This window comes from Homalodisca vitripennis, chromosome 4 (genome assembly GCF_021130785.1).
Source record: "Homalodisca vitripennis isolate AUS2020 chromosome 4, UT_GWSS_2.1, whole genome shotgun sequence".
Lineage (NCBI taxonomy): Eukaryota > Metazoa > Arthropoda > Insecta > Hemiptera > Cicadellidae > Homalodisca > Homalodisca vitripennis.
In genome coordinates, this window is record NC_060210.1 from 164,578,802 (window position 1) to 164,650,890 (window position 72,089).

The 72,089-nt window shown below is 32.5% G+C and overlaps 2 protein-coding genes across 2 annotated transcripts in view; one reads left to right on the forward strand and one right to left on the reverse strand.

Moving 5' to 3' along the window:
• Nucleotides 1–5,356: 5,356 nt before the first annotated feature.
• LOC124360519 (COMM domain-containing protein 2) lies at nt 5,357–28,415 on the reverse strand. The gene is made up of 4 exons (XM_046814212.1): nt 28,172–28,415; nt 11,273–11,433; nt 7,605–7,778; nt 5,357–5,644 (listed from the first exon to the last, which is right to left on the reverse strand). Exons 1-4 carry the CDS (start codon nt 28,236–28,238, stop codon nt 5,447–5,449), a joined length of 600 nt encoding a protein of 199 aa, XP_046670168.1. The 5' UTR covers nt 28,239–28,415; the 3' UTR covers nt 5,357–5,446.
• Nucleotides 28,416–50,067: 21,652 nt separating this feature from the next.
• Nucleotides 50,068–72,089, forward strand: part of LOC124360520 (nucleolar complex protein 4 homolog) — a 28,516-nt gene continuing 6,494 nt past the window's right edge. The window contains exons 1-7 of the mRNA XM_046814214.1: nt 50,068–50,356; nt 53,064–53,166; nt 57,187–57,401; nt 60,302–60,539; nt 63,354–63,539; nt 64,354–64,414; nt 65,592–65,702. Of these exons, the coding sequence (XP_046670170.1) occupies nt 50,204–50,356; nt 53,064–53,166; nt 57,187–57,401; nt 60,302–60,539; nt 63,354–63,539; nt 64,354–64,414; nt 65,592–65,702 (1,067 nt within the window). The 5' untranslated portion in view covers nt 50,068–50,203. The remainder of the gene's footprint in view (nt 50,357–53,063; nt 53,167–57,186; nt 57,402–60,301; nt 60,540–63,353; nt 63,540–64,353; nt 64,415–65,591; nt 65,703–72,089) is intronic.

Genomic DNA, 72,089 nt, shown 5'->3' on the forward strand with positions numbered 1-72,089 from the left:
AAGAATAGATCATTGATAAGTTTATTAGTAATTAAGTTTTTATATATATATATATATATATATATATATATATATATATATATATATATATATATATTATTAAAAAGGAGATATTGTGCCTAAAAAGGCTTTTGAATTCAAAGCTGCTAACATTTGGAAATAGACATCTACAAAATTTTACCTAGTTCATGAAAATATATGCTGTACTTTATTTAGCTTTTATGTAAAAATAACACTTATACAATGATAAAATTATGCAAAATGTTCTCATAGACTAATATTTGTTCAGTTTCTAATACATGCTGTACAATTTAACTATTATAATTAATTTCTTTTTCAATACTAAATGTTAGGAAGTAAAAATAATAATGTATTAATTCCATAATAATAATAACCAACTATACAGAATTAGATCGTTATCATGGAAATGAAATGTAAACAAAGATGTGCGACACCCATTGCTCACTCCCCCATTTATGAAACCAACATAAACGTCAGATTCTAACATTGAATATAGTAACATTAATTGTGTTATTGGTGATAGTATTAAAACAATTGATTGTTGTTAATAGGCTTTTGGATAATGTGTAAAACGTTACTGGCCTAGATTATTTTATATATAAAAGAGCCTTGAGTTAGGATTATCTATCACCTCATTAAATATTATCTTTGATTTACAGAACATTCTGTATTAAAAAAAGAAGTCAATATCAGATTAATTTAAATAGTTTTCTTTTTATTTTGTTGAAATAAAAACACACTTTATAGTTGAATGATAAATATAGATTTTCACTATTCTAATTGAAGGCAGTGTTTTTTTATTACTTTTATTATTGAATTTATACAGTTATTTCTGAAACACCTCTGCAGGCGGTAATATATTTGTTAAAAAAAGTAAAACTAAGTTGATTATCTGAAGTTGAAAAATGATTGCCAAATAGTTAGTGAAAAGAAAACATCACAAGAGCATCAGCGTTAAGTTTGGAGTTAAGACCTTTTCAAAAATTCTGTGTTTGATAACGTTTAATTATATAATTTTAATTTTAATAAATGCTTGAAAGTTAATTTATTTTATATCAAAAATAAAAACTTGTAAGTTTTAAAGTTGTCGATTTTACTAAAATTCTAATTAATTTTGATAATATTATTAAGTTAAATTGTAATATTTTATGAGATTGTTATGGTGTAGTTATAATTCTATTTACACGTTAGATCTTTAGAATAAATTTGTTATGATTTTTAAAAATATAAAATTAATATCAATAAGGAAAAGTTTGTGTAGGATAGCAATTAAATATTAACGTTAACAACTAAGTAAATATTATTGCAAATACTGAATATAGCATATACATGTATTATAATGTACATAGTGTCAAATTCCTATTCGTATCTTAGTGCTCAACGAACTAGTTTTAGAACCAACATAATGTTCATAGGTTAGTCTTCCACATATCCTGAAACGTTACCAGTTGCACAAGATACAGAGTTTATATTTACAAAGTGTCCAAACCTAACGTAGCTAATTTCTTTGTAAATTAAAATGTCTATAAATAAAGTACGTTTGTTCTTTCTTTTTGCAAATGATGTGCAATTGATGAGCTAGCAATACAATTCACATTAATGCAATTAATTAAGTTAATGAAAGAACAGTTTTAAGGTAATGAGTGTTTTTAATGTATAAACATTGAGTACTCAATAAAAGTAAGAAAATTTGTAAAAGTAATACCAACTGAGGTCTACTTTTTTCATGTTAAATCAGTAAATTTATATTTACAACTATATTATACAAAAAATATATTCTTTGTCAGTGATTTAGCTAGGAAAACTTGTTTTATTTAACAGGAATCATTATTTAACAATAATAATCTGACTATTAAAATGTTTTCTAAGGCCAAAAGAAATAACAATAAAAACGAATCATACTGATGATCTACTTTACCCTTTTTAATTAAACTTGTAGATTTTCACAGTTAATCAAATAGCACAATTAATTATGATGAATGTGATGATATTTTATATTATACAATAATGGCCTACAATGTGTATTCCTACATATTATCTCCATTTAATGGTAGAATATCAGTGTTGTATGTATACAGTATTTTTCCAGATAAGCTCTATGTTGTAGAATGGTTCAGAAATGCAGGTGTATGATGTAATAAACCCTTACCATTCATCAGCAAGATTGTAATGTTTGAGCTGAATAATACAACACTTTGACAGACATATAATTTCAGACATTTTTTATAAAACTAAAAATGTACAGAAAGTTCCTTAACAAATTAACTGTAACTGAACTCAGTTGTATCATTATAGTGCTGCATAATGTCATTATGTTAAGTTCAACACCATATTAAATATGTAATGGAAAGGGATGTAGAAAAAGCTTAAAGCATGTCATGGTGTATCATTAATGACAAAGTTTTGTTGATGGATGGTTAGTTATTTATTTTGATACATCTATTTTCAGTAATTATGTTGTACTTTGAACTAACCTATGTGGTGTGTGTCATTGATTTGTGCAAAATGTATGTGTAATCCTTACATTAAATATTCAATAAGCATGTTCTATAGGCTTAAACTCAAGAAATTAATATTTTACTGTTATCTCTAGCTTTAAATAGAAAAATCTTATATTTTTACTTGATTTTAGTATATTATTAAGGAAGTTTATAAATATTTTCATATTACTTCGAGTGACGCTTCATAAACAAAAAGCTTGTGTTATACAGCACCAATTAGCAATTTTTCAATTAAACTAAAATCAAACTTCTTATATTTTATACAATGACAAAATTGTCATAATATTATATTAATGTAATATTCCATTGTTATAATATATGGAAATATAAATACCCTATTACAATGTTAACCCTTAAAACGTTGAAGAAAATATGGCCTCGGTTCAATTTGTATGCATTTAAAGATTTTAATAAAAATTCTGTTTATGTCAAAGTTAAATTTATTTTTTGTTTTTTGAAAGAAGATATAACACACACATTTTTATGAAAAAGCTCTATTGGTTTTACACGAAGACACACTATACGTGGAGGCACTGTATAGTTATATCCACATGCCGCATCTGACATCATAAAATGAAATGTCAATAAAAGAATAGCACTGGTTTTTCATTCATTTTTCATGCAACACACAATCCAATTTACTTTCCGATGGTCATATATGATGGTCATTTATGCATTCCTACACAATAAACTAAAATAAGAGAGTACGGATATTCCTATATGCTGGGTTTACCACAATTCTGATGGTACGGACATATCCGTATGCTGCGTTTTAAAGGTTAATATCACTTCCTTGCTGGTGATTTCTACAATCATACCTCAGATGATGTTTACCAAACAAAAGATCAGCATTATTATATGCAAATTTGACCTTGGTTGCATAATGTAACCACACCATCCCTTCATGTTTACCCTAAACAAGTATCTAACTCTGTGTTACTGTTCAGTCGATACAAATAAAATTCAATGACGTCTTTATTTGTTAAAAACTTGATAGCATTATTTTGTTCAACTCTGTATGTAACTTCTGTCTGGGACATGGCTGTGCTGAGGAAGCAAACTGTGTCATGGAAACAAAATTGTCCTGTAATTTAATCTCATTGGTGGACTTCATTATTTATTTCTGTACAATAAAAGATCAAACGTACAGAATTGCAGAAATCTATGTTTTGTTTACTGATTTCTAAAAAATATTTGCGTATTGCCCAAGCATATTGCTCTAAACAATACTTTTTTTAAAAGGTAATTTTATTAATACCTTTAAAGATTGTGCAACTCGTGTTTACTATTATACCATTGTAATTTTCATTCTGTTGATAAATTCTCATTTACTAAGTGCCCTAATTGAAAAGTTACACAAATTTACAAGTGATAAATAGAGTTGCCAGTCCTTTATTAACTTTATTGTTTATATTTGCACTTAAGTAAAAAAAATCATATTTTACTTGATATATCTACATTTAATAATTTTAAAATAACCTGGATAAAAGTATGTTACTTGTTCTTAAGTATAATTTTATATGTTTTATATTCGTAATGCAATTTTGATCCATTGTTATATCAATTTACGAACAATAATGAACAAAACAACCTTCTTCCTCAACATAAGGAATGTTTTCAAAATCCAAAACAACTGTTTGTGTTTTTAAGATATATATATATATATATATATATATATATATATATATATATATAATTTCAATAAACATTGAATTGCAAAAAGTACTTGCTCTGCCGGGAGTCGAACCCGGATCTCTCACTTGCCGGGTGAATGTGCTACCATTAACCCGGCAAGTGAGAGATCCGGGTTCGACTCCCGGCGGAGCAAGTACTTTTTGCGATTCAATGTTTATTGAAATTAAATAAGGCTATTGCCATTTATACAATTTAATGTATATATATATATATATATATATATATATATATATATATATATATATATATATATAAAACACTAAGCATAATAAATCATGACCAAAATAATAACATGCAGTATGAAACAGTATGTCAGTAGTTCTTGCACACCTATACTGATTAATTTAGACTAAGACACATACATTTTCAAAAAAGGTGTATGATGGTGTACTTAAATAATGTTAGTAATGGACTTTGTTTTATATTTATTTATAAACCTTATTCTTCAATACTTTATTTAATCAGTGAGAAGAGCTCAGTCTTATCAGTATTTAAGTTGAACTGTAGCCTATTCCATGTGAATTGTAATCAATAATACGAATATTTTGTAGTATAATGTGACCTATTATTAATGAATTATAATTGTTGGATAATTATTAAAATATGTTTGATTAATATTATGAAGTGTAATTTACTTATTTTACCCATTTCCAAATTTACTAGTCAAGTGCTAAGAACTATCCATAAATGATAATAAACCAGTGGATTTTCTCTTAATGTTTTTTTAATGAATTTCTATTTGGAACATTAACAAATGACAAATCTATTGAAAAGGTTAAAAAAATATTTGTGAGACATTATACTTATGTACTTTAAAGATAGAACAAAGTACCTCAGAAAGCAAAATTTTAACCTTTTCCTTCTAATGCACACACCCTGGCACTCAAGAGGATGAGGGATCAGGGATCTGATGACACAATATTAAGAGAAATTCTACTTAATTTATAGCAATAACTGTATAACAAACATCGTTAACTTAACAAGTAATCCCAATTTTCCATTTTATTTTAAGGTCATCATTTCATTTATATACTTAGAAAATTTTAATTATACAGGATGTCTATAAATTACTCTAATAAATGTTACCACATGATTGTCAGTTCATATTTTTAGTGGTTTTTGAAAAAAATACTACACACTTATAAATCTGTAATGAACTTGTTTATTTATTACATTACATATTTATAAAACTGACCATAGTATGTGTATAAATTTGAAGTATATACATATTATTTGAAACGTCTCTGTATCCTGCGGAAATGCTGACTGCTGGCTTCACGCAAGGCTGTTTCTAACACCTCTGTCATGTGGACCAGGTTGGCTGGGTCAGCCTGCAGCAGCACATGTTCGGTGCCAGCACTGTTCTCTAGACTCAGTTTCATCTGCACCTGGGGTGTCATCTGGTCAAGTAGAGCCCTTGATGCCACCTTAAAACGTTATTTTTAACATTACTTCAATCTTAAAATCCAATTTTCCTTACAATTCAGAAATTTGTTGTATGTACCTAAAAACCCTCAATAATACCTTTATACAATCTATTAAAATTCTCTGCAATATTGTACCATTTGTGTAGTATTTTACTAAACAAATATTATTTTACTTTTTTTTACAATCAATTTTCAAAACCGTTTCTTGAGAGAAAGAAACACAATGAAACATTGGCATGACAGAAGTGACAACAAGAAGTTTATTGGCAAACATTTATTAACTAACCTGTTAACATATAATGCTACAGGTGCTAACATTAAATTTAAGGTCTCCAAGGGATCTATTGTTTTTATAGAACATTAATTAAAATTGTTATTGTAAATTGTTATACACCTGTAATTTTGACCACTTTTATAAATTTAATGAGCTATAAATGGTACAAATTTAGACAAAATCAGTTATTGCTAAGTCAATTTTTTGGAGAGGTCTGAACAAGGATCTTACCAAACCAAATTTGAGGGAAAGTTGATACAGTATAAGGTTAATGGTACTGATAAAAAGTGTTATGGTCATAGACAAGATTTGACCTGCACTATCTCTAACTCGAATACCAAGTTCAGCGTCTTAGACCATTCAGCCATCAGCACTCCATTATGCCGTTTATGTTTTTTTAGTAGAAAGAAGAATTTACTTTCCTTAAAATTAATTTACAGAACACTTATTCGTTCTTTGTTTGAAGTTTATTTTTGACTATGGAAAGATTGTGAAGGAAACAGGATTTTCCGGACATTTGCCATCGTTCAGTGAAACAAAAAATCAGTAACACTACGTTTCGAGATCTGCAATCTGATCTCTTCTTCAGGTAAATAAATAACCTAACACATAATTACAATCTAGGTTAAAATAAACAAATCATATCAGAGCATTATGACACACCTAAGTCAGGAAGCACAACCACCATGTTGTGTGTCAACTTCACTAACTCTAAAACATGCACTTAATAAAAAACTAAACACAACACTAAATATTAAAACTGAACTATAGAATACAGGTCACAATACATGTCTACATTTGTAGACAAACCAACTACGACTGACCAGAGGCCAATAACAAATAGCAATCGTCACGACAGAAAGAAGATGGTGGCCTTAAAAAGGGGGACAGGAATAGGCCCTTTTTTCTTTATTATTGTGTTGTTCCCATTTTAATTTTTGGTCTTTATACAGCTGTACGTACCTTCCAGACTAATCTATATGATTTTACTGGGACATGTATAATTACAAATACAGTGATGGTGGATGCAAAATAACTCAAAGGCAAAATAAGTTTTCTCTTTAAGTAAAAACAGCCAAATAATTTTTGATTTATTCGTGAAAACTATTTTTAACTAAACTAATTTTTAATTAGATTTCTATGAAAAAAATCACAACAGATATTCTATGTATGGTTTCCATATCATGGTTTAATAACATTTTAAATAAGTGAAATTGGGACTATTTTGTTAAGCATTTAGTTTACAAATAATAATAATCTAATCAATATAACTAAAACCATTTAATTTTTTTATAAAACAAATTTTTACCAATAAATATAAAACAATCTAGAGATTTTAATAAAGGAAACACTATTTATATATGTAAATTAATTTTTATTCATGATCACATAGAGAACAAAAACAGTATAAAACAAACAATCTTAACGTTCATTTTGTCTTTAATGCAAACAATGCGTATTGTAGCCAAATACACACACCAAGTACAGAAGTTTGTTTTCAAATCCAGATCTCTCAATTATCAAGTACACATGCAACTATAGAAGTCCTCTTTATTTGTTCATCAATTACTTTATATTTGGTTGTTTTTGTTACATTTGTATTTGAATTATCGCAGTACAGATGCTAACAAATTCTTTATTCTAATAATTTATTCAGTATTTTTTGTGATTTAAAATCTTCTTTACCTGGGCTTCAAGTCGCCATTCCAGGTCCTTAAACTGAGGAAAATCAACGGTTTGCTCAGCTAGAATTTGTTTCAACTCTGTCTGACGACTGTCATAAAATGCTTGTAGTATGTCGTAGTGTTCTTCTGTGAAGCCAATGGTCAGAATAGTATCTCGCAAGTCCAACGCAGACAACTATAGGAGAAATATGTGGATAACTCAAAGACAACTTAACAATAATTATTTCACTATTCAGCTAATTAACTTTGTGTTAAATACTTACAAAGAAAATACTTTAAAATTACAATTATTATTTATTACTTTCCCAATTTTATCAACAGATTACAATGTCATAACAATTTTCCTGACAGTTTAATAGAGAGAGATGGTGCCTTTCCTAACTACCATCAACTATTTCTTGGCACCTTACTAATAGGATAAGAGAAAGGTGGCAATATCAATTAAATATACAACAAACAAGTCCAGATTTCTTAACTGGACAGACCCATGTCTTGAAACCCATGTCTTCTTAATGTGAAGACATGGGTTTCAAAGCTGTTAAGAATAATAAAGATCACTCAGAATAGACCAACAGTAATGATGTTATACAGAATTCAAAACATTTAATCTGAATTGCGTTAATGCTATGAAGTCCTTTAAATATCTCATTTGAAACAGACCTAATTTTTTAATGGTATCTTCTAAAGCTGAGAAAATCTACAACAGTCTAACTAAGAGGTCTGAAGTTCATTTCTGGAGATGATCACTAACATTTGCTCTATTGTTTTGTACTGTTTCCCATTAAAAACCCTCGTATAAAACTAATAAAAATACTACTGGCATTAATAATATTGTTAATAATATAATTATAAGATGACACCCCAACACATCAACAAATGAAGAAAACTTGAAAGAAATGGTTATGAACAAGCAACGTATTACGATCAGAGAGGCGCTGATGATGTTGGCATATAAATCAGCTCTTGCCATGAATTGTTTCAAATGTTTTGGGTATAAAACGTATGAGGCAAAACTGTTCCAAAATTGTTGAATTTAGAACATAAAAAGGGGCAAATGGAAGTTACTCAGGAGTCAAAAGAATACATGACTATGCAGAATTAGTGAAACCTGTTATAAAAGGTGATGAAACATGGTTTTACGGATGTGATGTTGAAACAAAGGCTTAATCATTCCAATGGAGGCAATTCGGATCACCAAGACCGAAAAAGGCTCGCCAAGTCAATTGTAAAGGTTATGTTTACCATGTTTTTAGATTTTAGGGGCATAGTGCATCATGAATTCTTGCCACTAAAGAGTACTACCTGAAAGTTCAATGTCGTTTGCTTGAAGCAATCCAAAAAAAACGCCCGGAATTTGTGGCAAAACAATTCATAGCTTTCACTCCATAACAATCTACCACATCATTGCTCACACTTCATTGCTCGTTAGTTAATTTATGCCAAAAACAGTACTGTACTGATGCCTCAGGCTCCATATTCTCCAGCAAAGGCTTTGTATGACTTTTTTATTTGAAAAAATAAAGAGAACCTTAAAGGGTTGTCATTTTACAAGCATAGAGGGCATTACAACTGCATCACTCATAGAGGCTAAAGGCTATTCTAGACCGCGTTTGAAAAGTGTTTCGGGGATTGGAAGAAGCGCTGGCACAAATGCATAATTATAATTATAATAAATTAAGACAGTCGGAGGACTGACCGATAGAAGTGACTACATCTAATAACAGGCTGTGAATATACATCTTGAAAAAGTATGTCTGCTAATTATTAAATGGTTAATATTGTTGTTGTAAATTGCTAACAGCTCTATTTTTTCATGTATTTTACAACATAAGCTGCACAGGAGTACTCTTCTGTGATGAATTGAAAATCAGAATTAGATTTCACAACATTGAGTACGAACGGATGGAACAAGTCTAATGGTACATGTTTAAATCATCTAGAAACCGTAAGTACTTGAATCCATTGTAAACTGATAAAGTAGGAATTTTTTTTTTTTTGATTGATTGAAAACCAGTTTGGCATTTATTGATTAGAGGTATATCCATATTTTTAAATAGTGTTCTGATAAACTGTATATTGTTAGTAGAATCGTCACTATTTTAAACTTTCAAAACAGTTTTAAACCATAGTCTATCCAAAAATTTAAAAAGGATGACCAAAATCATTGTCAATGAACTTTTAATGTGCAAAGTCTAAATGTGCAATGTTATGTGTATTATACATAGTATACCTCTGCTGAGAATGAGAATGTTGATTATTAGCATTGAATTTGTGAAGCAGTATTTGGTGTATCAGATTAAGAAATGAAATATTCTTGTTAATTGTTTTCCTGAAGAATTTTCACATTCATATTGACATTTCCTTGTTCAATTATTTATAAATTATCCATTTCTATTCTGCGTATTTGAATGTGAGTATGAAGATGAATCAAAACTGTTTGACGAAATATATGGTTTTATATTATGTGCACCAGTGTTTTTAGTTTGCACAAATGAACATCTAACCTATATGGAACTGCAATTTGTGAATTTTGAATTATGTTTTAATTTACACTTTATTTTGATTGGACAATGACAAATGATTTTTCATTATTTGTAGAAATATCAACATTGTTCAAACGATCTGCTCTTTTATTGTCTCTATATCTTTGCGAATGTTGTCTTGAAAGTCCTTTTGATTGTAATTTAGCCAATTCTTTTTACCTTGCTTGAAAATTACTTCATCGGTCGTATTTATTTGTGTTCTGCCTTTTGTAAGTTACAAATTCTACTTCGATGTTTCCAGAGCTTTTATTTCCAGTTTCTTCAATTTGTTTTTGTGGTTGAATCAGAATAATTGTCTTCATTTTCCTACATTACAATTAATTATTAGTGGAAAAACATAAAACATATTTACTACCTGTGTATCCCAATAATAATATATATACTCCGTCACAGCTGATTACAGACACCATTCTCATTGCCTAGTTGTAGACTGCTGGTAGTTTCAGTAAAACATGCTTTAAATGGCATGGAATGCGTTTTGTTTAATGTTTTGGTAAAGCTGACATTGTACTTTGGAAGCATGTGGAAAACATGCGTGACGTTCTGTGGCGTGGAACGAAAGCTATTTTTTTTTGCAAAACATACCCATAGTCCATCAAAAGAAGGACTTAAAAAATTCTTTTTAATGAAAATTCCCATTACTTTTTGAACATACCTGATATGTTGGTATACTAAGTAAATCAAATCTTAAGATTTCAGTACTATTTATTTTGGTGCATACTGTATTATCTTAGCTATCTTCAGTGAGGATGAGAAAGTAGCTTCTCCAATGTTGATGAATTTGACATGACGATTATGCAATAAAGATATTAAACTTCTAGTATTTTTCTTATATAATTTTATATGCAAAACATTCCGGAATCTTTTAGCCTCAAGTATTTAAAATCTGACATCTGGGGTAAAAGGTTTAGAGACTCCTGCTTTAGGGAATAAGTATGGACATTTTTATCAATATTGGATATTAAATACAAAATACGACACCTGATTGTTAGAAATACTAAAGACACAAAACTTCAAAAACTGGGTGGTATAGCCTGGTTGAATTTACATGAAATTACCCTTAGATGTTTTCAAAGTATATGACATGCCTACAATGTACTATACAAGAAACTTGAATGGCATGTACCTGATGTTTACTGCATTCAATTAGCAAATTTATCAGACCTTCAACAGCATTTTGAACAGTGTCAGCATCAATTTCCAGTTTTTGGGCAGCACTCAGGTAGATTTTCTGATTAGGACCCTTGGTTAAATAATCAAGAGCCAACTTACAAAAGTCTTGGACAACTGCAAGTAAAAAAATAAAACCTTAAAAAGAAACACACAACACTGCAAATTCCACCAACAAAAGACAAGAGATAATATAATTTTCAACACTTAATTTTAATCTACAGTACGTATTTTACTAATTATCTTCACTATATGTTTTTTTTTATATTATATCATTTCTTTTGATATACACTAAATTAATGGTGAAGGGAACACTTTCAAATATAATTCATAAAAATTAATTTTCAAATCATTAGACTACAGTAAAAAGCTATTATTGATTCTTAATAATAAGTTTCAGACTACCTGTAGTAACTGTTTCTTATTTACAAATAAGGTGTATATGCTACCACCTAGGTCAAGACCAACTACTTTTCACAATTTTTATTTGTATCACATTTTCAAATGTTGAAATATATATTTAATATAGATTTCACAGATAAACACTTGGACTGCAGCCAACACCTTCGGGCATACTGTCTCTTAACAGTATTCAAGATCACTCAGTGTAGAGCCACAGTGAATGTGTTAAGTTTCTAACAAAATTATTTATCTTTGCTACTGATAAACATTATTCAATGAACCATTCACTCCAAGATTATAATTTAAGGAAACGAGGGAGCACAGTGAGTATGACACTATAGCAAATGCAATTACAAAGCAATACACTATACACTAAATGTAAATTTTCATGACAGAAAATCGTTGAGAGAAACATCCTGTCCATTTTTCACTGATAAGAGACACAAGGTTTAGTACATATAAATTAATATAATTCCTAGACTGAATCAAGAAGTTTATTACTTTTTGAAATAAAAAATTATTCACCGTATTTTTTATCACACCTCTCATATAGCACATAATTACATTTTCTGCAGCAATATTAAATTTATATAACTTCCTCGTTAGTTTGATTCTCAAGCATTTTTTTAAGTCTGAGTCTCTTTATTTTTAAGAATGTCTTCTTTTTTCACAATAAAATAAGTTATGCCTTTAACATTTTCTTTGTAAAAGACGTACATTTGGTTTATATTTTTTAATTTGATCTGATATACATCTTTGTAAACTGTCCTAATCATCTTCCATTTAGTTCTACTCTCCCCACCTAGTTCCTTACAGGAGTTTTACCCGTGGTATGAGACAAAAAAATGTCCTTCAGCCTCTAGATTAAAATATGCTTTGTGGTACAAATATTTCAAAATATTTTCGGCAAGTAGTGTTTTATTTCATTTATTATGTGCTTGAAATTATGGATGGTCCTGTACTTCAAAAACGGACATGCTGATTTTCATGAAACTTTGCATACACATTCTAGATATAGTCTACTAATTTTGTTGCAGCTTTCTTTTTTAGGCCGCACCTATTTTTATGAATATATCGATTATACAGGCCAAATACTGAATCTGACAGTTATAAACATCACTGTACCTCAAAAAGTATGAACTGATTTTGATTCAACTTTGCATACAAATTTTAAACATTGTCTAGTATATTATGTTAGAAACCTCATTCCGTAGCCACGTCTATTTTCAGAGCTATATCTATTTAATAATCCAAAAACTCTGAAACTGTAACTTATGGGATGGTGTCTTACCTTAACAAGCCAATCTTCATGAAACCTTTCATTCAATGTAACTTTCATAAATTTTAATGAAACTTTCATTCATAGCTTTTTTGAACCGAAAGTTTTAAGAAGGAATGTAATAAACTACACTTACTTTCATTTGATGTAAAACATATTTTTAATTAACTGTAATGTACTGTAAAAATATTTCTAAATAAACATGTTTTACATTACACAATATGCCTACTAATAATATAATACAATATGATTAAGGTTTTAATCATAAAATTATAATGTACTATAAGTGCAGGATAAATAAAGTAGAATAGAATTATCCTCACCAGGACCAGTTTATTAATACAAGCATCAGTGGAATAACCAATACTAATGAAATTAAATAAAATTTTAGTATAGTGATTAATAAGCATTTTTAACTTATGTTTATGAAAATCTAGTGATAAATATTAAAGACAATTAATTCCATTTATATCTATCCTTTAATTAACACTAAATGCACTGTATTATACGTAAAAACATATTTTTAAAGTCTCATAAAATAGTCATAATAATAGCGTAATAATAAAATATATGTAACAATTAAATATTTGATACTCTATAAATAGCCTAACAATACGTCAATTGGAAAGATGTAGATATTTTTGACTAAGTGTTGGTAATTTTTCTGAAAACTAAAGGCATGGTTTAAATGGTTTTTGCAGTCTTAAAAGTTATTATTATGTTTATGATTTAATAATAAATACTTTGCAAAATATAAAATAACCAATATTTTGATAGTAAACAAATAAGAAAAAAAATGTAAAATGATTGTTTTGGGTCTGGTACACTTTTATAAGAAAACAAGGTGTGGCTAAATAACGAGACTGAGGTTAAAAAAATGTTATTTTAATTTTATACATAATCACTTAACATCACATTCAATATACACTTCTTCTCTATCCCTACAAGAATTCCTGCGAATTTTCCATTGTTGGAGGCAGTGCTGGAAGTCGTCTGTCAGCTCCTTCAGGATACATGCCGCTTTTTCTTTTACAGCTTCCACAGACTCAAATCTTGTCCCTTTCAATGCACATTTCACCTTAGGGAACAAGTAGAAATCACATGGTACAAGATCTGGTGAATAAGGTGGATGTTCTAGCACTACAATTCTGTACTTGGCAAGGAACCTTTTGACAGAATACATGGAATGAGATGGCGCATGTTTTGGTAGAAAACCCCATGATGTGTCCTTCCACATTTTGGGGCGTGTTTTCCTTACTTTTTGACTTTAGAAAGTACCTCAAGGTATACATTGATTAATTATTTGACCTTCAGGAACGCAGTGAAGGTACACAATCCCATGGATATAAAAAAATCATTGCTTTAAATTCTGACTTGCTCATTCAAGCTTTTTTGGCTCTCGGTGAAGTTGGGCTCTTCCAGTGCATGGATTGGCTTAAGTAAAATTCATTGCTCTACTATTGCACTAACCGTTTTTACTAGCAAAACAAAAAAAAAACAATAGCGAGAACGTAGGCTCTGACTAAACGGTGTTCACAGAAGCGAGACTAGCTGCGTACTAGAGATAAAGGTTTACACTAAACAGCTGTTGATTATTGGTGGTTGACGTATGCCACTTTGACCTGCAGCAGCGTCAGTCTCATTATTTAATAGCCACAGTTCATATACTGATCCCATCAACTGCCACCCAAACTAAACACTGTTAATTTAAGGAGTGCCTCCCGCCAGCTTTACCACATATCAGTGATTCTCATAAGTGTATAATAGATCGTAAGAATCCCCATCATCCAAACCCGCAACTCCATGTGCAAATAGCTCACTTTTGATTTCTCTCCAGTAGTGCACTAATGGATCTCAATCGCAACTTATAGGGGGCACTTATAGGGTTAAGTTTTATCAGTGCTGGTTTTAGCATTACTAGTGCCCTGGGCGAGATTTCTTCTGTAATAGGTGGTTATCCATCTTTTACAGATGCTAGCCACAAATATAATAATTCAAGATTATACGTAGTCAAATGAACTAAAATTGAACCACATAAAAAAATTTTAAACCAAAAATAATTTATCACTGTTATTTTTGGTTGTGGAACAATGGGGAGTATGCTGTTTTGGAATATATTATTAATACATCTTAAGAATTAAGAGATTTGTCATCAATTTTGAAACGTTTCTCTGATATTAAATTATAAAAATATTTTTCCAAAATTATCATCAAGCGTCAAGCATATTAATATTGTCTTCAAAACGAGTCATGATGCCTAATTCTAAATCATCAACCAAAATTGTGGTGTCTAAGTATTTGAAGGTTATATCATGAGGGCCTACACATGTGACTCTTAACCAATCTGTAATTTTAGTGTTATTACCAGTAACATCCGAGAAGATGTTACAAAAAATTAGTTCTAGAAAACCCTCTAGTAAAATTCTGAACAGTATAAAATGTTTGAGACGTCTAAACTTTGTGTTCATTTTGTTTTCATCTAAATTACAATAATAAACCTTTTGAACCAATTTTAAAAATTAATTTCTTAAGAGCCAGTTATACCAGTTCTTAAGTGCCTAATATGACACTGAGTTTTACCCTGGTATAAGAACAGTGTAAAACCACAAACATTTATATATCCTTATTTGTAGTTATAGAATTAAGGGTGTTTGTATTTGTTCTTCTTGGATGACTAACAAATATATTGAAAAATTCAGTGTTTGGTTTTAAACAATTAATTATATATGTTTAAATTGGGACATACACCTAATAAGTAAAAATGTCGCCTAATGGGACATGATTTAATGAGTAAAAATAAGGTTGTAAAAGTGTGAACTTTTACATATTTCTCATGAGGTTAAGTTTGAGATGGTCACCAATACAGCCAATTAATGTCAATTAAAATAAATGTCTTCATCAATTGTTGATGTAAAATAAAAATAAAACTATGGAAGGTTTAAATTGTTTTTATTAATATTACTCCTAAAATTCTGATTAAGTGAATCTCAGTGGCAGTGTTTTTGTAAAATATAATGTTTAAAAAATTTACTGTTAGCAGGCTTAAAGACGAATAACAAAAAAGTGAGACATTCTAAAAAGCATTATATCAGAAACTGCCATCTAGACTGCATAAGAAGCATCAATCAGGCATTTGCCCATTCCAGAGTGAAAATAAAAGTTTTAAAAGCAAAATTATTCTCATATATAGCAAAATTTTATATAATTTCCAAAAAAATCAGTTCCTCTTCAGAAATAGACTTACTGTGGTGGGTTACAAAATAAGTCTCATCTTTGGAATGGAGTCACAGAACGTTGTTGAGGAAGATGTATTGGGTGAGGGAACTGGTGAGGAATTTAGAGGAGTATTTGCTGTAAAATTTGGAGAGAGTGAGGGATTTTATACAGCTAGGAGAGATATGGTTGAGGACCAGAGGCACACAGTTCAGGTGAGGGAAGGTTTGGTTAGGGAACCAGTTTTGCCCCATCAGTGTGTGAATCAACCACCATGGGGTTCAGATGGGGGAAGAGACAGGGGCCATTGGAGCTCCACGTAGGTGAGGAAGGATGATCTGATGTGGTGGTGAGGGGAACGATAAGGGTCCCATCCTCTTCTGCTCCTTTCCCTAGCTCTGCCCACATCTGGTAGGAACCCTCTCACCACCCTTGCATGATTTGTACTACTTTCCCGGCATCATAACAGTGCATACCTATGTAACAAAAAAAGTTATATTATTAATATTTCCAGTTATGTAAACAGAAAAGAAATTTTTTAATTGTTATTAACTCTATTGTAGTCTAAATAACTATGTTCAAATAGATCTCTAACTTTATTTGTTCTTTGTGTTTCATTACTGCACTTACACAAAAGACCACCAGTGATAAGTTGACACCATATAGCCATTCTTTACAAATCAGATGTGACATTTAGACTATTCGAACAATTATATCTTATATTTTGTACCGTAGTTGTAATTATTTATGCTGAATCGCGGTAGGAAGTAGGCTCTTTGTTAACTAGACGCGGTGCGTGGACATTGTTTGTTGGTTCGAGACCGGTGAATCAGCTGATCGTGTTATCTACGGTGATACGTTCCGAACCTGTTGGGTGGAGAGAGGGAGCGCAGTCTTGGAGTTTCCACGAGAAGGTGCACACGTCCTGGTGAGAAGCGGCAGCTCTTCCTCTAACCCTATAGTTTGGGATTTAGAGTAATTCTTTTGTCACGTGTAAATTTAATTCAAGTATTTAATTTTTCTTCAGTGCGTATTAAATCCCTATCAGCCTCCGTAATCTTCAAAGTAGTAAGTCCCGTACCAGCGTTTAGATAATATCTATTATTTTTATACTGTTGTAATTAAAATCTCTAAAGTTTCCCATCTTACAGAGTCTGAGAATTAATTCAATTTTTTGAAGTATTGTGAATTAAATTTTGGTCGTAAAGTTTAGTATCAAGTTTTGTGTTATATTGATTTTTTTGAATATTTTGAGAAGATAACTTTTTATTTTATTTTGTTAATTTAAACCATTTTTGGAGAAGTATACATTTTTAGTTTCATTTTAATTTTAATTCATTTTTGATCAGACTCTTAATTAGATTTGTTCGATTGTGTGAAGTTTTGAAGAAAATCGAATCTAAAGTTTGTAAACTTTTGTCAAATTTTGAGTGAACTTTAATCTCGGAATAAATCAAGTATTTCCGAAAAGTTGTTTTGATTTACGAAGTATTAGCTCCATATAAATTTAATATATGTACTTTAATAACGGTACATAATTTGCGCAAATCTGCTATTTCTTTTTGAGCATAAACTTGTGCAACAGGTTACTTACAGGAAAGAACTTGTAAACTTGTATAAACTTGTCTGATTCATGTAATGTGTGTAACTTGTATAAGACTTGTGTAAGACTTGTATAAACTTGAAAAGTGTGTATAAACCTGCATAATTTTGTGTATTGTGTAAGACTTAAGACTTAGAAATAGTATTGTGAGTTTAGAATATTTGATTTTATTTTAAGTAAATTATTTTAAAATAAAATGGAGCTAGCGCATGTGGATCTGTTGCTCAAAAAGGAATTAATATTTGAAATAAAACTTTAGGGGCGGAAATGCTTTCGAAAACGACACCGTCAGAATCTTAGAAAAATATGGAGGTCCCCTTTGAAATTTAATATTAGGGACAGTGCTAGTAATCTGAAAGGGGGTAAACAATAAATAAAATAATTATAGTTATAGTAGAAAAGGGTTAAGAACAATGAGGGCAGGAGAAAGGATTATTGTGAGGGTTTCCTGTGCAAATGTAAAAAGGTTCGGAATGTGCCCAAGTAATAAAAATCCCGGTCCGTCATAAAAGTATTTGTTAGTAAGGGTCCGTTTCATAAAGTATTATTACAAGTGAACCTGATCAGTGAAAACAAAGTGAGCCCGATAAGTGAAAGTATTTATGACTCGATAGTAAAGATAGGACTGGGCAATATGATTGAACATACAGATGTTAAATGCTTATCGGAAATAATAAGGAAATATCGATCCTGGTTAAATGTGTTTTTTGTTTTTAAAATAAAGATAGTTTTTGTTTTCTTTTTTTTTTAGAAGGTGCATATTTCTAAATTAAAATTTAAATACAAAATGTGAAATATTGGACTCTCCATAAACATTAGCCCGCGCACACAGGTCTGTATGTTTTATTTTCAGGACAATTATATTGTCGAAAAGGAACAGAAGATGGGTCTACAAACAATAAAATGACAATATAATTATTTCTAAATTAACCTCAAGAATTGATTATATATTTATGTATTAATTTGGCCCAAAACACAAAACAAGTTAAGTATGAGAGTCAAGTAGTTTATTATAATAGTAAAAAATAAAATATTGGAATATAAAAGGGTGATGTGACGACGTTTTTATTTCAGCAAATTGTATGGCTAAACAATGAGAAGTCATAATATAAAATGCCAGTGTAAGTGTGTGATAGGAGTGTTGTTGTAAACCATGTAATTTTCAGGGACAATAAATGGAATGAATGGTGTATGAAGTTAATACACAGATGTATTCTGATGTATTATGAAATTTCTTACCTATTCCTTCAAATTTAGAAGGACAGGGTAATTTTGTGGTATTGTTGTCCCCGGTTCCTTCCAATAGAGAAGGACAGGGTAATATTTTTTGGTATACAATGAGTTGTATTGATAGTGATATTTCTTCCCTGTTCCTTCAAATGTCGAAGGACAGGATAATATTGATTTTTAATCACTATATGAGGTTTATTGTGTGTAAACAATTGATTATTGTGCTATTGTAAATCCCTGTAAATTGATTGTATTGTAATTAACAACATCTGGTAATGGTTTACATTCGTTGACACTGGCACAGGCGTACGATTAAGAAACACCGTGAAAAGACTGACAGCCATACAATTATACGGAGGGAATATTTTGTAAAAAGGAATGTCCTCCAAGAGCTCAATGCCTCGCGCTGAAATTGTTATTAGATTGGAGGAGCAGGTAGCAGTTCTATTAGTGCATCAGAGCCAGCCAACCACGAGATCAACGAGGCCCCGCAATGCACCTGCCGCCTGGTCATTGGGGAACTGTGCCTCGACTCCACATCTACCACATCCCTCGGCGATGGCTACCTCCGGATCCATACTGGACGTCGGGCAATCTTACCACATCACCCCTCGGACCACACATCACGGCCTCCACGTAGTGATAAGTACAAAAGATTGTTATTTAAAAGTGTGAATGTGGAGGGAAATTATTGTACTTAGTCCGGGATGAGTGTTTCTAACGGTTTAGGTTCCTACCGTGATTTCAGCTTCGGGCTAGGGAAATATGTACCGTAGTTGTAATTATTTATGCTGAATCGCGGTAGGAAGTAGGCTCTTTGTTAACTAGACGCGGTGCGTGGACATTGTTTGTTGGTTCGAGGACCGGTGAATCAGCTGATCGTGTTATCTACGGTGATACGTTCCGAACCTGTTGGGTGGAGAGAGGGGAGCGCAGTCTTGGGAGTTTCCACGAGAAGGTGCACACGTCTGGTGAGAAGCGGCAGCTCTTCCTCTAACCCTATAGTTTGGGATTTAGAGTAATTCTTTTTGTCACGTGTAAATTTAATTCAAGTATTTAATTTTTCTTCAGTGCGTATTAAATCCCTATCAGCCTCCGTAATCTTCAAAGTAGTAAGTCCCGTACCAGCGTTTAGTTAATATCTTTTTATTTTTATACTGTTGTAATTAAAATCTCTAAAGTTTCCCATCTTACAGAGTCTGAGAATTAATTCAATTTTTTGAAGTATTGTGAATTAAATTTTGGTCGTAAAGTTAGTATCAAGTTTTGTGTTATATTGATTTTTTGAATATTTTGAGAAGATAACTTTTTATTTTATTTTGTTAATTTAAACCATTTTTGGAGAAGTATACATTTTTAGTTTCATTTTAATTTTAATTCATTTTTGATCAGACTCTTAATTAGATTTGTTCGATTGTGTGAAGTTTTGAAGAAAATCGAATCTAAAGTTTGTAAACTTTGTCAAATTTTGAGTGAACTTTAATCTCGGAATAAATCAAGTATTTCCGAAAAGTTGTTTTGATTTACGAAGTATTAGCTCCATATAAATTTAATATATGTACTATAATAACGGTACAATTTAATAATGAAATTAAGGGCATTATTTATTTAGTTGTAGGATGGGAATTAATCTAAAAATATTACTTTATGATGCATTGTGCACCTCAATGTGAAAAGCATTATTACCTGCAATTGAATATTTAGTTTTGAGAGAAACAGGCAATAATTACATAGATAATCTAATAATACGACTATTATGCTTTAGAGAATATTGCTATGTTCTATATTGTAATATTTTTGCTCAAAGTTATGTTCCAATTAAATAACAAAACTTACAAAACGAAGCCTAGTGATTGTAGTCTAGGCCATCTTTACTCTATTTCTAGTTTCTTTAATAAGTAAATTATAGCTTTAGTAACAATTGATTGATTGAATAGGAAAAAGATTAAAATAAGGTACTTTGGGATTATACCGACCACACCCAGACATGAATCGTTATTTAACATTTTGCTTCTACTGATTACTAGATTAGCGTAGAAGACTATTTCGTCAGTATAAAACAGGAATTGTCTTATCGCAAACCCCTCCCCATCCTCAGACAGAGGTCAAAGTCGAGCGTCTAGTAGATAACGTGATTGCAGAGCCTCGCCGCCCGTTCAGCTGGTGCATCGCTTTGTTGTACTTTCGTGTTTTACCTCTATATTTCTCCAAACACAAAAATTTAACAAAAACAAACATTTACCAAACTAAACTCTTTATTAAAAAAACACTCAAAACTTGTTTTTATTCTTGATCACATTCCGCCACCCAAAATGCGAGTGCCTCCGGCCATCAGCGCGGGCTTCGACAGCACCTTCGGTGCTGCCCCGCGCTGATGTCGACGAAAGAAAAACATCCCTCGAGATAGTACCTATCAGTAAAATATCAAATTCTAGAGGGGCTAATCAGAAATATAAATTGAATTGAAATGGAAAGGCAATTATGTACCGTGCAAATCACGTGATGCCGCGCGGCCTGCCGTAATCAGGATTCTCGAGAAAGATAAGATAACAGCGACAACAATACCGATCACAATACCTGGAAATGCTTGTAAGTTTGTAATTTTGTAATTGAAGAGTTGTTTTTTCGTTCTATCATGTTTGTTTCTATAAATTTCTATTTTTGTGTTCTTCATACTGGTGTGGTCGGTATAATCCCAAAGTACCTAAAATAAACATAATGATCAAGTTACTTATATAAGTACATCTATTATAAAACATTGTGGATACTTACAAACCGTCCTCTTTTGTCCACCATCTTTATGTTTTGTTTCACGTTGTTGGCAGATTCTGGTACGTTATGGTTCAAATCCAGGTTCTTCTCCTTTTTCTCTGCTTTCAAATAAAAAAGGTAGCCAACATTTATTTCATCACGATAGATTTATTGATCAAGGCGCGTAAAATGCTAGAATGACTAAGTCTAGAATATGTATGCAAAATTTAACTAAAATCAGCTTATATGTTTTGAGGTATGGGACCATCTATAACTTACAGTTTCAGTTCCTGGTCTGTAAAATAAATACACAGTGGAACCTCAATATTGAAACCTCAATAGTGGAACTCAGGAGAAATAACAAACTGTAATATATTGATAATTTTGATATAATGAGGTTCGATATATTAAGGCTGTTTGGAGCAAACTTTGATATAGAGGTTAACTGGGAGTAAGAGGCATAGAGAACAAATGGTTCTCCAGCTACCTCCGAGGAAGGTCACAACTTGTGGAGGTACAGCATACTGAATCTTCCATCACCAGATCGTACACATCAACTCCAAAACCACTGGCACGAGGTGTGCCTCAAGGATCGGTACTTGGCCCAGTTCTTTTTATTCTTCTAACTAATGACTTCCCTACTTTCATCGCCAGCTCCAGTACTGACTGCATAATGTATGCAGACGACACTACCCTTCTTATAAAAAATGACACAGCAGATGAACTATCCCTTAACTCCTTGACTTCTCTCCAACAAGCCATCAAATACAGTGCACTGAATGATCTGGCAATAAATCCTAATAAAACAATGCAAGTGCATTTCAGTAGGAAAAAGGAAATACCAACAAATATTCCAGACATATCAGTAGTTGATAAAACACAATTTCTGGGCCTGACTATCGATAGTACACTTTCATGGAGTCATCATGTGAGCACCATTTCCAATAAAATATGCGCAGGCATATACGTTATGAGGCGACTCAAATCAGTGGGTACTCAGGGATCCGTCAAAGCTGCTTATTACGCACTGGTAGAGTCCCACATTAGATATGGTCTTATCATCTGGGGCAGCTCTACTGAAAACCTGAAAAGGATACTCACCCTTCAAAAAAAGGCAATTAGATCCCTCGCCAATCTTGAATCTCGACAAAGCTGCAGGGAAGCGTATCCAAATTTAGGCATTCTAACTGTACCAGCCTTGTATGTATACGAAACAATTCTACATGTTGACAGACTCAATTTTGACACTTACAACGATTTCTATGACTACAACACACGACATGCCTCCAGATATGTTCTACCCCGCCATCGAACAGCCCTCTTTGAAAGAAAACCGTCCTACATAGGACGAAAACTCAGAAATCAACTGCCAGAAGACTTCCAATTGCTAACTGGAAACGCACTGAAGAAAGCACTTCAAGAATTCCTTGTCAAGACTCCACTCTACACCCTGGAGGAGTTCCTGGATGCAACAAACACCTAAGCGACTTTTCCTATTACATTATACTATGTTTGACTATATTACTGTACTTAATGTTCATGTAATAAAGAAATATTGATTGATTGATTGATTGATTGAACTTTTGTTGTTCTGTTATTCTTTATATCAAGGTTAAATCGGCTTTATTTAGTGGTTCACAACTACAGTAATAATGTCGGCTTGATGATGCATACTTTATCAGGAAGCTTGTAGTATGAAATTCGCTAGTATACCAAACTCCTTTGCAAACTCGCTTTTTTCTTATTTTCAACGGCCACAGTCTCCATAAGTCTTTATCTTGGTAAGATAGAGTTTTTCATTTTGCCATTGCACTTTAAACAAAATACTGAACAGCTGAAAATCTAACACGCACAGTTCAATGAGTTAACTTAAATTCGCTCAAATCATGATCAAAATCAAAATCAAACTGAGAGTGGAGTGGTGATTCACCACTGGCGACAACAGAAAACATGTCAGTGGGGGAGTTTCAAGTCTTGATATGAAAAATACAGTTCTATACTTTGGTTCATTGCGATGATAAACTGCTGTAACTTCGGTATATAAAGGTTTTTTTGAGGTATGGGACCACCCATAACTTGTACATGGGTGGTATGGAGATACAGTATTTGGCCCTTAAAATTGATATGGCTCAGAAAATAAGTGTTGCCTTAAAATGAGGGTTCTAATATAGAATAGTAGAGTAGCCTATATATACAATGGTGCGGCCCTTAAAATTGATATGGCTCAGAAAATAAGTGTTGCCTTAGAATGAGGGTTCTAATATAGAATAGTAGAGTAGCCTATATATATATATATATATATATATATATATATATATATATATATACAATGGTGCTAAGTTTATTAAAATCGGCTTGTTAGTTTTTTAGTTACAGGATCATCTATAGGTTCCAGAGGGACAAAACATGTGTTTCACGTTATTAACCTATGCTATCGTCCTCCTGAACAAAAAAATTTAAGTTTTGAATGGTTGGAAATAACAAATAAAGAAGTTATAGAAAATTAAAAGTGGAACTACTTTTCTCGCACGGAATAATATTTCATTGTTCTACGGGCATCACATGGTCTTGTTATTATAGTAAGACAACCTCCTATTGGTTGCTGCTGTCAGCCGTTACACCATCTTTGTATACTTACAGTAATAATATTGCTTAAATCAGAGCAAATTGACACAAGTTAGACGTTTTTACTAACTTAGACCTTCAAAGAATAAAAGTTCATATCAGCCTGACACAAATTACTTCGGGCATCAGCGTGAGCTATGGCAGTACCTTTGGTGTTGCCCTGCACTTATAGCAATACGTGCAGGGCAACAATCTTCAATTAAACGCTACAATTGAAAAAATGAACTCTTGGTTCATTAGCAACAATTTATTCCTCAATGTTGACAAAACATCCATTCTTCACTTTCGATCTCAGACAGTTTCTAAGGGTTTTGTTGCTTTAGACGAGGTTGACATCATTGAGGTTGATTCAGTATGTTTCTTGGGCGTTCATCTGGATGCTGGTTTTTCTTGGCGTCAGCATGTAGAGGCCCTTTGCACCAAACTCAACTCTGTATTGTTTTCCTTAGGGTGTCTTTCCAATTTCCTGAAAAGTAGTGCACTGAAAATGGTATATGATGGTTACTTTTCCTCTGTGATGTCATATGGCATAATGTCATGGGGAACTGTTTCATCTTCTCTGTTACAAAGAGTATTCAAATTGCAAAAGAGGGCTATTCGTTTAGTGTTTGGGTTGAGGGGCCTGGAGAGCTGTAGGCAAGTGTTTCACCAAAAACGTATACTAACCCTCCCCTCCATTTTTATTTATTCCCTTTCAATTTACACTTTTAAACACATTACCGATTTTCCTACCCACAATCATATATATCCCACCAGAAATAAAAATAGTTTAACAGTACCCCACCATAATAATAATATTTTCCGGAAATCAATAGAATATTTAGGACCTACAATTTATAATAGATTGCCAGATTATTTAAAAGCCAGCACTTCACTTGCATCTTTCAAAAACAAGCTAAAAGACTTCCTTGTTTTTACTCACTCTTTGAATTTTTGTTCCCCACCCAACCTTACAAGTAAAAATATCAGTTGTACTGTTTTTCAATATGTTTCTTAATTTGTAGATAGGTATAACAATAACTTTGACAAGAATATTTTTAGTATTTAGTTATTTATACATATTGACCATTCTCGATACATGTTAATGTCAATGAGAAATAAATGATTTTGATTTGATTTGGCAACATATGAAAAATATCATTAAAATATCACATTCTAAATGGTCTGTTACAAATGCCTCCGGACATTACTGCTTTATTTTTTAATGTGTCATTAATTGTCATTTTCATACCCTAAAACCTTATATTGTTTTGTTCAGTACGACAATAGCAATAGGTTAATAACGTGAATCTCGTTTCCGGTGTGGATAAAAATAAATTTGAATGTAATGCATACATATTGAATCAAACTTTCAAGAAACAAATAAATAGTTTAAAACAAACATAAATTTAATAAATAAGATAAACTAATTTAACCATGACTTTGCATGTATGTACTATGTACTTACATACCACATGCTAACTTGCAATCACATAAAAATAGCTTTTCTTGATTTAAAATTAACAAATAACAACATACACTTCTACTCTGAAAAAACACAATGACCAATAACAATGGAATAAACTAATACTCTAACTGCTCATGTAATCCACAATTAAACAAGTAAATAACTTTCATAACCAAGCCACAATTAAATAATAGACCATTGTTATTAAGGAGTCAATGAAGGGTATTGCACAAAATGGTTAATGCTGCTTAACTAAACTGTTTTGACAACAGAACACTCAGATAAGCTATTAGGAGCAGTTAACACTGAAAATCGTAGATAAGAAGAACAGTACACAAATATAACCACAAATTTACATTTCAGTTTATTAAAAAAACAAAGATATTTGTGATTTCCACCCTCTAAAACCATATACACATAAATGTGTTTTTTATCAGGAGGATGAGCAGAATATGATAATAATGTTGAAATTTTGATTGGCTACTCCGTTAACCTCATTGATACCATGGCCAAGTATGATTTTGCCAGTTTTAAGGTTTATTTTGTTCCAGCCGCGGACAGTTTCATTATAAACATTAAATTTATGTTTAGTTATAGGGTAGGGTACGATAAGCGGACACGGTTTTTTTCCGATATTGACAAATGATATTACTCAATTATAACTTTCAATATAACTAACTGATACTGATTTTGAACAATAACTAACTTGTGTCAACCTTACTGTAAATACTTTTTCTTATGATAAACATATTTTCTTTTATAGATAATAACAGACAGTTGAAAGCTCATGGAGAACCGTGAAACGAAGTTTAAAAAGTGGCATATCAGTCAACCTGCTTACAGATCATCTCTGTGAGTATTTGTGCAGAAAAGAAGTACAGTTTTCTAGATAAGATGCTTCAATAACTTCTCGAAAATGGTTAATCATTGCTATACAACAAAAAACATATAAATAATTATGCATATTTCGATATTTTGTATTTCCTGTTAAAAATGTTATTTTACGTTATCATTCCATTATTATTTATGGGTACGGTCCAATAAGCGGACCCGGTTTTTTATATCGAAATTGGCAAACGATATTACTTAATCATAACCATCGATATAATCAATCGATACTGATGAATTATTTTTAACAACTTAAATAATCTATATGAACAGCTGTAAACACTTTCAAATAATACAAGGTAATATTTTAAATTTCACGTAACATTGTGTATTAAAATGGCCGTCAATCTTAGGAAGCTTCACGAAATTGCTTTAAAAGACGATAAAATGTGTTTTTTTTATGGCTTCAGGATGTTGGGTTAGTACCTAAGAATCCATTATGTGATATTTGTGGAAAGGTAACAAATGTAACTGTCAGAGGAGCTAACATGGTCGTCTTCAGATGCAAAAAAAGAAGGTAATGGTGGACACAACTTTAGTAAAAAACGTTTTCGTTCTGTTTCATTTAGTTAAAGTTATGAGTTTCCCTGATTTTGGTTATGTTCATTTATTATTTGTTATCATTAAATTCACATTTTAATTTAAACATATGATTGTTATTACTTTTATATCGATTGATAGTCTATGATTCGATATGCGAATATTAGGAATCGATGATTATATTCTTCGATATAAAAAAACCGGGTCCGCTTATTGGACCCTACCCATTATTTATGAGTGTTTTTTGTTTCCAGTTCTAAGTTAGTTTGATCCTTAGAGCTCATTTATTACTTATAAGATTATCACTGTGTGCGTTGTATTAGTTATTTTAATTTAAAATATGATTGTGATTATGGTTATAGATACCTATGTTGAAATGATTTATAAAGGCGTATTCGATAAATGAATATTAAGTATCGATGATTGTACCAATCTATTTAAAAAACTGGGTCCACTTATCGTACTTTAGCCTAGTTACATAGTGTGCCAACCCATACATTATCTTACTTAGCGAACAGATTATGTTTGAGTTTATAGGTTAGGTTTCAATGACTATCGTACCCTTATTTTCTATTCTCCCTTCGGTAAGTAGTGAAACTGGCTATGAAGTATGGTATGGGAAGTGACAGAAAATGGGGCAGATCTCCTTGGTGGAATTTATTGGCAGTTTCACACCCTTCTATTACCTATATTCTTATAAAAATAGCCTATTTATTTCATTATGGATACCTGACTTGTAAAATTTCACAAAATTAGGATCTTAAACCCTTCTATGCTAGGCTATTAAATTATAAAATAGCCTAAAGTGTTTTTTCGTATAACCAACAAACAAGCTATTAAATGTATTCCATAGACTCAAGAATTTAGGCCTACTTACCACTGGCATTCTGAGTAAACAGAAAGTTTAAATTAGACTTATGGGACTCTTTCAAAGCAATAATCATGATTGATAAATTTTAATACAATTTCAACATATTATTAACACTCAGTTTCCACTGGAAATTATAGAAGAAATTTCTATTCAATTCAAAGCTAATTTGAATCAACTCTAATTTTAACACTGCTGCTGTTATCTATTTACCACACCACACTGACACTGACTGTCATATCCATCTGCGTCCTGCGTCTTGGTTATTTTTCTGGTTTTTTAAGCAAGCTTGAGATTTTAAACATAACACTCCGAAGTTTCTTTTTGTGGTTACTTTGAACATAGCTTAGATTAATTTACACACACACACACATATTTTATATATATATATACATATATATATATATATATATATATATATATATATATATATATATATTTCCATACAACTATTAATCACATTAAAATACTTTAATGTAACTCGTATTTTCATTACAAAATGTGCTTAACCATTTGCTTTAGATTTCTTTTTCTATGTCGTTTAAATAATGGTTTATTTCTTTACATGCATCTTTGCATTTTGATTTTAGAACTTCCTTTAGTATATTATAATATTTACTTTTGGCGTTTTAACACTCATCTCTAAATTCTTTATACCGTAGGCGCTCAAAAAACTGTGTAACAGACATTTTAAGCAAATCGGTCTAAATTACAAATTCTAAATATAAAAACATATGCTTATTAGCACGGATACTAGTATCCGTGCTTATTAGCAATTGTATGGACAAACGTAAATCTACATATATTTACAATTAAATATCTACTCATGTTTACACTTTTAAATCAAGGTGATATTAGAAAGTTATCTTGTATAGGTCTATACCATTGTGCCTTTCTAACAGTAAATATACAGGTATTTAAATTAAAATTATTTACGTACTTATTAAACCTAATAACTTTTAAGTATGTTGGTATATGTGAACTGTATGATAACCCTTTTTGCCATATCCGAATGTCCGGGAGTCTATTGCAACACTTTTGGACCACCTCTGTAATTCAATTATTTGTTGAAATACAAAATCACAAATATCGTTCCCATTAGAGAAGCCCTCTAAAGCTACAATTGCAGATACAAAATTAGAGAAAATAATTAAATTGTTGATTTCGAGATTTGTATGTATAATATTACCTTTTATATAGCAAATAACTATACAGTGTAACAAGAGACTTCATTTAAATAAGGATACCAACTGTAGCTGAGGGATATTCAGACAGCTTCTGTGATACTGAGGTTTCCCTCAATGTATCTTTCTTGTATGTAATCTTTCTTTTCGAATGAATCAGTGTTGCCAGATGATGTCTGACACAACGCAGCCTAACACTAAAATTCCTATTTTAACTCGTTAGCACATTAATAAGGATATCTCTATTATAATACCTTTGTTGTCTACGGGTCCATAAAAGCGCGTTGAACAGTTCAAAAGATTATCGATTATAAGTAATAAAGGGTTGGCAATGGTAGCCAGAATATGTTTGGTGCCTGTGACATGTCCCTAGAAAATGTCCTCAATTCAGGCCTAACCCCTTGGGCGTTTCAGCCTTCCCTCTATTCTAAGGGCTTGGTGATATATAGTACGGACACCTTGTATGTTGATTCCGGACCTAAGCTGGGTGACCACTGCTAAAATAAAACTAGTTCCAGCATTTGCTATGGTCTTTTTTCTCTCTTTGTTAAGCCTCAGCTCTTTTAGCTATGCTGCCTTAGAAGTTCAATACATATCATGTCTCTTTTTATTAGAGTCAAAATTAGTCTACGAACAGGACATACACGATTGTTAATAAGCGGCCACGCCATATTGGAAGCATTAAGTGAAGATTGGCTGATGAACCATGGACATATTCCAACCCCTGCGACTTACCTACCTAGGGGCGTCGAAGAAGATTCGAAATGTCGATCATGGCCAGATAAAGACAAAGGAGGTTTTGGCTGAATGCTCAAATGCAACGGAAATCTAAAAGTCTTAAAGGAAATAATTTTTGGCATTTTTGGACCTTGACAAATAGGGCAATGACAGAAGACTCTAAAAGGGTAGAAGAACTGAGGAGGAAGTAGGAGAAAGATTTGATATGATGGAGAAAGAGATTCTAGGAAAGCAACATAGGGAACAAAGGTTGACGAAAATGGGAAACTCGGGGTTGTTGGAAGTACATTTTTCGTGAAACACGAGTAAACAATGTGACTAAGGGTCCAAAGTGCAAAGGAGAAAGAGAACAAGACCAGGAAGAGAGAGCCCAACATGAGAAAGGAAGAAACTGAAGGCTGACGATATTATGTTTTACAGTCAGTGAGATGTAGGTATGAGTGCATGGAAGCCTCTAAAAGAAAACATCTACCGGATTGGTACTCCATACCTCATTTGGTACGTCTTAGCTCATGTGTACAATAAATTCATGAATATAAACTAATACCTGAGCCGGGTGTTCTCACATACTTCATATATTAGTTTCCGTAAACAGGTTAAACCCAATTAATAATTTAATTACACTTTCTTTTAGACTTAATAATGTGCCTTACCAGGGGCTAATTAATTAGTGTATTCTTCAAAATAAATCCAAACTCGGTCATAAAATAACCTGAGTTTAAAATATACTTAGACAAGAGAACAAGTAAAGATGATGCGCTGGGAACAAGATGACGATCGAGTTCTGTCGTGGTTATTATACTTGGAGCTATGAAACTTTCTGGCTCGAAGCCAGTTGTCTTCTGAAGAGCTCTACATATACCATTTCTTCACCGCAAGATAACTTTTAGAAACTATGAATTTATGGGGGTCACCAACAGTGTATTGCTTCGTGTACACCCCAGAAACCTCCATCCCCATGTATTACACCATGTAAAGTACCTATGTATTACATAATGCTGTCCATTATTTGGAGGTTGTATGCGACCCGAAGCATCCAAACTGTATATCTTAAAAGTTCGCACAAAAAGAATAATTAAGCTCATCAAAAGTTATTTATTCTATGAGTTTCTGCCCTTTAGAAGGTCATGGCATGAGGAAGGATCGGATAGAAGGTATTGGTCTATGTGATCTTCCGAATTCTGGGAGTGACCTGTCAGTTTCTAGAATTTGCGATAACTGGGAGCTCTCGGCCTAGAAACCTGTTATATCAATAAAGTTATTGTCTTTGGATAGACCCTAACGCTCGAAACTCCCGGTCTGTTGAGGGTTCCTTTCAAAGGTCGGAGACGTAATAAGACATCGAGAACCCTCTCTTCATCTGGTTTACACTAGATGGCTGCTGGGAAACTATATTGACCTCTTTTGTAGTATAGGGTGTCTCTAATAAAAAATGCAGAGCCCGTTTTTAAACTTTTAGAATTTCGTCACGGACCTTTTTGTATCTCTTCAGACGTGGTCTCCAGTTTCAGGAGTCAAGACTCAGACAGTGTCAAATTTCAGACGCCGAACTAGTCAGAAGGTAAAATGGAGCTAAAGTCGACACTTGCCCCTCTTTATAAGATTTAATCCCTGGAAGATCCTAATTTTTGAAGTGCTTTCATTAAGATTCCAGTCTCTAGAAGTTCCCGAACTCTAGATAGTTCCAATATTTAAGAGCAGACTTTCGGTATCTATGATATTCTTGCCACTGGCAGCTCCTACCCACTGAAAGATTGTGACTGTTAGGAGGTATTATCATCTGGAAGTTGTCTGAGAGATTCCAGTATTAAGAACTTTCAAGGCTTAGGATGTTCTAGGCTCATGTGAGCTCATGGCCCCAAGGTCGTATTTAAATTCATTGACCCCTGAGAGGCAAAGGACTCTGTTTGGCATTAGTACTGGACTTTAGCCCCGTTGGCTTAAAGATGCTGATAGACTATTTGTATGACAGTGTGTACAATTAACTTTACGTATAGATTTAGTGAAAAATAATGGAGCTATTGGACGTTAAGAATTTTTGATTGACTACACATCATTGGCTCAAAAAGTAATGTTCAGCCATCTTAAAACTCTATTTCTTACAATGTGAGTGCCAATGCAGTTTTGATTCAAATCTATTCACCCATAAACGCACAGAGTAGTTTTGTAAAAATAGAATATCCTCTTAGTTCAAAGAGTACCCCATGACTAAAGTCGATTACTCTATATTTAAATAACCATGCTATTTTTATTGAAATATATGAGCATTCTAGACTTTTGTGAAGTATCATGGTAAATCGAATGTAGATAATTTAAATATACAATACAATGTATAAGTAAATTGTGGTTAAAATCTGTGGATCACTATGTGCGTCCATTACTATTGTGTAGAAAACGCTATTAGCTCTGGGCTATACTATACATCTTTTGTTCCAAAGTCTCTCACTTTTCCCCCTTTTAATTTCCAATCTTTTCTAGAAAATGTCTAGAAAAAAATTCAGAAATATACTTTGAAGAATTTGATAAGTATCCTATCACTATTTTGCCCTTTCTGCAGACCTTTACGAACAAGATTGTTTCTGTATTCTGGTCAACCAATATTTAATATCTTATTTCATTTATCCAGTATAAAATATACTAAATTATGAAAAATTTATAAAACATGTTTTGAGCAAAAACTTATCTAAAAAAAGGGCCTTTCAAAAGACGTTTGAGTTTGTATTTATGAGAATACATAAAATATGTACACACTTATCGGATCACTTGATGTAAAATACGGGTAAATTAGCTACTAAAACAAATTTCATTATTTAATCTCACAAAATCAATAAAATATATGATTTTACAAATTTTTAATACAGGAAGTGTTAACGATCATTTGTTCCATAGAACGTTCAAGTGTTCGTGCCAGTTATAGGTAAAATCGATTCAACCTTGATGCCAAAGACGTAGCCAGCGAGGGGGTCCAAGAGGTTCGGACCCCCCCCCCCCAATCATCAATTAATTTTTTAGTAAACGATTATTGTTATTAAAATAATTCAGTATTACTGAAATATACTTCTGAAAGACCGTTCTCAACAAAGACACGGGACAAGAACTTTTTACGGAACAAAATGGGGCCTTACTCTCTGTTAACTACGGGAAAATATCAGTTGTCTGAACACCCCCCCCCCCCCCCCCCCCCCCAAGAAAAAGAGGTTTCCATTCTGGTCGTCTATAAATATTTATTTCTACCCATTGCAGTGAGGTCGTATACAAATCTCAATTTACTGTCGTGATTACAAGGGAAATTACTATTAAGATAAACACCTTCATTGCGACACCGGTCATGTACCGAATTAAGGACAGCCGGGATTGTATCAGCGACTAGGCCAAGTCTGTTATTGGGACTAAATAGACCTATGGGGACACAGCACCACAGCCAAAACAATTGTCTATAACACCACTTTAGACACATCAAGCAAGGACGTAGCCAGGAAAAACCTCTTTTTCTATTTATATATTACAAGTTTGAAATTTACTTAACAAACATTAACATTCATTAAACGTGTATAAATGACAATGTCCTGATTTAATTTTCACTATAGATTTAATTACAAAAAGTACTTGCTCTGCTGGTACTCCGTGTCCCTCACTTTCCGTGTATATACTCATTGCAGCGTAACAATAGTAGTGTGTTAAAGATTTAACACTCAAAATCACTGACCATATCCATAATTCGAAACTCTGGAAACTTAAAATATATATATCATTATTTTCATCCTCGAATGTTTTGGCAAATATATGAGAAAATGTTCGTATACAAATAAATAAATGCTTATGCAAACTTTATATTTATATTTTGAGTTACTTTGTAGAGTTAAGAGGACAAGGAAGTAAAAAGTAATAGCCCTTAAACGATATGTGTATTTATTCGCAATGAATTTAAAATGAGCTACATTATCAAGAATCGCATTTCTTATGCAGTTTCAGGTATGTGTTTGTGTACAAGGAAAAACAAAATTACGATTAGATACAATTGGTAGGAAACAAATTTAGTTTAGAACGTAGCATTTCTACTTATGCTGGTGCAACGAGATAAATATGCTTAACTCCTACATGACTGAATAGTTCACTCTTGCAATACTTTGAGATAGTAGGATACAGTTACAGTTAGCCACAAACATACATTGTGTGTTCTGTTTCTGTGTTCATGAGATGTGCGCCTGTGAACACACTGCCATTTTGGCAACTGTGCTTACACGATATCATTAATATCCTGTTGTTCTTTTAACATACACTAATGAATAGTAAAAGTTATAATAACAATCTATCAATATCTAGTAACAAATTATCTACTTTATAAAATTATTAGTTTCGTTTTTTATAAAATTAACCAGTTCTCGATAGTCGATGTTGCCAAACTGAAGAAATATAACGACATAAGAGGCGACTGCTCCTACGATCTGAAAGAAGGCAAAATATATTAAGCTCAGGTTGTAATTAAACTATTGTAAACTACATAGAAAATTCTCAGTATTTATAATGTCTTACAAACTAAAAACACGTTAGTGTAATATTTGAGAAAATACTAACTTACAAAATTAACGATAATTAATATCAGATTACTTGATTACATTCAAATCCTTTATTTGAAGTTTACTTCTGACGATGGAAGGATTGTGAAGGAAACAGGATTTTCCGGACATTTGACATCGTTCAGTGAAACTAAAAAATCAGTAACACTACGTTTAGAGATTTGCAATCTGATCTCTTCTTCAGGTAAATTACTAACCTAACACATAATTACAAACTAGGTTCATTTTAAATGAAAGAATTGTTTTATTTTATCATTTCAGGACATATTTGCGTATCCTGAAGTTATAGCGTCATATAGCTATAAATCGCATACGGTGAATTTATAAATCCGCGAAATAAAATAGTTTATGTTTGAAAGATAAGAAAATACGTACATCAAATTAAAGACGCGTTCATTACTACGTCGTACTTTAAACAATCTATAAATAACTTAGTCAATAATAATATATAGCTATAACAACACCTAACTTTAGTTTATTAAAATGTTAAAGTTAGTATCGAACGTTTTACATTCTTATTGGAGTGATTATCATTACTGAGTAACTATTGAAACTTGAAAATATATAGGTTGGTCTAAGTAAGAGCTGTATTACTCGTCTATGCGATACCTTGTTTGTAGGGTCCTTTAATATTCCGTTGTATCGGTTTATTTGTTGTAAACTTACCTTAGTAATCAGAGAGTAATCAATTGTGAAGAACCCACATGCTGTAAACTCAACTCTGCTATGTATGAGTTCCAGAGAGAAGTTTTCAAGCTGGAACACGTATCAAGTTAATGTCTATCAATGTTTTTTGTCTGAAATTTTAGTTCTAGCTGATACGACTCACTATTTTAAACTATATTTCCACATTTCAGATGATGATGTCTATTAACGATTAAGTTTAAGTATAACTTACAAACTGAAATGAAACTATTTTCATATTATTAATCTATTGCTTTTAATCCACTATCATCGCAATATTTTAATTTTAATGAAACGGCACGCTTTATTTTACCTAATTGCATTTCATAATAGTTGTGAAAATTCAAAATACAGTAAGAAGAAATATAACAGTAATAGACAACAACTGTAGCATACCAAACAAAAGCATCCTGTAGAAAGATACTTGCGGGCATTAATTCACCTATAATGTTTTCAATAGCCTTTATCATGTTTGCTAGACTGTAACAGACACTTTTTTACTTTATCTTTAAACACAAAAAGAAAATACTACTGTCAGTTTCCCAATTTTCTAACAGTTCGTTTGAAAGGTCTGATTTATTCAGTTACCAAATACTTAATTTCTACTGAGTTTAGTTACAGTTTTTAATTCAGAGTATGACGTAGGTACGTAATTATTATTAGGATAGCACCCCAACTTAATGTTGTAATTTGTAATTCAGTAACCCCTGTTCTAGAACGAATCAGGGTAGATAATAATATATAGACAGCTAAGCACTGTTGGTTAGCTGAGCGCATGTTGGAAGAATCGAGATAGATATATAAACAGCTGAGCATTGTTGGTCAGCTGAGCGTATGTTGGAAGAATCGAGATAGATATATAAACAGCTGAGCATTGTTGGTCAGCTGAGCGTATGTTGGCAGAAGATAGATATATAAACAGCTGAGCGCATATTAGAAGAATCGAGATAAATGTATAAACAGCCAAGCATTGTTGGACAACTAAGTGTACGTTTGCGCTTCGCTCGATTGCATCTTTTGTAATGTTGTGTTGTGTTTTAAAGTTTTATCGAATAAATTTAGTAACCAATTGATATTCTGGTTTATTGAAGTCTCGGTTTAGGAACCTTTAAAATTATTATTTGTTACAAGACTATAAGTCCTATTTAAAATTTTGAGTTACCCGCACCCCTTTTCCCCCTGAGTCAAGAGTATGAAATATATCATTACTAGTGTAACCCTTTGTAGCTAGTAAATAGATTTAGATTTAGATAGAGTTCCGTAAATAGATTTAACATATCTAAAATAATAAACAAGTTAAGGATGTTGTAACTTACTTTTCAACACTATACGTTTGGGGCTGCCATTTCTTGTAGAGTGGTCCGATTTCAATTCTTTAAGTGTATTTGTTATTGACTAACCAAGATCTTTAAAATGATATGGTACACGACTATAAATGCTATTTGAAATTGTTGAGTTGCTCCCCACCCCCTGTCCACTAAGGGTCAAAATTTTGAAAAATATCATTAATAATGTAGTTCTATGTAGCTAGTAATATTGCCGCAAACAGATTTTATATATCTAAAATTATAATAAAGGTAAGAGGGTTCCAACTTACTTTTCAATCACCCTGTATATAGAATACAATGTTATAGGTAAAAACAAAAATTTAAAATTAGTATTCCAACCATTTTTACCGTATAAAAGTGTAATGTTTAGTAAAAGTTGTTTTCCATAGACGTTCCGAAATCAACATATATGATTATTTTCGTCACCCTAACATTTGTAAACGTGTTTAAATGATTACGAATCAAGTGCATGATGACTACGGGCACTAACCTCATGTAATATTGCTTTATCTTCGATTTCATTCATTAACTCATGGATAACATCTTCCATTTTGTTGGCCTGTAACAGACATTAATTATATTTCAATTGTTGTGTACATTACTTCGATACTATAATATTTAATTAGATAAAAGGTATTACAAATGTAAAATCTAGCCCTTGTGATCTAAAGGTATATAACGATACTGTATCGTAAACATATTTTTTTAAAGCCTCTAGTAATGTAACTTTGGTCAAATGTGTCCATTTATTTTTTGGTTCGTCAACTATACGAGAATATCAGCAAATTAATTGCAGCGAGGACACCGCTGATTAATTGTTGTCACCCTCTCGTTACTGAGTTCAATGTTGTACTACGCACTTTTCATAAAGTTTTTGTATACTATAAACTTTAACTGACCTTTTTCAGCATTAATTTTAAAAAGTATGAAATCTTAATTCAGAGAAGGAATTAATTTGTATTAATTATTTGCATTGTAAATCTAAAAAATTTCGTTTAGATGACCAAAATGTATTTTAATATTATAATTTAAGTTATTTTTCATTGGATCCTTGAAGAAATGTGGTGTTCTAAGAGCCAGATCATTTTTATTTAGCCATTATTCCTCAACCAACCAAGAGCTCCACAGTGCCCGTGGCGTGGTGAGAATTCTCCAAACATGTCTCAGCTATGTGCTGAAAATTAAGAAAAACTCAACTTTTCATCCCTATCATGTCGAACTGCACCAGGCATTAAATGTCTATGAGGCGTAGGTCTAAGGTCTCTACTCCACAATTATCATACAAGAAATAGAAGAAACCCCTTTCAAATTAATCATAATTAAGGATTTGAATAGTTCTTTGTACTTTGACCCAGATTTATACACTCTTCCACTTGATTTTAAACTATGCAAGTTTGAAAAATAGACTTAAACATTATTTCGTAGTGAGGTTAAGGAATATTTTAATGGTGGTGGTCTTCATTATTATTTTTTTATAGTTCCAGTTTGATTATACATGTTCCATGCAACGTTGTTGTCTATAAATAATAATGTAATCATACGCATGAATATAAAACTTGTAAATAGTACCATGGTAAATATTGAAACTGGTGACCTGGTTTCCTGTCCAAAGAGATCTACCTTATTACGAATCAAACGATTCTGTAACTTGGGTTTTTCAATTTATGTATTTAATTGAGTAAATGCATTGAATTCTGTAACTTCACTTTTTTGGGTAGTTTTGATAGGGTGTTTTCGTATATGTTATGTTAGTCAATAAAAATAAAACTTCGAAATGAATCTCATAGAAAATATTAAAGTAGGCCTATATATTTTATTTAAAATATATAAAATAAAATGCCAGAAATGATGACTTTAAAGGTGTGGTAATTGCATTAAACGCCATCTTTGGATATGCGAATGTGTACAATAAACGAAGCGTAAATATATAGTTATCTATTATAATTTCACATTGCATTATATTTTGTTGGTTGATCCTTTTGCATATGTAGGAATATTTGTACAAAATTAAGGATCACTCAGTTAGTGATTATTTCTAATTTACTACATTTAACCAAGGCTTATTGCATTTATTGCTCAGGAACTATGAGTTATTACAAAATTACTTTGAGCACCTATATACAGTATAATATATTTTAAACTGTTATTAATGATATAAAACAGTATCATAATATCTTAAAATCATCATAATATAAATAAGTAAAATATAATAGAAGAAAAACAGTGCGTGATATACCTCATTGCTCGTTTTCGCACAGCACATTGTTACAACGCAAACGATCACACTGAAGTTTTGGATTATACTGATTAACGATATAAACATTACTTGATATACAACACGATCTCTAGAAAACGTGCCTTCCTCAAACATACAGACAAGGAAAAATACACTAAACGTTAGTATGATTATGCCTTGGAAAAACTGCAGCAAGACTACATCACCAAACCTCTCGTTGTGTGCAACAAGCAATTTCCTGTATATTGCGTGAACGAACTTTATTGTTTTTATTTTCTGTACATAGTCTGCATTATATGGTCGTACAATTATTAATTTTCTGCAGTCTTCAATTCTTGAGCCCACCAATGACTTAATTTCTTCGTTTAGGCTTTGAAATCTATATTTAAAACTTAAAATGACAGTACTGAAGAAATAAATAAAATAAACAGCATATATTACGTGGCTGAGATTAATCACAGCAAACATCACTGCCAAGGTTGCATTTGCAACATACGTATATTTGTTGATATTCACAAAAATCCATAAAACAAATCCTGCGAGAACCGTAATGTAAACAGCTATAAATTTGTTAAACATTTCGAACATCCATTTGATCTCGTCTGTACTAATTTCGATTCCAACGTTGTATAAACATTGATCGGTGTAGACTATGTCATCAATGACTCTCTTCGATGTTCTTCCTTTGTCGTACAATGCCCGAGAGATCACTAGTACTGGCACTAAACTCTCGCATGCCTTTTGCACAAGTCCACACACGACCGTGAAAGAAAGTTTCCAACGTTGAATTAAAGAAACGCTGGCAATAGCTTGCATAGAATACCATAAAATTAATACAATGGAATAAGTAAACAAAAACAAACTTATTTTGAATGAAACGTCAGGATCGTATGGTGATAACCCCAAACCTCTCATAACCCAAAATAATATTTTTCCACAATCCACATTTCTGCGACGTGTACTTGTGTAAGAATACATTGTTCAATTGTGTTCTACGCTGTAAGTAATGCTATTGAATTCATCATGTCACTTTTGTCCACAATTTTCTCTTTTATATTTTCACTGTATACTTTTACTAAATTAACCTCAATTTACTGAATGACTACATAGACCTGACATTTCAGTATTGATCATTAGATTAATTGGATTACTCTTGGAATTGTAGCTATTGTTCCATACGTATTAATATTTTAAGGAGTTATCGATTGGAGCTGATCAATATTATGAGAAATAATTGTTATAATTAAAATAAATGTCATATGCACAGCTTTGGTTTTTTATTTCAATAATGTCATGCGAAAGATTAAATAAATGAGTTATTATTGCCTTATATCGTTTTTGCCGAATATTAATTGTTTTATTAATCTTAGTACGAAGATAGTGCTTACATTTAAGTAGCCAAGATAAATCAGTTAAATGTTTCAAGATGGCGGCGGTTCTGGTTTATGCAAATGTTTTTATCACGACTGTTCCACAACATATTATAAACAATGGAGTGTGTTCCAGAAACAATAAAAAGCTTGAAACATTTTTGTAATAACACGTTTACGACATCGACTGCTTTCTAGATGGTGGCAAACTAATTATTATACGTATTAGATTAAAGTTAACATTATTTTTAGAATTATCAGGTCAATAATAAAAATATTTATTTTACAAATTATATCGCATAAGGTTTTCCTATAATGGCCATATAAATTTTGAGGAATATACATCATGACAAATAATAGTAACCTTGATAACTGCTACAATTTTTACATTATTAATTAATCTCAACAACCACGAATGTTCCTGTACTTACATACAACGTGGATGTATCGGTATCAGTTATCTACAAGTTTCAAAATGGCAGTTGTTCACATCTATGAAAAAATTGTCATTTGTATAGTTTTATTTGTGTGTGTGTGTGTGTGTGTGTGTGTGTGTGTGTGTGTGTGTGTGTGTGTGTGTGTGTGTGTGTGTGTGTGTGTGTGTGTGTGTTTTGTACATATACATTTAATATGTATATGTGTATATATGTGTTTACACATTATATACATATTAGTAACATTGCAACACGTCCAAGCTAAATATTCTTGGAATGTAATACAGAACAATATCACTAGTATCAAACACTATTAGAATATATTATTTTACGAATTATACGTTTGATAATAGAACATTTTTATAAACAGCATTTTAGAAAATAACGTATCTCGTATTTTTAAATGTTATAGAGACACATATGCTAAACATGTAATGTTTTTTATATCTACAGAATCATAGAAGGTACTAAATGCAAGAATAATTCTGTATTCTCGAATATACAAATGTGCATCTCATGTTAGTTTAGTCGTATTCTTTCATATAGTATCCTACTATCCTCGGTTTCGCGCTTTGCAAGCATCACTCTCCTAAATCAACATTTATCTGTATACTAAAACAGCATTGCCAGTTTTTTTATTATAAAGACCTTTGTATATTATGTTAATATTTTAATACAACCTAGAAATATTTCCTTGATCTGGTGTAATGTGTTTTGTTTATATACCTAATGTTTTTCGTGTCATTTCAAATTTTGAACCTTTGAACCTTTTTATTGATGTTGTATACAATATTATATGCCTTCGTTAGATCATTACATTTTTTATATTTTTTCAATACTCTCAATCTATAAAGAAAATGGTACCCTCAGATAATTATTATAATGAGCACATTGCATATGAGGAAGAAGGAAGAACGATTCAACAATCTCATCTTAAAGACATAGAGTGCTGTCTTATATACAATTACACTATATGGGAAACCAATTACTATATGGGATGTATGAATAAAATATGTATTTTTAAACGCAGGTTACCAAATATATTTTATTGTATAAAACAGAAAGATCACATTGCGCCAGTAATAGAAAAGAATTACTTGGAAATTTATGAATGCCGAATTTTTACTGTTTGCTTGCCGCCCTAAGTGGAATCAAGGGGGTTGATGGTAACAACGGTTTGTTACTTGTGTTCATTCAATGTATGTTTAAATTGTAAACTTAAAAATGTATATCACTATATTTTATGTAATGGCAAAACAGAATACAACCTACTTTATTAATATTGTTTTACTACCATATTAAAAGCAAAATACAACATTGTTCATTTGTTTTTATTTTTTACACTATCCAACGATAATGGTTTGTAGGTACCACCCCAAAGTATGAATATAAATAAATATAGTTATATTCCAGTATTAATCAATTATACTTACCTCAGAACTGGTTAATGTGCAGCTAAATGTTGCCAGGCTTATAGTAATAATACTTTGAATCAAAGAAATTCCTCCTGGAGCAATGAATGGTACATTGGTGGCCTTATATAGTAGTTTTGGAAATAACACTGCATTCATTAGGAGATGAATGCAAGTAACTAAAACTACTATGTTATGTAAAAAGTTCAGTAGAAGTATTGTGCTGTACTTCTCATGGAATGCGTACATTACTCTCAAAATAGTTGAATAAATAGAATTTATACGGTTGATTTTATATTTGCAATTAGTATTGTAGGGAAGAACTTTGATAACAAGTCTTCTTCCAATTTTCCAAGGCTTAAGTGATGTTATTTGCTCATTCATGATTTTAAACCGATGTTTAAATAGAAGAATAGTGGTAGAATAATACCAGTTAAAATACAAGTTGTACAGTACGTGAATTACAGCATACAAAGCAAATAACAAGTCCATATAAGTGACAATCTGTTTGTTTTTTATTAAATAGTAAGTCTGAAAGTTCAAATATATTAGGGCATAAAATGAAACGGTGAAGAATCCATATCTAATCAACTTTTTTATCCAGTCGAAATCTATATCAGCTCCAATTTGAAATAATTGTTGATCGCTACAGACAATGGATCGCACGTTATTTTTCAGTTCTCCATGTTCATTCAAAGCGTTTATGAGGATCACAATAGGCATTATACATTCTAGCAACTTTTGTGAAATTAAAACAACCAAAGAAAATGTTAACTCACTATTTAATAGATAAACAAAAGTTAATGGTATGTTCAACGAGAACAAACCTACCAATCCAATTGAGTACAAAGAGGGCAAATGCTTGAACTTAGAAGGTAAGTTTGGATTGTATGGAGATAGCCCTAAAATGTTGCCGGTTAAGAAAAGAAACTTTCCTGCCTTAAAATGTTGTTCCAAAATGTTTTCTACGCTGCACATTAGTCTAACATGGATGCAATGTTAAAACTAGAAAATATATAGCGTAAGTCACATTTTAAATTACAAGAAACTAACAGTTTAATATTGGAGAAACTAGCAACCAATTACATTAGTAGAAATAAAATATGGACGTCAAGCACTTGCCAATAATAATTATTGTTATTCACCGTTTAATTAAATTGCGCCCTAGAACGACCAAGGAATCAATTAATAACACAATAACTATAAGATAATAAAAATCAATTATTGTAATTTTTTATACTTTATACTGAGATAATAGTATTGTTATGAGCACAGGAAATGTAGTATATTGAAGGAAATATGTTGTTGCTATGAAAGTTACTATTATGGCAGTACTGAACCCTACCCTGAAGATAATTCAACTATTTTAATTTTGTTGAAATCCGGTGATGAATAATTGTTGTGGTTATGACAAACCTTATTTCACACATTCATGTACAATAAATTAATCTTTTATTTTTGCAATTAGGTTACAGTTGCTTTTCCATCATGGCGAGTGCAAACTACCAACTTAAAATATTTCATCCCAAACACCAACACAACGATGTTTATACGAGTAAATAAACGTTCCGCCGACCAATACTGTATTCTATTAAAAATGTTCAATTGTGAAAAATAGAACTGCGTAAAATAGTTATCGAAGTAACATTAAAAAAGATTTTATACGAGATCTTGATACTAGAGAAAATTATACTTGGACCATCGAGTTGTACCGTTATTATAGTACATATTATTTATAAAGTCTGGAGCTAATTTTCTATAAATCAGAACAACTTTTCGGAAATACTTAATTTATTCCGAATTTTAAATTTCACTCGAAATTTAACAAAGTTTTACAAAATCTTGATTTGCTTTTCTTCAAAATGTCTCTCAATCGGTCAAATCTAATTTAGAGTCTGATCAAAATTAAAAATGAAACTAAAAAGGTATACTTCACCAAAATGGTTTAAATTAACAAAATAAAATAAAAAGTTCTCTTCTCAAAATATTCAAAATCAAAATTACACAATGCTTGATGTAAACTTTAGGATCAAAATCTAATTTACAATACTTCAAAAGTTGAATTAATTATCAGACTCTGTTATATGGCAAAATTTAGAAAATTTAACACAACAGTATAAAACAAAAGATGTTAAACTAAACGCTGGTACGGGACTTACTACTTTGAAGACTATGGAGGCTGAAAAACTATTACGCACTAAAGGAAAGAAAAGAAATTAAAAACTTGACTTAAAACACACCGGGTAAAAAATTAACGCAATAGTAATGCTATCGAAAGGCCTCACAAAAATAAAATTTTTAAGTATTGGTTTGTGTGTTATACATGTAGTGATCAAGTTAACTGTTCTGATATATTAATATTTTGTTCTGGAGACTTTTAAAAGGGAATAATAAGAAAAATCTTCCAATATTTTACATAGTTCAGAAAAGGGGGACTTGCTTAAAATATATAATTAGTGGCTCCAAAGCAACAATTTTTCAGCATTTGATGTCAAGAGTAATGAAACCATTCTCAGTAAGTTGACTAACTATTTTCTACAATTTTATATATAACTTTTTATAATTAAATATATAACTGTTTAAACAATAGCGTGTTTTATATAGGTTTTTCATTGTTCAAACACAATAATAATAATTGTCTAAATACTGGAAGAAGCGCATCCTAATACATCAATAATTATTATTCTTTCTTTTAAATTACATTTTATTCTCAATGCAATAATTACTTGATTGTTTCGCTTTATTAATTCTGTCCGCTGTAATGGCAAAAACACCCCTCCACTATTACATTAATATATGCGAGTATTAATCGATAGTAACATTCGAATATTGAAATTTCATGAGGTCTGACCACGAATACTAACCAATACTAAGTAGGTACTGAAACTATTCACCTTCGTTGCTGCTGAAGCCTGCACATTCAAATGTCTTTTTAGATAAACATAAAAAATATACATAACATTTTGTTAAAAAATAAAATAAAATAAAAACATGGAACAAATGTTTAAACGTTGTGGTGTATTATGTACTTGGCGTAATGGCTATTTAACTGCCTTAAAGCGCCAACGAGTTTAAAAGAGGCCAAAATTCAATCAGTAAAATAAATTCGTCCTCCTCCGTAGACTAATGGATATAGTCTCGGCTCTCTAACAGAGAGATCACGGGTTCAAATCCCCGGGAGGTCCAATCAGACATAGACATGGTTAGTAGAGTACTATGCAAAAATAAAATACCAGTGCAATATTAAATCAGAGTAATTTGCAAATAAAATACCAGTATAATAAATCAGTGTACATCGAAGCCAGCATAGCTTAAAGCTGAGGCTTTAAAAAAATAATAAAATAAAAATAAAAAAAATAAATTCGTTCTTCCTCTTTGGTTCCTGTTCAACTCTTTGGTTCCACTTCCCCGTGTTGGCAATGGGCATGTTGTCAATGTTGTCATGTTGTGTTCAGCGTTGCCAATCGGGTGGTAATTACCACATTTTGTGGTAATTTAAGGTCTCGGTGGTATTTCAGGTGGTAATTTTGCCCCGGTGGTAAATTGGTGGGTAACTTTAAATTAATTAGGGAAAACAACGAACACTGAGAATTCCGCTTTCAGGTAACCTGATTGATTTCCCATTCAAACACATTCAATCGATATAATATTACAATATGTATTCAGATTGTTGTTGTTTTTAATACTCTATGCTAAGATAGAAATTGGACGGTTGGCTAGTTAGTCTATGATAACAACAACACCAGGGATATTAGTCTATGCTGTTAGTAATAGTGTTAGTGTTCTTCTTCTCTTGAATTTTGGTTTCTATTTTCTTATTTCTTCTAGTGAAGTTATTCAGTTGAGATAAGTTGATCAGTTTAATGGATGATAAGATTTTCATAGCCGTGTGAGTTGGCTTTAGTTAAGTACGTTTTTCCAAGATACGTAAGATTTCAAGTTTTCTTTATCGTGCATTTTAATCCGTGGACCTAGAATAGTAAAGTATGTAGTGAAATTGTGTAGACTGTGGCCAAGGTATAGGCTACAAAAATGTAGCAATATTTTTTCTTCTCGGACTAGCCCATTATTTTTATTGTGTTCATGTCATAACTGTTAGTTAGTGCTTGGCCAATCTTTTCCCCCTTGGACCATATTTTATAGTGCATATAACTTAAGAACGTAGATCTCTTTTTTGCAATGCTATTTTTCTTCTTGGGACTATTATTTTTAGAGTGTAGATGACACTTTTGAGAGCTAGCTTTGCTGCTTTAAGTTCATACAAATCATTTGTTTTGTAAATATGATTAGGGGGCCTATAGCTAGGTAACGACCTAGTCCTATTTATGCTTTGTAATACCTACTACTAGCCTATCTGCTCTGCTTCATAATTGTTTTCCCTAAGCTTAACTAAACATCACCTAACTATAGTTAGTGTTGGCCTAACTAATTTACATTTTCCATTTACAATCCATCTAACTTTGAACTAGCTTTATTGACATGAATCTCTAATTGGACTAACTTAAGTTACTAAGATGGATAAGTTTATTATTAAAGGTAGGCCTAAGCCTAAGAAAAGATGAAGATGAGAAAAAAGACAAAGATGATGAAAGTAGACAGAGCAAGTCGTTTGTAGAAAGCTCACATGGTGAATCGAGCAAAAAATCTATTTGGCCTAGTTCAATGTCTCTTGCAATCCCAATGGAGTACGAAGACTTAGGAATAGATCCAGATGATCCAGAACCATTAGGTCAAAAGCTCTAGTGAGGAGGACCAGGTTAATATTGCTGCTAGTAGCAAGGAAACTGAGCTTGATACAGACCTAGCCGTACACTCAACTTCAAATACCACCCAACCAAAAACTGCTGCTAGGCCTAAAAATTTGTGTCTAGGTTTACCCATACTGCCACCATTAGGCCTAGTAAAAAAGAAAGAAAATTCAATTCAAACTGGTTGAATGACCCCCAGTTCAAAAACTGGCTACAAAAAAAAGTCAAAGAAAGAACCGGACAAGACATGGCATATTGTAGTGTCTGTGATGCAGTCATGGGGGGCGCATAAAAACAGAGATTGTGCGTCATGGAAAGTCCCTCAAGCACCTAAAATTAATCAAGGAGATAGCCACTAACAAAGACTTAAAAAAAATTGTTCAAAGAACTACAACAGATAAAAGTGTCAAACGAGCAGAATTAAAATTAGCCGGCCTAATTGCAACCAACAACCTGCCCTTTTCGCTGATGGATACATTGATTCCGCTGTGCAAATCGGTCTTTCCGGACTCAGAAATTGCTGCTAAACTGTGTATGAAACGCACTAAAACAACAACTGTGATTATTAAAAAAGGCTTAGGTCCCGCATTCATGGAATTGATTTACCAAAAACTAAGGGCACCAGGATCGTTTTTCTCCTTGATCATGGATGAGACAAACGGATCAGGCATCGGTTAATCAATGTGCCCTCACAGTTATCTATATTGATGATGTAACTGGAAACGCCAAAAAACTAATTTATTTGACCATGTTTGAAGTCAAATCTAGCACTGCTGATGAATTATTCACTGGTATGATGAACTCGCTGAAATCAAAAAATATACCCATTGAAAAACTTAGTGGGATTTAGTTCTGACACATGTAATGTGATGGTGGCGGCAGCATCATTCGGTTTTTTTCACTTTTGAAAATAGAAATCCCTCACATTGCATGTGTCAAGTGTTCTTGCCACATGATCCACCTGGCGGCAAGTAAAGCATGTATGAAGTTACCAAAGACAGTGGAGGGATTTGCTCCGAAATCTTGGGGCTCACTTCAGCAGAAGTTTTGGGAGACAGTCTGCCTTTGTACAGTTCCAAGAGTTTTTCAAGAGAGGAAATCCACAAAATACTATCACCAGCAGTAAACAAGATGGCTGTCATTAAAATCTTGCGTTGACAGAGTGATTGAACAATTTCAACCGTTGAAGGCCTACCTGCTGACCCGCTTCTGTCGAAGACCCGTCAAACACAGTGGATAGCATGTTAGCTGCTATGAACAACCAATTTATCTACTTATTACTTGGAGTTTATGTCTTATGTTCTTGGTATGCTAACAGATTTTAATGTAATGTTCCAATCCGAAACACCACTTCTCCATAGATTGCGACCTAGAGGTTCACAAGATGCTTCAAGATCTGTGTACAAACTACATGGACTTAAAACTACATTAAAAATACACCCATCATGTCCATTGAGCATTCAAAACCCCCGTCATTTCCTGCAATTAGAAACAAATATATTTAGGCATTCAGGCAACAGAAACATTTAATGAATTAAAGAAAAATGCAGAAAAAGAAAGATATTGAAGTTTTCTTAAAAAAGTATTTTAAGCTTCTATGTGGAATTGGTCACACAAATCAAATCTAGATTTGATTTTTCTGATGAAGTTTTTGATGTCCTCAGTGTCTTGGAGCCAAAAAAGTGCCCAAACCTTCAAAGTAAGGTCTTTGGCTCATGTCATTAACAGATTTCCGTTCTGAAGAAAGTTGTTGATGTCCAAAAACTCGACAATCAGTGGAAAAGTCATGCTTTGCTAGACTTCAAAGAGCATAAACTTGATGCAAATGAGTCTGCTATGCAATATTGGAAGGCTGTATTCAGTCTAAAGACAGTCGCTGGAGATGCTATGTTTACAGAAATACAAAAAGTGTTTAACTTACTTTTTATACTGCCATTTTCAAATTCATCTGTCGAACGAATATTCAGTGATGAACTGAAGCATTGCAAAACCAATGACAGAAACAAATTGAAAACAGAAACAGTCGTTTCATTGATGGGTACAAGGGAAGGAATCCGAAATAGCGGTGGATGTGTTAAATTTGAACCTACCAAGGAAATGCTCACAAGAAATATATGGCAATAAGAAATTAGGCCTTATTATTATTATTTGGCTTTTAAAAAAAACTAAAACTGTGTTAATATAGCCAAATATATTGTGATTCATATTTTGGTCATCAAGTGATATATTGTGAAATAAATTTTGTGTGTATATATATATATATATATTTATATATAAATAAATATTTGAACCTGAGTTATAGAGTTAGGCTAAACACATCATGGTAATGCTAGCCTTCTAAGGTTTTAATTTCAAGACTATGTGTGCCTAGCACTTTGCCTGACATTAAAAAAATTGTGGTTAACACATTTAAAAACAGTGATCTAGTGTAATTTTTTCCATAAAGCTACAAGTTGAGTTAAAGGAAAAAAGTGGATTTTTTAGAACAACACATAACAGTTCATGTGATTTTATCATACAAATTTATTAAACTGTACATCAGTAAACAACCTATTTTGGAGGTAGGATATCATGAAAGAGTGTTGTAAGTATTTTTGCTTAACCTTGCATGTTTGGTTTTGGTAGGCCTTTCCTAAAATAATACTTTGTAGGCCTATAGTATGTTCAAACCTAAAGCCTGTGCTTAGCTGGTTGGACAGTGAGATTTTAGAAGTCATTTACATATTATATTCCTTTACTCCTTCTTTGAATCACAGCAGGATTGCATGATTAATGATCTGCTTTATCAGTTTACAAGTTTTCTATTTAAAAACTTTGGCATGGATCCAAGCTCATTGAAAGTTAAATTTGTTTTTCTGAAACTAACTTTTTCATGCAAATTGTCTCTGTAAAAAAGTAAAAAAGTTAATTTTTTTACAATATAAGTTATGATATTATGCTCTAAAATCAAACCATATTCAATGCAATAAAAAATCCTGCTCGTTAAGCCATTTAAGAGTGTCTAACCTAGAAAACCTGGAAAAGTCAGGGAATTTTATATGTTCAGTTTGGTAGACACCCTGCATTTACAAATATAGACTGTCATACGATGTCGATAACACACTTTAGTAGCCTAAATATACTTTTAAAGCAAGGTGGTAATTTGGGCTCATAGGTGGTATTTTTTCAGGTACTGGTGGGAATTTTCCAAAAGTGGATTGGCAACACTGGTTGTGTTTCATAGTTACGTTACGAGATACAGATAGGTTATGTTGTTATTAGTGTTGAGTGTAGATTCGTGTTTTCTTATTTCTTTGTTAATGAAGTGAAGAAATATTTTAATTCTTAAACATGAAAAGACAATCAACAGAAAAAGTGGAGGAAGGAGTCGTTAAGAAATCAAAAAGATATATGTCAGTGAATAAACTAAATGAATGTTGTTCACAATTTTTAAGTAACAAGAAGCATGCAAATGTTTTAATAGATTTGTTAAATCAACTTCAAGTGAGTACCAACTTATTCTTATCGGGTTTTTAATAAGTTTTGCCTTTTTCATTCTTAACCGATATGTTGGGTCATGGGACATTACTTTTAACTATCCACCTTAGGTTAAGTTTTGTTAGCTTCATGAACAAAATCAGTTTATTATTATTCTTATATCTTTTTTCTATAAACAAATTTTATAGTTTAAACTCAGTATTTTAGTTCCAAGGTATGAAGATTAATGAAATTATTCTTATTAATTAGGTCTTTCCTCAATCATAGCCTACACATACATCGGTGATGTTTTTCATGACCCGTTCAATTAATACTCCTGTGTGAACTGGTCCATTTAATTAAACAGGTGTGAAACACCCACTATACTTCATAGTCAGTTTCCACCACTTATATCGAAGTGAGAGAAGAAAATGGTGGAGACAAAACCTAACCTATAAACTTACAAATGTAATCTGTTCGCTAAATAAAACAATCTAAGTGAAGGCACATTATGTAATAAATATAAACGGTACTTTGGGATTATACCGACCACACTAGTATGAAGAACACAAAAATAGAAATTTATAGAAACAAACATGATAGAACGAAAAAACAACTCTTCAATTACAAAATTACAAACTTACAAGCATTTCCAGGTATTGTGATCGCTGTTATCTTATCTTTCTCGAGAATCCTGATTACGGCAGGCCGCGCGGCATCACGTGATTTGCACGGTACATAATTGCCTTTCCATTACAATTCAATTTATATATTTCTGATTAGCCCCTCTAGAATTTGATATTTTACTGATAGGTACTATCTCGAGGGATGTTTTTCTTTCGTCGACATCAGCGCGGGGCAGCACCGAAGGTGCTGTCAATGCCCGCGCTGATGGCCGGAGGCACTCGCATTTTGGGTGGCGGAATGTGATCAAGAATAAAAACAAGTTTTTAGTGTTTTTTTAAACCCTTTTACTGCCGGCCATTTTTTTATCGTACCAGTCAAAATTGCCAAGGGGGAAAATCGCTGTTGTGCATTCATTTACAAAAAATGCTGTATCTTTTTTATTTTTCATTAGATTTGCATGAAATTTTTACTTTATTTACTCGTATTTAAATGCTGTTTTTTAAATAATAAAAAGAAATTTTAATTTGAAACAAACTCGTTATTTAATTTTAAAAATTATGTAAATAAAAAATAAATAAAAAAATAAAAATTGTGTTTGGCATCTGATAATTTATTTTTAAAATTATACTAAAATTTTGAGCATGATATCATTATAAACTAGAGCAATTGCTTAGAACATATACCAAATTTGAAGGTGCTACCTTGAAACATAGCTGCACTATGAGGATTTTCCCAAAACTGGTAGGCCTCCTCTAGGCCTACCAGTGGAAGTTGAAGGTAAACTTATCTGTGCCACATCCCCCTCTCTATCTAATAACTCCTCATTATCTGATGGTAAGATAAAGTCAGGATCGTCATCAGTGTCATCCACATCACTTTGATTGTCATCAATAGCCCTAACACTAATATCAGAATCGTTCTCGGCATCTGAATCTGACAAATTCTGAAGGAAATTGTCACTCAGTTCGTCTTGCACTTGTACACCACCATCGATTAGACTGTTAATTATTGTTCCCTCACTCACAGGAGAGTTAGATGTAACTCTTTTACTCATTTTATCCTTGATCAACAAAAGTAACACTTCAAAAAACTTTCGATAACATTGTAAACAACAACAATGAACGAAAATTTCAGTAATCTAACCCGATCATCTGGTTTTGACAGCTGTCTAGGTAGTTCGTCAATTCTAGTCAAAGACGACGAAAATAGAAATCCAAAGTTCTTCAAATGGCTTTTTTCATTATCCTTTCCTCCTAAACAACCAAAATACCGAATATTTCGGCATTTGAACATAACAGTAGCCAGTAACAATAAAAAAAACAGACGTCCGACATATCGGACGTTGGCGTTTTCGGCAAAAATGCCGACGTCCGATATGTCGGACGTCGGCAGTAAAAGGGTTAATAAAGAGTTTAGTTTGGTAAATGATTGTTTTTGTTGAATTTTTGTGTTTGGAGAAATGTAGAGGTAAAACACGGAAGTACAACAAAGCGATGCACCAGCTGAACGGGCGGCGAGACTGCAATCACGTTATCTACTAGACGCTCGACTTTGACCTCTGTCTGAGGATGGGGAGGGGTTTGCGATAAGACAATTCCTGTTTTATATTGACGAAATATTGTTCTACGCTAATCTAGTAATCAGTAGAAACGAAATGTGAAATAACGATTCATGTCTGGGTGTGGTCGGTATAATCCCAAAGTACCATAGGCCTATAAACTTATCATTCATAATTACAGTGTCAGCAGCTGGAACAAAATAAACTATAAAAGTCATAACATCATAGCTGGTTATTTTCTGTGGCAGATTTAAAAATCCTAACAAAGATTTGCACGTAGACTGTCCGAACTTTACTTTTTCATCAAAAATACAAAACGCCTCCAGCAAGATACATGTATATCATGAGAAAGTATGTAATATACATTACAAAAGGACATAAAATGCATCTGGTTTTCTGCACTAAGAAATGTTTTTTTGAGCTACCTTATTATGTACTCCAATAAATGACTAAAAATTAGGTATTAATTAGTCTGTCTGTAGTCCTAAGATATGTGTAATATACAAATAATATGGCTGAATGCTATTACAATGTGGTTAATGTTTACAGATACCAACAGAAACACCTGTGGAATGTGTAACTGCAGTGGAAAATGTTTTTATTGAAATTTTAAAGAGAAAGGATATAACAAAAAGTGATGAAGACAACATCAGTAAGTAAAAAATAGCATAAAGATAATTGATGGTATTGTGATTTTTGTTTGGAAAATTAAGTATATCACTGACTAATTCGTCTTTTATTGTGTAACACTTTGGACTTTTTAGACTTTACCAGAGATGTAACCAGGAAGTTCAGCTTAGATTATAACCATTTGTATTTCTACTACTATTTAACTTTAAAAATTTTCTGATGTAATTTAGTGGTTATAATTGTTAACAATAATACAAAAAAATGTAGCACTTCAACTAACAAGCAGTGTAGAGACTAATGTGGGTGTACACTCCACATAATGCTCCTGTAACTATCGGTAGAGAACATGCTAAAAAATTTTAAATGAGATATCATATGGTGTTCTCCTCCACAAATACAATTTTTATTTACTGTAATTTAAACTTTTAACTATCATTTATTTACTGAAAATCAGGAAAATCTTGGTAAAGATGGCTGTAAGGTACTATGCCATTTTGGAGTAAATTCATTGTAAATTAATATATAAATTAATAAATAGGATGTTTTACTTTCATTGTTACTAGTTTTTAACCCATTGAATAGTAATCCTGCAACAAATTCTGGAAGACACTACGTGCCATCTGCAGTAATCCCAGTAGCCGCACAAGAAACGCTATGGCGCAAAACAGTTTTCACATTAATATTTATTGATGAATAATCTCTCGCATTGTAACAGATCAGTTTGATTCAAATGGTTTGCGGCAAGATTGATAAGAGGAAGTAAGTCGTCTATTACAGTCACCTGTTACATGTTACAAGATTAAAATAATTAATAAAGAAAAAGTTAAGCCAACTTTACATTGGGATGGATTCAAATTATTGAATTACAATAGCCACTAAAGAAATTCATGATCTATAGGTCATATTAACAAAGATTAAACTAAAATATAGAAGTTTGGGTCATAAGCTAAAACGCTCACAACTTCCAGTGTGCTAACCTGACGCTCGAACATATGGGCCGATCTCTCTCTGTCTTTAACCATTGGAATGGAACGACATGTATTGCTTTGCTATTGAAAGAACAGGTTTCCCAAAAATTTAAATTATAAGTATAAATTTTGAATAAGTGATTTGAAATTAACTATTGTAGTGATAAATTAATATTAAACTCCTTCTTCCTTTAACCATTGCATTGAAACTACTGAAACAATTTGTGTTAGTTCTCTTATGAAAGAGCACATGTTTCATAAATTGAAACATGAATTTAACACGTTCGCTACCAGGCGGCGCATATTTGCGCCGCTCGGGTCACCGTAACAGACCAACGTTACAAAATGTGGTTGTTCTACACAGACCGAGAATGATTGGTGTGAGACTAACCATAGACCAAGGATAAAATATTGTTGAATTGAGCTATAATTCAACAAAATAACCTAAAATGTACGTCTGTACTGTTCTTATTTGATATATTGCTGATTTGCTTAATTTTTACGGCGGCGCATATGTGGGACGCTCGGTCTATAGCATCAAAATCTTAACATAGACCAAGCGTTCCATATATGAGCCACTATTTATTTGCTCAATTACTGAAGGTTTTAGGGTAAGTTTCAATCAAACATGCATATCTTATTATGATAGTATTTTAATTCATGGTACAAAAGCTCAATCAACAGAGTCATAAATACAAGTTCATTGAATGTATTATTATACATATCTTATTAGGCTGTAGGCCTACAATAATTTTAAGTTTAGAAATTAAAAAAGTAAAATATAAGAAAATTAAGTAGAAATAAAGTTTATTTTATTTCAAGGTACAAAAACATAAATGGGGTTCTTTTTACTCTACAAGACATAATACATGACTGTTAACCCATATGTCATAACTATTTAACAAAATAAGTGAACATTTATTAAATAAGTTATTAAATTTACACTTATATTCAGAATGTTCCACGCTACATTATATTTAAGTGCTCACATATTCATAGTCTAATTATTGTGCCACTGGTTATAACAAGTTGGCATGATAGGCCATGATAGGACGTAATTTTTAAGATATCCAGAGACCAAGCGTCCCACATGTGAGCCAGACATCCCCATAGACCAATACAAAAGTATCAAGCCTCTAAAATAGACCAGTGATTTTTCATGGCAATAATAGTGGCATGCAAACAGCGGCGCAAATATGGGACGTCAGTCTATTTGAGGTGCCCCGAGCGGCGCATATTTGGGACGCCGGTGCACGGGAAGAAACCGTGCGGCTCATATTTGAGCCTGTTGGTCTGTGGGTATACGCCTTTTCTTAACATGGTAGTAGCGAACGTGTTAAATCAGTGAAGTGGTAATTTGTAGTCATGCATTGTGTGGGGAGGTTGGTTTTTAAACTCTATTTTGTTTTAACTTTTTGTTGTGGAACATTGTATGTTGCTCAGCTTTTTAAATAGCACATGTCTCAAGTGAATCAAGCTGGTGCATAGAATTTACATTCACTCTATAAATAAAGTTTATTCAAATGAAATTCAAGAAAATTTTATTGGCCTGAAATATACGAAAAGTGGTGAGTAAATTACATTATTCTGGCTGAGCTAGGCCTACATGCATTGAGGAACATAGAACTTGCTTAACAACTCCACATGTTTTACTCAACACACGTTGAGACGTTGTGCACATGATACCGCAATGTGGATTCTTCATATAACATAATCAAACAAGTACATATGGTGAACTACACTAGATTTATGGTCTGCATCTGACACCATTCTAACTGACATCCAGAATTTTGTCAGCATACTTATGCAATTTAGCAGAATGGATAAGAAACACTTTCAAGTAGTTTCTGTCATTCCCACTACATAGCAGTTACTATTTGTTTATTTAGTTTCAGTTCCAATTTACCACCATATGACGTTGTTTCAATCAGTTGTTCAGTTGTTCCAAGTAATTAGGGGTTCCATTTGTGTTAGTGTGACACAATTCTGTTATCATATCTGATTGTTCTTGTAATTTCAATTTTTACGTTGAGGATTGACCTTAATATGTTATAAGAAAATGCAGAAAATATTTGATTTTATATTCATATTTTGTAAATTGTGTAACTTATGTGCATAATTATAATAATTTATGTATAAATACAAAAAAAAACCTTCAAAAATGTTAAATTAAGTGTTTTTATTATTACTTTTCATGCATTAAACCCAAAGCATCTTAAAAAGACGTTACACTTCACTTTTAAGGGCACTCTAACAGAAAAAAAACCACCAGACAAAGGGTTAATATAGAAACACTGAAATTTTTTGTAATACTTAATTTTGATTTGATTAAAACAATATTTTAGAAAAATAATTGTATTTAAATATTTCTTGTAACTAGAGTTTTAAAAGCATGTACTCCATGTGAAACATTCTTTTTTAAATTTAAAAAGGGAATCTCCAGTTTTAGCACACCTGTAAATAAAATCTAATAATACTATTTAAAGTCAATTCCCTTTATATGATTTAGAGGTTTTAATGTTTCTTTGTTATAGTTTAAATAAATCTATGTCATACATTTAGAAAAACTTTTTTAATAGTGGTAGATGGAATTAATTAATTTCTCTTATTGTCTGTCCTCTTTACACCAGAGCTACTCTCAGGTGTGTGTGTGTGGGGGGGGGGGGTTATCTCGTAATTTGGATTCATCAGAAACATTTATTACAATAAGGAGAGTTTATCCCTTAACAATTTTCAATCCCAACACTGACATTCATGTTGATAAGTAGTAAGTTCTGAGTTTTCTGTCTGGTAATACCACCTCTAGAAAGGTGGCATATCTTTTCCCTTTGATTTTCCAATTTTATAAATATATTTTTCACTATGGCCAGACAAACAACATACTAATATTTAAATTTATGTAGTTACAACTACTTACTCTTTCATAGCAAAAGTTTGAATAAGTATATTTTCAATTCACGTTTTCATTCAAACACCCTTTGAATTGAGGACATAAGTAAAGATCGAATTTAAAATATAAATAAGAAAAAGAAAAAATTAAAAGCGAGATTTCTCAGTGATTCTTATGGTTTTAGGTGAAGCAGAATGTCAGTACAAGGAGTGGCTTGGAAATTGCTATGAAGATGCATGGATTAAGTTGGCATTGTGTTTGCAAAAAGGTAGTTCTGAATGTAAGCTACAGGCACTGAACTCCATGTTCCAGCTACTATCGAATGAAGCTAAGTTTCCTCTTACTCAAGAAAAGAAAAAGAAACGAAAGAAGAATTTTTTTCCAGTAAAGAGATTGAAGGTAAATCATTCATCAACTAGTCTACAATTTGTTCTTTCTGCATCAAATATAGTGTATAGAAAAAGTATTGTGGGATTAAAAAGTAAATTTTTGTTGTATCGGATAGTCAAATTTTAAATCTTTCTAGGTTTATAAACAAATCCTACCCATACTATATGTAGGCCTAAGTGTGTTGAAAAGTGCTATGATTAAAGTAATAGACCGATTTCAACCAAATGCAGGATTTTGGTATAATTAGTAAACACGAAGTGACATGTGTCAAATACCCAGGACGACAGATCATCATGTATCAGATCAGAGTCAGCATGTCAGATATCTGACTCATAGACTTATTACTATTAGTCTAGGGCTTCTCTGACAGTTCAAGTCTACAGCTTATTTCATTCTTGAGATGTCCAGCAGACAGACAGACATGCAGAAGAGAAATTTTTACATCCCCCTGGCAGACAAAAGAGACACTGTCCCAGATTGAGTTAAGAATCAAATATTTTATTGCCATTGACGATTTTACATTGACTAGACAAGGTCAACTTAGTTTTCTAATTTTACACAAACTTAATTGATTTTAAATGTTGAAAAAATAAAAATAAAAAAAACTTGTATTTACTACAGAATGAGAATTATTACTAATACTTATTACAGAATAGTTAAATTTGTCTGTAATGTAGCATGCAAATAAATAAATAAATTAGGTCAATCACTTTGAGACTTTATAAATACACTGTTTAAAATATATTTAAACATAAAATATAAATGACAATTAAAATAATCTGAAATTTTTTGAAATATTTTGAAAATAGTTGGGCTACATGTGTTACTGTGTCACATGTTAAAATATCATATAATTGTAGGCCTACTCAGTTTGTTTACAAGTGATTTATTCTGCGATTTTCTCGTCATCATGGTTATCCATAAGAACAGTGTAAAAATGTTTGGTAACGCTCAACCAACTCCCTTGGAGCAGGTAAAAATCTGCTAAATTTTTAGGTTTTATTTTTCCTACCACTCATTTTGAAGGAAATTATGTACTATTCTTTGTTCTAAAGGAAATTATGTACGAGGGCAGTTTTTTCAACCTCTAATGGGCCATAAATAAATGACAATTGTATAGAAAACATTATTTTATTACCAAAATGTGTGTATACTTATGTTAACTTCTCAGCATAAGACCTTGAAGATTGAGGCATTTGTCATACCTGTGGACAAGCTTTCCAATATCCTCTTTATAAAATGTTGCTGCTAGTAAATTTAAATGAGTTATGACCATGTTTTGAAGTTCCTCAGTAGTTGAAAAGTGCTGGCTGACCTTCAAGGCATTTCTTCAGTTCAGGGAAAATATGAAGGTCGCTTGGTGCTAGCTAGGGATTGTATGGTGGGTGATTCAAAGTTTCCCAATGAAATTGTTTAAAAAGTTGTTAAACATACCAGCACTATAAGGGCGTGAGTTGTTATGCAATAGAACAATTCCAGACGTCAGCATACTTCTTCTATTGTTCTGAATGGATCGCCGTTGTAAGGTTTGACAATATAAAGTTGCATTAATCGTGTTCCCCAGCTGCATGAATTCCACAAGTAACAAAATTTGTTGGTCCCAAAAAATTGTAGCCATACCCTTTTGGTTGAAAGTTTGTTTGAATCTTTTTGGTTTTTCAGTGAATTTGTGCGCATCCACTGTTGCTCAGATTGCTGTTTTGATTCGGATGTGTCATGAAGAATCCATGTCTCAGTTCTGGTTACAATTTATTAAAAAAAAAATGTTCAGCATGATAACATTTAAGGAATGTCACAGCTTTTAAGCATTTCAGCATTTTTTTTTCAGTGTCAGTCAACATCTTTCGCACCCAGCGGGCACAAATGTTTTTGTATCCTTAATGTTCTGTAACAATAGAGTAAATAGAAGTTCCAAAGTTCTTGCAAATTCTAAAGACAAAGCACTGTTGTGAATCTGCGGTTTTCTCTAACCACTTTGTCAACTCTTTCAGCAACTTCGCCTGTAGCGACAGACTTGCGTCCTTGACCTCCTTCAATGTGCATATCAGTTCGGCTACCTTTAAACTTTCGACATCATTCACGCACAACACCATCACTCTTAATGTTTTCTCTGTAAGCATGGCATATTCTCTGACGGATTTCTGCTGCTCTATTTCCTTATGCTTGCACACATCAATTCATACTTAGTGAGAGAATCAATAGAGGTGGCCATGTTTACTCGACTGCAGCTCAGCATAAACTAGCTATTCCTTTTACAATATGAATTAAAAGCTTCTAGCCTATTTTCAATATTTAATAAGTGTGTGATATTTAATTAATTTTTGACATAAGAACTGGTTTGAGTAACTACAGAGCACACATGCTACCTTCAGAATTTGTACGGTCTTTTTCACTCAATTTATCTAAATAATGATTTTAGACTTCAATTATTTATTTTGGCTACATTTATTTGGCTATTTCTAGCCACAAGTGAGATGGTAGTGTATGGGTGTATTCAGTGAGGCAAAGGTGCAAAAGTAAATTATATTAATATAATATACAACATCTACTTAGAATAAAAATCTTGATTTTTTGGAAAACAAATAATTATAGCAGCAAATAAATCAACGGTATAAAATTATATATATATATATATATATATATATATATATATATATATATATATATGTATGTATGTATCATTTCTTAATATTTTGGTTTTATTCACCTTTTCTAATCTAAAATGTTAAAACCTGACTGATCTTGCCTTCTGAATGCATTTGTGAAGTCCACCTAAATTCAGAGTTTCAGCTTTCCACAGCACTTGCAGTCCTAATTTTCATATCATTAAGTGATAATGTTTTTAAATTTTAAAAAGTTACATTATCCCTGGTTGAATTTTAATTTGTGAATTTGTATTTCCTTTTTAGATTATACTGGAGTCGTTATCATTGTCTTCAAATTTAAGTACAGATCTTTCCAAGAGGTTTTCTGAGTTTTTGAGTTATAAAGATGTAGGTAGTAATCTTTGGCTGTCTCTGGAAAGTTTACTGAAAGATATGTGCCAACAACAGCCCAATGACAAACGTGTCTGGAACATCCTGCTCTTGTTGTCTGGACTACCTAAACTGAAGAAGGGCTCTGACAATGTATTTTGTGACATTAAAAGTAAGTGCCTTATTAAAAGTATTCATTATAGTATTAGTATTTGTAACATTCATTATAGTATTAGAATAATAAAATACATAAAGTATTAAATCAATTTTGTTAATATTGTACGAGATGGTATCAGAAAGTTTCTGTACTGTACTTACCATTTGTTTGATGTGACTGTACAAGGCGGTGTGCCAGTAGCCTCTGCCACAATAGCAGCTATTGTGGCAAGTTTTGTTGTGTGTGGTTAGGTTATGTCTACAAGTTGAGTTTTGTTGTGTGTTATCATTACGTAATGATTTTTGTGATGGCTGATAAATTCGAGCAACAGGCTTTGCATCAAGTTTTGCTTGTAACTTTAAGACATTATCTAGGGAAACTTGTACAATGCTTTAAGAGGCTTTTGAAGAACATTCACTGAGCAGAAGACATGTTTTTGAGTAGTACGTTCATTTCAAGGCTGACAGATCTTAATTGAAGATGATAATTTTTCATGACGGCCTTCCTTCCACAAGCAAAGCTGTTGTTCAAATAATTTGGTACCTCATTTATGAAAACCATCATCAGACAATAAATGACTTAGGTAGTAGTGTAAGTATTAGATATGGAAGCTGTCAAGAAATTGTAACCAAAAATCTAGGCATACATTGAGTTGCCACAAAATTTGTGCCTCGGTTTTTGACGTGATCAGAAACAGTGACGTGTTGAGGCCCCACTATCAAATCCCTAGAAATCAGCCTTATCAAAAATGATCTAGTACAAAATACTGCTAAGAAGATAAGCTTATCAGGGCTGCTAAAATCAGCTCAGCATTGCTGGAGGAAAACCAGCACTTTAGGAAAAAGACCTCTGCTGCAGAATTTGGACCCTCAGAAACAATAGAGGAATATTACAACAAAAATATTAAACAATATAAGGCCAACTATCTACAGTACCACCCCATTTCTATTGATATTTAATCTCTTTTTTTACGATCTGGCCACTTCAGAAAGGAAAGAATACAAACTTAAAAAAAAAGTACATTTTCTTAACAACCGATGACCAAACATACTTTAACAGTTCTCCACCAAAATATCTGTGACATCAAATAAAAGAAGTAGACTCACTCATTTCCTAGAAATTGTTAAACCATCTCCTGAAATATTAGTTCTAAGTGAACACAACTTCAACTCTCAACAAATGGAAAATTTTGCATTCTTTTTTGGATACATTCTTTAAGCCCTCTACAGTAAGGGAACTTATAGAGTGGGTAGTGTTCTGACCTATATAAAAGAAAACTTAGGTGGTATAGTACTATAAATATTCCAGTAACCCAGTTTTTTTAGGAACGTATTTGTGAGATGGCACTGATAAAGATCATGCACAACACTCCCCTCAATATCATGAGTCATGTAGACCACCATCCTCCAGCTTCAATTAAAAATTTGACATCCTCTCAAGAACAATTGGCAACAAATTTGAAAACTGTAATAATAATTATGGGAATAATGTCAATATAGGCTCCAAGGCACCAGATAAGAGATCAGTGAAACTAATGGAATGTCTGGTTTCTTACATCTGAAGATTAGAACTACCTCCTACAAGAGTGACCCACAACACCAGAACTTCAATAAGTTGGAGTTGGAGTCTGTACAAACATTTTTGATACAAGGGTTATTCACAGTGGTTTATTGGACCACACTGGAACATTAGCAGGCATCCACCATCTGGAAAGCTGTAGAAATTCTTTCAAAATTTGAATATCATCACTGTTGACTTAATGATATGAATGATATGTTGTTGATACATGACATGACAATGTACGCTGAAAGGGAGAATTTACATAGGAACCGGGAATATACATCAATACAACACAAAAAATGGTGATACTCTTCAATCCTCCAGCACATCGCCTGAGGTTGTCTGAGCAAAAACCTTCTTCATGGAAATGAAACTTTACAACTAGCTGCCAGTAAACCTCTAATCAAGAAGAGGCAGGGACTTGAAAATGGCTTTACACCGATTGCTTCTAGTCTGAGCTTATTACTCAATTATTAGAGTTCGTACAAAAGGCGTTTTAAACTGTTTTTGCACGATTTTGAATACCAATTTATACTTAACTGAGTCCTGTTTCTGTGACACTGTTTATAAACAAAGTTTGTAAGTAAAGAAATTCACATTCTCAACAATTACGCCCCATTACACTTAAAATTATATTATTACACTATATCAGCATTTGGATTTACTCTAGCTACAATCTAAATTGATGTTTATTTAACCTCCACAAAATAAACTAATGACATGTTATTTTTCTTAGAACATAGTTGTTAGATACTACAACTATGACTGCCATGATAAGTTTGAAGAAATTAAACAACAGGCTTATAAAATATATACAATTTAATTTTCAGAAGTCATATTGAATATAAGTAAAATAGTTTGTTATTTTTGTAATAAATTATAAAACCCAAATCCAGTAGAAAATTTCAAAATTAAATTTACATGGAAGAGTATCAGATAGGTAAAAATGTAATTTCTCACTGGATTAAAAGGAGTAATAATAAGTTTTAAAAGGAGTAATAATAAGTTTTAAAAGGAGTAATAATAAGTTTGTGGTACTGTTTCAACTGCAGTTTTAACACTCAGATGCTGGTACCAAGCATTTTTTCTGAGACTCAGCATTTATATACAATCTGCAGTGTTTCAACTTATGCATTCTTGTTAGTTAAGTCTTAAAACTCCTTCTCAAACAGTCAATCCTCTCAACTTAAATGCTGTAAATTATATTGCAGATTAAAAGTATTGATTTTTAATATTATCTAAAGAATTACTCATTATGTTTATGTATAGATGGTGTCCCCGAGGACAAGGTGGTGAGAACAGCTGTGAATAGTGTATGGAAACTCCTGGCTCCCTGGCACTACTCCTCCAGAACTCACCAGCTGTTATTAGTGGTTCTGGTGGAATACATGATGCCTCAGATGGATTGTGCTATTTACCTCACAGACTACTTCATGGATTGTTTGAACAGAGATGGTAATGTACCACTATTTTTATCTTAAAATCTAGGATCATGTAACATGCTTAAATCTTGGAGTGGTGCATGAAAGAATTATCATTTTGTGATCTGATAGACTGGGTTCAAGATTCAATGTTCGAGGGTTCATAATCGTAGGAAGCAATAGCATATTTATTATTAGCATTTTTAGGCTTTAGGGTAGTGCTAAGCAAATAATTATTTTGTACTTTATCAAAATTTCTTTCACTTGAAAACAATTTTATCGCATATTGCTAGTGACGAAATTTCTTAGACCACCGCAGCTTAATGGCATTTCGTGCAAATATAACTGGTGATGATAAACCGTCACCGTTGCACTCATTGTAACAGTTAAATACAATATTATAATTGTGTGTTTGATTTGAAAATGGGATAGAGTATCAGAAATTTTTGACCACAATATCCGAAAAAACAGAGAATTTAAAAAAGAATTTGAGTGGCCACCCTGTCTGGGTATTTCAAAATATTGTGGCTGTTCAATAAGTGACTCACATGCATTTATAATATTGATTGATAATGGTTACTGCCATCTACCACTAGTCATTACTAGTCACAATGTTTTCTGCTGGGGCTATCTCAAAAAAGGTTCTGTCTAGTTATAAGGATTTTACAGATGAGTCTAAATCTGTAATTACAGATTTTTAAACTTCTCTTGCTATTTGCACATGATATAAATCATTTACTAAGGGGTTTATAGTTCATTCTTTGTTAAATAATTGGTACTGTATAGATTGTCTATAAAATCAGTTTAATATGGTTAACAATTAATTAATGTAACGTTTTCTGTTTCAGAATGTGAAATAAGCATGTTGGCCTTGCAAGGAGTTTTTAACTTAATCATCAAACACAACATGTAAGATATTATTTATGAAGTTAATACAGAATACAACATTATCATTACATAATTTAATTTCTAAATTTGACTTAAATTAATTTTTTTTAATATTAAGCCTCTGCAGTTGCCTTGACGAGGTGTCTGACACCAAAGTACAATTGCCTTTGATTGCCAGCAATTACTTTATTATTGTTCTCTATCTTGTGCTACTATCATACGGCTACTTTTTGAACTGAAAATGGAAATATCCATTGATAATATTGTTTTCCTCAATCATTGAATGTGTTTATGCCTAGGGATGCCTAGGTAGGAGTAACATATGAAAGGTTTTTATCAATAACTCTCCTTATTAATTTAATTATTTTTTATAACATTCCTTCAACTTGTGCTACTATTTTACAGAATGTTTGGAACTGTTTGTGTCTTTCTGTAACTACTGTTATATTAGCTATACGAGTTTTTGGTATATTAAAGTTTAAAAAATTATAATGTCGTTATTTTGAAATGGAAAGTGGTAATAGGTATTTGATTTTTTAATTATCCCTTTAATTAGCTTATCATAACTGCCAAGTTCCCTGTCATTTGCTTCAACGGGTTTTGAGATACGATTAAAAAAAAAATAAAAAACATATGGACAAACAGACACTAAAGGAGGGAGATAAGACATATATTCATATGCAAATTTTTGCTTGTTTTTGTGTCTACTATCATATCCTGAAGTTGTGCTAACCTCTTGCGAAACACCCTATATGTAGGATGTTTACAAAAGAATGTCACAAACTTCTGTAGCTGAATTTGACTTTAGAGATTTTCAACAGACGCCATTTTGTTAATATTAAAGCAAATCACATAATTTTTAAATATTTTTCTCTTATTGATTAAGGAACGTGTGCAAAGTTTGGTATCTGTAGCTTTACTAGTTCTAGGGATATTAATTTTTATACAACATTTTAAAACGCGGGTAGTGGCTAAACGACCACGATTTAGTGGTCTAACAGATAAACATTAGTTGATCTAATTTCTCAACCTATGTCTATAATACATTATTAGATTAGAATTATGAGTAATATCAACCGCAGAAGTTTGTGTCACCCTGTATTGTTTACAAAATTAAATCATAATATTTTGTGGTTTTAATAAAAATGGAAGTGAACTAAAAGTATTTATTTAACACAATTCAACTTCTATGTTTCAGAGAATATCCTAACATATATGGAAAACTTTATCAATTGTTTACAGTAGAGACATTGAAGGCTAAGTACAAGACACGTCTGTTTGCGCTTGCTGATGAATTTTTAAGATCCACGTGAGTACTGATGATATAAAAGTTAAATATTAATTTTTAAGAAATGTTACTTCTTTCCATTCTAATACCAAATATGGTGAAATAAAAATGTTAGTACATTGAAAGAAATGAAGAATGTTTTCACATATTACTATGAAAAGAATCATGATGAAATATTGCAATCATAGTTGTATCTTTACTACATATGTATGTACAGGTACATAGATATGTACAGTCCAATTTTTTTAACCATAGACTTGGCCGCGGACTACTAACCTGCATGAAAAAGTCAGTTTCGCTGTGTTAAAACTGTCCCAGCGGAGTATGAAAACGGACTACAAAAATCAGTGACCTTTAACGCTTCCTCTCGTGATTTAAAAGTGAAGCCAATGTCGTACAATTCTGTAAGATGCGTCAAATTAAAGCTCTTAATATTGGCAATCTATTGGTTTTTTTTTTTTTTTTTTTTTTTGTTCTCTTAGGACAAGAAGCTTATAAATTGCACTTAGTCCTGTAAGAACCTTTGCGCTGCTTCCGGAGTGATAGGATATTCAGGATGGGTAAGGTTATGGAGTAGGGGGCCGCCTCCTATCGAGATCCATGAGGAAGAATTAGGGCACTACATCTCAAAGTCATCCTGGAAGAAGGGGAGGCCAGCTCTGAACGAGCCTCTACAGTCAAAGTAGGCAGGGGGTAGCACACCCTTGTTGAGGTTAACAAGAACCTCTGAGGTAAGGGAACAAATCCCACCAACTCCAACAGTCATCTTCCACAGTAGATTAGACCTATTGAATTGCCCATGAACCCCAGAATCTCAACATTTGCGGTTAGTGATGTGCCGCTACTGGACATCCATAAGGTGGCCCAGATTGAAGTGGCACATCGGTTTTTGCTGTGCCCAGTGGTGGGTTCAACTGGTAGGTATAAACCAGCCAGAAGTGATCCCTACTGGGTAAATCTATTGGTTACATTTTTAAATATTAAAAAAAATTTTTTTAATTTTTATTGTTTACATTTTACATAGCGTTTAAAATGACAAGAAAAAAGTAGTAAGCGAGGATTTTTTTTATTTTTTGGTCAGACAAAATTTGTCAGCGAGAAAGTTGTGTGAAAATAGATGAATATTTTTTTGTAATTTATTATTTTTTTATAGTTTAGCCTGTAGTAGCATATGAAGTGATGAGTGAACGTTTCTGCCGGAACTGTAGTTGGCGCATTGGCTCACTGATACCGTATTAACTCAATAAATTAGTTTATTGTGCAATAAAAACACCTTTACGAAAGAACCAAGTTAATTTAACTAATTTATTAGTCTTAAAAATATTGTGGGTTTAATTGTTATTGCAATTATATACTTTATCCGTAGCAATAACTGTATTATTTACAACGGTGTTAACTCACTTGTATTCTATGTTTAACTAACTATTAATATTGAGCAATTACAACAAGTATAATGATTGCATTGTATAGAGTTCTGTGTAACGGTATATAACTTTACTGACAGTTGATGAGAGGTCCGACCGTCTATTCGCATCTATCCCGCTAGTCACAAGCGCGTGACCTTGAGAGTACGTTTGCAGAAAGCCCTTTACAATCCTCCCGCACCGCACCCCTCGCCTACCACCGCTCTCCCAGCTCGAGTCTACGGTTAAAAACATTGGACTGTACTTTTTTTAAATTTATATTAGATGTGGAATATAATGAAGTAAAACCTTCAATATCCAAATTACATGTTCACAAAAACTGCTATTTTTTTACTTTTTTATATGTTGTTGAATTTTTTAATAATAATGACAGAAAAGCTTTTTTAAGTTAAATGTCTCAGCATAACAAACAAAGTATGTGGCTTCACAATTTTTGCACACAAAAAATTGTAATATGTTTTTTCCCTTGGGGATACCTAAAAAATTAATTAACCTAAACATTTATGCAGTTATGCGCCCAATGGAGTACATGATAGTCTAAGATATTTAGATATTTCTATAAGCACGGGCTCATATTTCACAAATGACCACAACAGGCAAACAATAAAACCACTCATAAGAAAATTCTTGACAATGTGTACCCCATCAGGTGCACAATGCACTTTACGTAAGCCCGGTGCATACCTGATTGGGTACACTTTGGCAGTTATGAAAAATCTTGTGTACCTAATGGATTACACATCGTTGTGAACGTGTTAAGGCCGGGACACACATACCTGCAGCGTGTCCGACACGTGAGTCGGCCATCATACAGTGAAAAGCGCAGTTTTCAACCAGCAAGTCCACACATGTCCGCATTGACACCAGACCGTAGTGCCCGCACCATCACCGATACATGAAGTTTGAATTTTATGGGCATGGTGCGGTCTAAGAGCGACATCTATCATGGATATGAAGACATTTATAACACACACACAGACATTTATTTATTTAGTGAGGAAGAAGTTTCTTTTACAGTAAACTAGTAATGATTTCTTACTGCGCTAAAACTACTACAAAACACATTAGGTGGCTTACAAAATTTTTAAATTTTTAAAAAGTTATAAAATATGTTGTATACTTAGTGATTTTAGAGCAATTAAATTAAATAATGTAAAATATAATTTTTTATTGAAAAATAACAAGAAATTATTTATTTTGCGCAAAAATATACTTATTTTGGATGTATTAAAATTACTTGTTAAAAATCTTTCCTGCATTTTGTAGGGCATAGATGTAAAATGTTTCTATGACCTTTTATATTTATTTTATTCTTCAAACTACAGTAAGTCTTAAAATTAAAATATTTTATTTGCAGTCATAAGGTTTGACAGTATGAAAAAACATTATACTCTCTAGTGTATATTTTACAAATAATTACTATGTTTTACTAGTTATAGTAAAAAGAACCTACAAAATGACTAAGTAACTCCTTTTTTATTTGCTAAAAATGTTTTTAAAGAATCTGTCACTATAAAATCCAAAATAAATATGCTCCAATATAAATAGATCAAACAGTTAATTTTTTGCGTTCGGACAGCATACGGAAATGTGTGCCTTCACGATAACCGCACCAGAAACGTGAATCAGCCGAGTGTCAGTGCGGGTATGTGTATCCCGACCTTTAATGAGGAGCCGGTGATGTAAGTTAGACAAAATTCGGAATATTTGTTGTAAAATCTGTGGCATCAATGCCATAATTATTATCATTTGTTACACATATGTTTTTATTGTGAAAATACATTTAGTCTGAGTTTAAACTTCAAACTAGTTTATTATTTTTATTTGTGATATAAAATATGGCAATGAGGAAAAAGCGAATAAACAGAAGACAGCAAGGCGTGGTTAAGGAAAGTGACTCAATACAAGCTGACTGAGAGCAATACAGTGATGGTAATATACTAATAGGCTCAATCCTACGACCGAAGAATGGGATTATTGGATCAAATGATTCGACTTGGCAATGGAGGCATTTAGAAATAAGGATGACAAGCTCAAATGTAATTACCTGTTGGCAAAGGTTAGTTCTCAGCCTTTTAATGTTTTAGTTCATTACTTTTACCCTCATGAAGTTGAAGAGGCTTCAAGTGCAGTATGCAACAACATGGAAAGATTGGTACAGGGGGATGTTTCAAACCTCTAGCAGCATAGCAGTATAAGGAATTTTTCAAAGAGGGAACTATTACTATTAACACAACCAAGGCAGTCATCCATATAAAAGAGACTGCAATACCGACAGTGTTCAAACCAAGGAGGTTGCCTTTTGTTCTCCAATTATTAGTTAAAAAGGAATTAGAGAGATTGGTGGCTGAAGAAATTTTGGAAGCTGTAGATCCAATGATCTCACCAATAGAATAGATTTTTATTAGCTTCCAACTTTGGAAGAACTGATGGCTAAGAAACTGGTAATGGATGAAAGCTTCAGGAAATACGCAACAATAGCAACACAAAGGGTTTTACCAGTACAAAAGAATGCCTTTTGGAGTTTCATTTGCAGCCGGTCTGTTCCAACGTACAATGGAACTTATACTTATTTTGGCAGGATTAAAAAAAAGTAGGCTTACAAACTCAAGAGAAAATTGCAAGTGGTTTAAGAATGAAGTAGTTTACCTTGGCCACCAGATTGATAAGAACAGTATTAAAACAACATTTTAAGGCAATGATAGAAATGCGTGAACCAAAATGTACAAAGGAACTTAAATCATTTTTGGGTTCTGTAAATTATTATAGTAGGTTCATTCCTAATTTACAAGGAAAGTGCATGAGGCTCCATTACTTGTTGAAGAACAATGTCAAATAGGAATGGGCAAGTCACTCCTGCTCCTGTACTAGCATATTACGCTCCAAAGCAACCATTGATAGTGGTCTCCATTGGTAGTGACAAGGGTTTAGGCACAGTTATGGTCTCTGACAATACTGAGGGACTAATTATGTATGCCTCAAGATTACTAAGGAAGTCAGACCTTAATTATTCAGCACTTGACAAGAAGACATTGGGAATTATTTTTGCACTTACTAAATTCAGGCACTGTCTGGTTGGGTGGCAATTTGATATTGAGAACTGATCATAAACATTGAGTTTATTTGTTAGAGCAGAATGTCGAAATACCAAAGTTTGCGGCTAATAGACTTACTAGGTGGGCACTGGTTTTAGGCTCATTTGATTATGAAATTGAACATCAGACGGGTATTTTGAACACTCATGTTGATGTGTTGTCTCATCTTCCTTTGAAAGAAGATACAATGTCTCAGGAAGAGGAAGATGGTAATTATTTGGCAGAAGGACTATGCAAATCCGATTGGAAGATATTTGTCTGAGCAAGACATAAAAGGGAACATTATCTTAGGTCTTGAAACATCAAAATAGGATGCCCAGCAATACAAAATTTCCTACCAACTGAAATACATACATATTATGAGAAGAGGAATTGTTTTCTTTATTTATTATTTGCTGCTTTGTTGCTGTCACAAAACAAATATATAACAAATATATAACAAATGTCTTTTTGTAAAAGAGAATTTGACAAATTATTGTTTGGACAGTATAAGTCAAATTATTGTCTTAGAAATCATTGTAAAATAATTAAAAGTAATCTCTAATAAGGTATAGGCGGTTCTCACGATTACTCCTAGTAGCATCACTGCCAGACATGCTGATTGTGACTAGTCTTTGTGTGTTATGTATAGGCACCTGCCACTGACACTTGTAGCAGCATTTGCCAAGCGGTTCTCACGATTACTCCTAGTAGCATCACCGCCAGACATGCTGAATGTGACTAGTTTTTGTGTGTTATGTATAGGCACCTGCCACTGACACTTGTAGCAGCATTTGCCAAGCGGTTCTCACGATTACTCCTAGTAGCATCACCGCCAGACATGCTGATTGTGACTAGTCTTTGTGTGTTATGTATAGGCACCTGCCACTGACACTTGTAGCAGCATTTGCCAAGCGGTTCTCACGATTACTCCTAGTAGCATCACCGCCAGACATGCTGATTGTGACTAGTCTTTGTGTGTTATGTATAGGCACCTGCCACTGACACTTGTAACAGCATTTGCCAAGCGGTTCTCACGATTACTCCTAGTAGCATCACCGCCAGACATGCTGATTGTGACTAGTCTTTGTGTGTTATGTATAGGCACCTGCCACTGACACTTGTAACAGCATTTGCCAAGCGGTTCTCACGATTACTCCTAGTAGCATCACCGCCAGACATGCTGATTGTGACTAGTCTTTGTGTGTTATGTATAGGCACCTGCCACTGACACTTGTAGCAGCATTTGCCAAGCGGTTCTCACGATTACTCCTAGTAGCATCACCGCCAGACATGCTGATTGTGACTAGTCTTTGTGTGTTATGTATAGGCACCTGCCACTGACACTTGTAACAGCATTTGCCAAGCGGTTCTCACGATTACTCCTAGTAGCATCACCGCCAGACATGCTGATTGTGACTAGTCTTTGTGTGTTATGTATAGGCACCTGCCACTGACACTTGTAACAGCATTTGCCAAGCGGTTCTCACAATTACTCCTAGTAGCATCACCGCCAGACATGCTGATTGTGACTAGTCTTTGTGTGTTATGTATAGGCACCTGCCACTGACACTTGTAGCAGCATTTGCCAAGCGGTTCTCACGATTACTCCTAGTAGCATCACCGCCAGACATGCTGATTGTGACTAGTCTTTGTGTTTTATGTATAGGCACCTGCCACTGACACTTGTAGCAGCATTTGCCAAGCGGTTCTCACAATTACTCCTAGTAGCATCACCGCCAGACATGCTGATTGTGACTAGTCTTTGTGTGTGTTATGTATAGGCACCTGCCACTGACACTTGTAGCAGCATTTGCCAAGCGGTTCACCCGATTACTCCTAGTAGCATCACCGCCAGACATGCTGATTGTGACTAGTCTTTGTGTGTTATGTATAGGCACCTGCCACTG

What these genes read in the sequence shown, in the direction of transcription:
- LOC124360519 (XM_046814212.1), bottom strand. Translation starts at nt 28,238, where the DNA reads ATGATTATTGCTTTGAAAGAGTCCCATAAGTCTAATTTAAACTTTCTG. An exon ending in GTTTACTCAGAATGCCAGTG is followed by an intron (nt 11,434 to 28,171) that starts GTAAGTAGGCCT and finishes TTTTACTTGCAG; the next exon opens with TTGTCCAAGACTTTTGTAAG. An exon ending in AATGGCGACTTGAAGCCCAG is followed by an intron (nt 5,645 to 7,604) that starts GTAAAGAAGATT and finishes TAACGTTTTAAG; the next exon opens with GTGGCATCAAGGGCTCTACT.